The sequence below is a fragment of the Semicossyphus pulcher genome, unplaced genomic scaffold (genome assembly GCF_022749685.1).
Source record: "Semicossyphus pulcher isolate SPU_LCO1_2020_fin unplaced genomic scaffold, fSemPul1.0.p SCAF_9, whole genome shotgun sequence".
Taxonomy (NCBI): domain Eukaryota; kingdom Metazoa; phylum Chordata; class Actinopteri; order Labriformes; family Labridae; genus Semicossyphus; species Semicossyphus pulcher.
The window spans coordinates 10,860,033-10,920,980 of NW_027211770.1; the positions used below are offsets into that span (position 1 = coordinate 10,860,033).

At 43.8% G+C, this 60,948-nt stretch overlaps 6 protein-coding genes across 7 annotated transcripts; 2 read left to right on the forward strand and 4 right to left on the reverse strand.

Moving 5' to 3' along the window:
• The first annotated feature begins 3,917 nt into the window (after positions 1–3,917).
• On the forward strand, positions 3,918–19,872 carry rspo3 (R-spondin 3). The gene is made up of 6 exons (XM_069656321.1): positions 3,918–4,704; positions 9,777–9,971; positions 10,254–10,397; positions 10,607–10,753; positions 10,951–11,136; positions 18,836–19,872. The coding sequence occupies exons 1-6, from the start codon at positions 4,605–4,607 to the stop codon at positions 19,057–19,059; spliced, it is 996 nt and encodes a 331-aa protein (XP_069512422.1). The 5' UTR covers positions 3,918–4,604; the 3' UTR covers positions 19,060–19,872.
• A 1,088-nt stretch (positions 19,873–20,960) lies between these two features.
• mdh2 (malate dehydrogenase 2, NAD (mitochondrial)) lies at positions 20,961–22,529 on the reverse strand. Its single transcript, XM_069656012.1, has one exon. The coding sequence runs from the start codon at positions 22,414–22,416 to the stop codon at positions 21,403–21,405; it is 1,014 nt and encodes a 337-aa protein (XP_069512113.1). The 5' UTR covers positions 22,417–22,529; the 3' UTR covers positions 20,961–21,402.
• A 106-nt stretch (positions 22,530–22,635) lies between these two features.
• On the forward strand, positions 22,636–26,614 carry LOC138584015 (E3 ubiquitin-protein ligase rnf146-like). Its single transcript, XM_069656126.1, has 3 exons — positions 22,636–22,740; positions 23,369–23,428; positions 23,764–26,614. The coding sequence occupies exon 3, from the start codon at positions 23,776–23,778 to the stop codon at positions 24,934–24,936; it is 1,161 nt and encodes a 386-aa protein (XP_069512227.1). The 5' UTR covers positions 22,636–22,740; positions 23,369–23,428; positions 23,764–23,775; the 3' UTR covers positions 24,937–26,614.
• A 1,769-nt stretch (positions 26,615–28,383) lies between these two features.
• On the reverse strand, positions 28,384–31,535 carry echdc1 (enoyl CoA hydratase domain containing 1). The gene is made up of 7 exons (XM_069656803.1): positions 31,500–31,535; positions 30,617–30,682; positions 29,988–30,163; positions 29,716–29,858; positions 29,562–29,614; positions 29,356–29,436; positions 28,384–29,272 (listed from the first exon to the last, which is right to left on the reverse strand). The coding sequence occupies exons 2-7, from the start codon at positions 30,679–30,681 to the stop codon at positions 28,864–28,866; spliced, it is 927 nt and encodes a 308-aa protein (XP_069512904.1). The 5' UTR covers position 30,682; positions 31,500–31,535; the 3' UTR covers positions 28,384–28,863.
• A 6,410-nt stretch (positions 31,536–37,945) lies between these two features.
• mtcl3a (MTCL family member 3a) lies at positions 37,946–52,415 on the reverse strand. Of its 2 annotated transcripts, XM_069656249.1 has the most exons (7): positions 52,160–52,415; positions 46,505–46,807; positions 43,152–43,727; positions 42,695–42,774; positions 40,663–42,529; positions 39,286–39,321; positions 39,115–39,203 (listed from the first exon to the last, which is right to left on the reverse strand). In XM_069656249.1, exons 1-6 carry the CDS (start codon positions 52,385–52,387, stop codon positions 39,292–39,294), a joined length of 3,084 nt encoding a protein of 1,027 aa, XP_069512350.1. In that variant the 5' UTR covers positions 52,388–52,415; the 3' UTR covers positions 39,115–39,203; positions 39,286–39,291. The 2 variants fall into 2 exon arrangements, with proteins under 2 accessions (XP_069512349.1, XP_069512350.1); XM_069656248.1 differs by lacking the exon at positions 39,286–39,321 and having other exon boundaries at positions 37,946–39,203.
• On the reverse strand, positions 52,240–60,436 carry LOC138584103 (microtubule cross-linking factor 3). Its single transcript, XM_069656250.1, has 11 exons — positions 60,216–60,436; positions 59,751–59,975; positions 59,507–59,665; positions 58,760–58,831; positions 58,131–58,450; positions 57,791–57,950; positions 56,846–56,915; positions 56,136–56,682; positions 55,919–56,048; positions 55,473–55,790; positions 52,240–52,327 (listed from the first exon to the last, which is right to left on the reverse strand). Exons 1-10 carry the CDS (start codon positions 60,354–60,356, stop codon positions 55,680–55,682), a joined length of 1,935 nt encoding a protein of 644 aa, XP_069512351.1. The 5' UTR covers positions 60,357–60,436; the 3' UTR covers positions 52,240–52,327; positions 55,473–55,679.
• Positions 60,437–60,948: the final 512 nt, after the last annotated feature.

The window sequence follows — 60,948 nt, forward strand, 5'->3', positions numbered from 1 at the left end:
TGTCACTGTCATCTGGGAATTTTATGAGTCACGACCGGGGAATGAACAGTTTGGAGATCACAGGCCGGAGCTTTGTGGTGCAGCGGTATGTTTGCTTCTCAGATGATGTTCAGGATTAAGAGCCTGATTCTCTTGATAAGGTCGGGGTGAATGGATTCATGCATTGTTATGCATGTCATATGAATACAACAAAGATGACACGCTTAACGTATTGTGTGAGTGTCCTTTAACGCTTTGTTTGTATCCTTGTGGTCTAACAAACATGTTGAGTCCATTTCCTACCTCACAAAACATTTTCATCTGTGACTTTTTTTATCCCTGCTTTGTTTACATCCGTGTCGGCTGTGTCTTACTCGCGTAACGGCATCAAACAAAACACAGACCCACTCTTACAAACTGTGTAACATTGCTGCAAGAGGTAAAGAAAAATCTGCACGGTACATTCAACGATGCTCCGATCTCATACTTGTGTGATAAAAAATAATGAAATAACTACAACTACCGTCACTAGTAGTGAAGAAACAGTCCCCTGACTGCTTCTGCTATCTTCCTCAGGAGTTGGTGGAGACCAAAACAGAGCTAAAAAGAGAGTGAATATTTGACTTAGCCCAAATAAATGCTCTATTTTCAGTTGGATGTGTAAGTAGGAAATGGTTTGCTAACTTCTTTGGTATAAGAACTTAATGTGGTTGTAATATGTCAGTTGTTTGGCAAAAAATGGTATTAATGCAGCTTTCCCACAAGTAGCTTCAATGTGAAACAAAGAGCATTTACAATAGACAAAATTTGGCCACTTTACTACCCAATAATCCCCCATTCTAACCCACACACTGCATATTCTCATCCCAGGGCTTATTTGAAGTTCTGTCATTTGAGCATTTTTGAGTGAAACAGAAACTCATTAGATGCCACTTTTTATGGCTGCATCTTCAAATGGAAATGTCTTGTGCATCAATGTACATGTAGGATAGGATAGGCCCTTTATTGTCATTGCATAAATGAATACAAAGAAACTTTGTTTAGCAGCATTATAAAATCTATACGTTTATATTTACTTGAGGCCATTTGCAAATACAAATTTGTGCTGTGTATGCATAAATAGGTACGTTATATGTAAAAAGTATCAACAATATTAACAGTACTAGCTGAAGTAAGGAAGTCCAGCCTATGTTACCCCATATTTCAGTTTTCAATAGATTGAGATTTGTAACCGTTTAGCTGTTTTGCCGTTAACATGTACGGAGTCAATCAAAGCCCTGTAAGGCCAGAGGGCTGAGGTGAATTCAAAGACTTCACATCCCAGGTTTCTGTCATTTCTTTCATTCACAACGACAGTGATAATGTAGATAATGTTCACGCATGTGACCAAAACAGGACAGAAAAACACAATAACGTAACTCTATGTTAACTTTGATTAATGCCAAACATGGCAGCTACTTTGTTTTTCTCACTTTGTATGTGCAATTGTTTTTATTCAGCAGTATTTTACTTCCCTTGTATCCACAGTCTAACAACATGCTAACACCGTGTGTGTTTTTCAACTTTATTACCAACTCTCCATTAGTGACAGGTATACATTTCTTATTAACATTATTATTGTATTTTATTGATGTCATTTTGTCCCTGCATTTTTTTAATCATTTGTTTTACACTTGTCCTTAACTTTGAGCTGTTGTATCAAGTGATTTTCCGCCAATGGGGGATCAATAATGAATATGATGATGCTGTAAACTCACATGCCCCCCTGCTCGAAAGGCCTAAATCAGTGAGGCTAAAATAGCTCTAAAATGTTGTAGTGTGCATCCATCCCTGGTCGGCAGGGTTTATGCACCTGCCCGACTTCATTTACAGGTGTCGACTGATTCTCTCACTGGACGGTCACAGGGACTGACCAAGTGACCTTAACCTTCCGCACCCCAATGCCACATACACACACACACACACACACACACACACACACACACACACACACACACACGGTCCTACCCCCAGGGGACGGTGGGGCTGGTTCAGACTGGGACACAAAGACGAGCATTATTCTTCGACATCCCTTACACCAAACTCCTGGACGGAGGAGGGGGAGGACGGAGATTTCATAATTTTTCAGAACATTTCATCATAATATTTCACATTTTTTTGCAAACAGATGTTAATAAGCTTAACGTGAGATATTAAAGCTCCCTGTCTGACACAGTCTAATCGAGGCATTACAGAGCTTTTGTAATAAATGATTAAAAAAATGACTTAACATCTTAAATGTGCGCATTTCCACATGTAAAACTCCAAGGCATCACTTACTGTCCTGGGTAAAGTTTGGATTGAGCCGTCTGCCTGAGTGGAGGTGAAAGGGTTTAAAACAATGCATCAATCTGTGTTATGTCTCACTGTCCCGGTGCTGAGTTAGTGCAGGACAAACAGGGAAGTATTCCCATAAAACAAGAAGCCACAGAGTGTTTGCATTGCTTTCCTCGGCACAGTGACTGATGAAAGACCAGAAGCCACAGCGAGCAGAAGCACTGGACTTGTGCATACTGTTCCCCTCTAAACATCAACACACGGGTTAGACAAATGACGCTTCAGCCCCTCTTTTACCCGGCTCTGCTCCAAACTCCACAGGCTGCAGCTCCCGAAGCGTGGAGCAACGTCTCTGCATTTAAGATTTATTAACACAAAAAGTCCTCAACTCTCTGACTGCATTAGACTCTGGTGATAAATGATCTGCAACAACGATTGATGATGGAAAAGTTAGATTTATTTGTTTCCTTTTATTCAAGTATTTTATATTTTTATCATCTATTTTTCTCTTGATGCTTCCTCCATATTCTAACAGCACAAACAACCTCACATGTGGACTCAGCATGGAAAGGTCAAGTGCTACAGTTTACCATAACCCACTGATACCCAGGCCCTGTCTGTTATGACAACCTGCCTCAAGCTTTTATGGAGCTAACTCCCTCTAGAGGTAATAAGATGAGTCGCTGCTGCAGCTGACGCTCATGCTTCACCACACCAAACCATCACAGCCACAGAATAGAGAGCGAACCATCTTTGTTCTTCTCCCCACATCTACAGCATCCTTTGAGCCATCTGATGCATGAAAACAGAGACTTTATTAAACACTGATGCATCTTTATTCTGCAGATCAATCCGACATGTCATCGCTGAAATAATTATAGGACAAACTTTTGCTACATAGATTCTGTAAAGAACCATTTTTCCTGACGTATATACATCCTGACAATCCACAGCATAGTCAGTAATAGGTTATTTGTTCTAATCTCACGTCGTCAAGAATAAGTGGCCTGTCATCTCTCTGTTTGGATGCACAAACTCCAACAAACATTTGGAGAAATCAGTCAAAGCGGGAGGAATCTGAGAGCTTTATTAAGTTAAGTAACAGCTACTGTCAAAAAGGAGCTCATAAAAGATGCTGACAATCCAGCTGCAAGAAATTGTGCCAGAATACCAAATACAAACTCCTTAAACGACATTTTAATGATTATTTTTGTCATTCTGTTGCGTGGAAAATATATTTCATCTGTTAGCTTTAGAAGCAAACAACAGAAGCAAACAGAAGCAAAAGGGTAAAATTGTTTGAACAGTTTGAAAGAAGAGTTGGGCAGAAGATTAATCCAAGCATCAGTGGGAGCACAGTGGCAGACAGAAACCACTGAGGAGCTACAGTACACATTTCTAAACCCCGGTTGAAATAACTTCAGTGTGCGCCCCCCCTCTCTCTCCGGGTCTCTCTCTCCCTCTCGCTCCCTCTTTCTCTGACGCGGGGGGTTTGCCCTCAAAATAAACTCATTGGCTCATAGGGGGATAGAGAGAGAGAGGGAGAGAGAGAGAGAGACAGAGAAGTCATCAGCCGGCCGACAGGAGGGGAGTCACTTTGGTTCAGTACTCTGCCGCGGACAGAGAGCGCGAGGAGGTGTGGGTTTGACAGCAGAAAGAATTGCGACACCTTCAACTTGTCGTTTTCTGTTTGGGTGACTGCTGGTGTTCGTCCTGTGGTGGCTTTTACTTTTTGCGCCTGAGCTGATGCTGGCATGAAGCCGACACTCTCCGCGCGCCTGGCGCATTAGGGGCTCCTCACCGGGACGCACGGCGCATCTCCAGAGAGACACTGGGAGCAGAGGAGAAAGGTCTATTTGGAGTTCCACTTATGGATGTTATATGTTAAACTTTTTGATCGCCATTTTAGTCATAAATCCTACTTTGAATCATCTTTTTGACCAACGCTGATGATTGATTTTGCGTTCCTTCTGCGCGCGTCGGATGAGAGTCGATCTTTTTTGCGTGTTTGTTTGTGTCTTATTTCTGGAGGGAATGTTCTTCATCACAGCACGGATAACGGATCCCTGACTCTGTCTGGCTCATATGAAGATCCTGTCCAGGATGTTACAGTCTAAGCGGCCCAGGCATCATTGGGCCAGCGTCCACCACCATCGACACATATCACCACATAGCTGGGGGTCCCGCTGTGTGTAGGAATTATCTCCCTGCGCACTCTGCCTCCACCCGGGGCAAGAAAACGGAATCTTATCCAATAAGTGTTTGGTGAACATTGACATTGGCTTTACGAGTCTCACCTCTGGGCTACTATGCAATTACAACTGATCTCCTTTGTTTTGATCATCTTGCACTGCATGGATTACACTGGTGGTCAGCAGCACAGCAGCTCCAGGCACCGGCAACATAAACGTGAGTATGGGTTCAGAGTGCGCTGCGATGCTGTTCCCGGAGTTTGTTTTACGCATAAGCACGCTCCCTGTGTCCGGTTTTATCCACATTTTCTCCTTTATCTATTTAATTCTTAATTCAGCGTTTATTTATTATTGATTACAGTTTTACTGAGAGGAGAGGAGCAAGTCACAGAAGCACTGTACACCTTCTTCTACAAAACTGAGCATCAGATATTAAATCTGTTTTAAAGATAGATTAGATTAAAGCCAATAAATGTGGCTACAGGCACATTAAGTTTTGGTCACTGTATTTAATTGAACTTAAAGGCTACCTAAAGGTCACCAAACAGTCCTACACGCGCGCACAACTGGGAGCGCGCGGATATTTTCCTTTGGTGTAAGTTTTTTCGAGATCTGACAGCATAAATTACATTTTACATTTACATTTTTCTCCCTCCATTTGATTATATAAAACTTCGAGAGAAGAGAAATAATCCTGATTCTCGCGTTATTCATTGTTAAAGATATGAATGTGTCTTTTGTCACCAATCTCCACCCTCCCACCCTACTTTTCTCCACTGTGAGCTTTACGCCATCCAGTTGTTTCACTCACAAAATTAATGTTATAAAATGGGAGTAAATGTTAAATTGGTTGTTTTTTGCTAATTTCAGCGCAAACCTCAGCCTATTAGCCTACACATCAATAACACAAACAGCCGTACCACCATTTTTAGCCCCCCTTTAATACGTTTCCTCTCACCCTTAATTGGATAAATTAATTGCTCTGGAGCGTTCTGTCGCTGCTCTTTGCGCTCGGTCTCCTGGCTCCCGTCGCTCTCTAGCGGTCAGAGCAGCAGACTTCAGGCACAAAGTGCGCGTGAGAGTGTGTGTGAAGGCCCGCTGTCAGGGCTCAGATGCATTTTCACAGGTGAAGCAGAATCCAACTCCAATTTGTTTCACACTGCCACATTTTAGAATTTATGGGGAGAAGTTTCTTCTGATTGTGGCTCAGATCACAGGGAGTACAGTTGGGTTCACTTTTATGCCTGTCAGATACAGAACTCAGCACCATACTTTTAAATGATGTCCCATATTGTATCAAATACAGCTTGACAGCTCCACAGAAACAGCAGGGATGTTCCACTCTTCAGTCTGCTGCTATTTTATCTTCCATATATCTCCTCGCTCTCCAACATTATGTCTCATCTCCTGAGCTATTACCAACCCCTCTCCATCACACCACGAAACAACTATCAATACAGTATATTTTTCTCTTCTTCCTACGCACACTTTATCGCTGAGGGTCTCCAGATGTGCTGTGCGACTGGGTCTGTTGGAGAGGAGCAGTGATAGCTGGAATATTCCATGTATCACTCGCCAGAAAACTCACAGTGAGCTACAATAATAGACGCCGGAGGTGGTGTTTTTATCCCTGCCACCTGGGCTGAAGCTTCTCTTTACATTTAATCACAGAGCTCAGATTTGCAGGACCAGATAGAGGAAAGTTTTCCCCTATGACCGCCAAAGTGGGAAGTTTTAAGCAGAGAGTCAGAGCATCTGGGGTTAACGGTGTGTTTATTACGCAGTTAGAAAGAGGTCTCGGGGTTAATGTTGCTCTGTTCAGTGTAGTTTAAATCAGAGCAGAAGAACTGAGCATGCAGCATGATGCTGTTCTGCAGGAAGACACAGCACATAAACAGCATATTAAGCTGATTTAAACTGCAGCAAACATTTAAAGAGATTCGACACTATAATAAAAGACAAGAGAATGTCCCTGTCCTGTACTGTTTGTGTTACTTGTACTTAAATGATGTAGGATAGTGAGATGATGTAATGTTTGTTGTACGCCCTGCACTGCATCCAGGCTCACACATTCTCTCTCTAAATGTTTATTTCCCCCTAAACAGTATTAAAGAGCCTCTCGACACAGTGTGAGAGAGAGGAGGGGGGCTACAGGGGCTCAGAGGACTCGCTTCCTCAAAACATGCGCTTAGACTGAAAACAGAGCGTGCTTTAGATGAATATTAGACATTTTTAAATGAGTATGAGTTGGATTTTTTTGCAAGGTGAAACTTATACATCACCTCTAAGATCTATATTTCCCCTGTTGGATGTCATTAAACTTTTTTTCCTTTTATTTACTCTAGTTTTCTTTACTGATACATGACCAGGGACATTTCTATACGTTTAAAGATCAAGAATATCAAAGTTAAACCAGAAAGAACGCAGAAAGATTGGATGTACTTTCATGACTCTCTTGCCCCAGTGCATGCTGGGAGGCTTCTACATGCCTGGACTATACATTATAAACAGTCTACTAATGTTAGTTTTCATTTGTTGTCCTCCAGTACATTATTGAACATTGTAGACCACAAACATAAATATAAATTTGTTAATAATATTGCTGCACTTTTGTCAGTAAAAATAAGCCAATAAAAACGGTAATTGATGCCAAATTTGATTAAATAATTTAAGATCCAGATGCTAAAAAGTGTTTGACAGGATAAAAAATGTAAAACCTTTTATTATAGAGCATATTCACATACCCAACCAGGATACAGTTGTGAGATGACTTAAGCAATACTTCATTTCCGTCGAAGGTTTCGTCCAACTTGACTCATTAATTGACAAAGCTTCTAAGAATCCAAACTTCCGCCGCGCCTGCAGTTATCTCACACTTCCAGAGATACGAGGGAGGACGGAGGGATTAGCCGGTGAGGGGGTGAATGAGTACATACTTCAGAGAAAAGGAAAGGGGGTAAGAGCGAGCTGGAAGTCAATGACCAACGAGTCAACCGGGCAAAATTACCACGCAGACGCTGAACCCGAGCTCAGCGCTTCCTGTCTGTGATGATGCATCCACACATGAAGGCATGTGGGCGGCTGGGTGATAACAGAGTAACTATACAGTATAGTTTGTTAAGAAGAAGTCGATCTGTGCCCTTCATGAAGCAGTCGTGTTTCTGTGTGTGCAGGCATGTGAATGTGTGTATTCTGATGTGACTTTGTCGGTATGTTGCGCAAGACGCCGCCGTCCGACTGAGGTTTTGTCTGTGCAAGTGCGAGGGCAAGGCCAAATTCCTGCGCCTTAAGACTTCTGTGAATCAGGGCAGCTTGGCAGGAACACATGTGGGCAAACAGACAGCAGTAGTAAAGACTGTTGAGATATTTCAAACAAAGTGTCCATGATGTATTTTAAACTGGCAGCTAAACCAGAACTGAGAGGAGAAGGGAGAGGGCCGGTTCGAGGTGGTTTGAGATGCCAACGCTGGAGAGGATTCCTGCAGCGCTGACAGGGGTTGCTTTTGATTTGACCACCATGTGTGAATACTGAAACACTGAAGAACACTCAAACAGTGCCTGTGGGAATGGAGCACCAATGCAGCATGGGTGCACAAGTGTGTAAACTCCTGTCCATTGCTTTTACCTACACATTGACTCTATAACACGGGTGTCTCTCCTGGAACAGGTACATGCTCATCTTTGAGTCAATTTCCTCACTCCCAAAAGCCCTTAGCCATTTTCTGGATTTAACTGAAGCCGTGTGTAGTGTTGTCCTTTCAAAGCATACGTTCTTATCCAACCATCCAAACCTTCTTTGTTCCTGCCGTTGTCCCTGAGTCCAATCAGATACAGAAATGGATGATATAAAGCTTTTCCAGGACACCGACAAAAAGAAATCCCTCTGATTTTTATTCTTTCTTTGTGTTTTTTTGAAGAATTTAAGCCTGAAACTTTTCTGTATGTTCTTTGTATTTCTACCATGTGTTTCTAGCTACATCTACATATGCCTGTACTATTTTGGTAATGAGCTTCAACACATTATCATTCTGAAACACACACGCTCCAGAGACATTACAAATGTCAACACGCTATTAAAATGATTGAAACCTACAACTTCAGCGCTCATCCATGACGGACAGGGTGAGAAGTGGAGGATACAACTCTGTAAAACTTGTATCAAATGTATCAACATAATCTTAACACCTGTTGGCCTACTGATGTCCTTAAACTGAGCTGTAACAGTATAAATAGCAATGTGCTAACAGTCACTGTGCTGAGGGAGGAGGTGATTGGTCCTCTATGCAGTAATTAATTACTGAAGGATGCAGTAACAACCCTTCACTCACGGAAACAAAAAACATGATGCAACAATAAATATTTCATAATAATACCTTTTTTAAAAATTAAAATCTTAAGATAAACATTCAAATAGTTTCCATCTTTTAAAAATGATAGTGAGCGTATATCAAGGTGCTATTTGTGGTCGAGGCAGTGTTTCATTCGTTTACTGACACTGTCCAACATAAACCTACAGAATAGTTGTAATAAGTGAGATGTTATTATTCATAATGTCACAATGCATTATTGGTGGTTGACCATTAAACATTAAAACATTCATAAAACAAGAGTTAGACGCCTTCGCTGCAGGACTGATGCTGCTGTTGTAACTAAAGGGTTTACAGTAGCAGGCACACTGGAGCCACGAGAGTCTGAATTACAGTTTGAAAACGTGTGGACTGTCATCACTTCAACAATCTGTTTGAAAAAGTTTTCAGCCTGATGCTGTATTTTTGCAGGACAACATAATAAAAAAGTACAAAAACTGAAATACCAATTGTACATGACACGGATGACATCCATACGATATGGAAACTCAGTTAGGGTCAGTCAAAACCCTACTTTGGGGTTTGATTGCTGGTGGTGGCCTATACAGATAGCTTTGTTAAAGTAGTTACAGGTACGTAGGAGGTCATTCTCTGTGTATTGGTTGTTTAAGGTAATAACATGAAACTCTTAGAGCCTTGATGTAGGAATACCTGAGTAGGAGGTTTGAATGAAAGGGTAAGAAGACAGAAGAAGATGTTGTGAAGACTTGATCCTCGACAAATTTGATTCCCTACATGTTTCCAAGCAAAATTAGTTTCAGTTTTACATTAAGTTTTACTGTACCCAATTATTGGCACCAACAGGAAGGTGAATTTCAAATGTTGTGGTCATGATACTTTTCTCTTTCGTTGTTAAAATTGCCAAAAAAATCCTGTGATACGTGAAGTTGATATTCAAACATCGCCCTGCTCCCGTCCACAGAGATCTCTGGTGTGAGCTCGGGGTGCCAGCAGGGTGGCTGTCTGACCTGCTCTGACTACAATGGCTGCCTCTCCTGCAAGCCGCGCTTCTTCATGCACTTGGAGAGGATTGGGATGAAGCAGATCGGGGTGTGCATGACTTCCTGTCCTCCGGGCTTTTACGGCACACGCTCCCCGGAGAGAAACACCTGCACAAGTAAGCAGATCAAACTTCATGTGTATTATAGAAGAAATATAGAAGAATGTATATATACAGTATATAGAAGAAGTATATAAAAAAGTCTGTAGGTGGGCCTTTAGTGGCCTTTTGTAATCCTTTCTCATATAAAACAAAGAGAAAAAAGTATCTCACACGTGTCTTGAGTTAAATGTTGCCTCTTAAAAGTGTGTTTCATTTTCAGCTCATACGTATACATCCTGTATATGTAACACACAGCACACACTCCATAAATAAACGCTGTGTGTCTGTCTCTGTCAGAGTGCAGGTCGGAGTGCGACTCCTGCTTCAACAAGAACTTCTGCACGCGCTGCCGAGCAGGGTTCTACCTCCACCTGGGCAAGTGCCAGGAGAGCTGCACCGAGGGGCTGGTCCGCAGCGACGCACAGAGGGAGTGTGTTCCTAGTAAGTGTTTACTACTTCTATTTATCAGGCAAGGGGACCAAACGCAGGGCTCGCCCTTTATTTACCTCTGTTCACCTTGTATTTATCCCTCATTAGCCATGCGGAGTTCACCAAATACATCTGACTCTGGAATGAAGCCTGAAATGTGTTTATGTGTTACATTTGGCGTCCACATTCACAGAGACACCGATGTGCTTTTGTGTTTACAGAGTGCCCTGCAGAGTGTGAGGCGTGTGTGAACAGTGAAACATGCACGCGGTGCCGGCCCGGCCTCTACCAGCTCGCCGGGAGGTGCCACCATGTCTGTCCAGAGGACTACGAGCCCAATGACAAGATCATGGAGTGCACGGCGCAAGGTCAGACCAGTGTGTGTGCATGTGTGTGGATATGTCAGAATATATAGCAGACTAAGACGCTTATCCTGTTGGTTAGGGGGCCCCACCCGTGTTTTTGGCCCTTTATCTTGAATTGTTACAAACACATGAAGGAAAAGAAACTTTAGAAAAACAAATTCTCATAAAATCACTTCTCTTTCTCGTTTCTTTCCCATCAGTGCACTGCGAGGTGGGTGAGTGGAGCGAGTGGAGCCCCTGCTCTCGGTCTGGGAGAACCTGTGGGTTCAGGCGGGGCCAGGAGACGCGCACACGCCTGGTCCTCCAGTACCCATCGCCCTTTGGGAACCCGTGCACCGAGATCTCAGAGATCAAAGAGTGCCTGGTCAAGAGGAGGAAATGTGCAGGTAGGGACACAACACTGTGGCAAAGCTGCAGTGTGTTTGTGTTTCAGCGTGTGTCAAATCCCGACTCAAGTGAGGATCTGCATTTGTACCTAAAGCTGCTAGAAACCCAAATCCACTGTTTCCTTCTAACTGTGGGATTTAGGGTCTTCTGTACATATTTGTACATTGAATCTAAAGTATAAGACATTTGTTTCAATCCAAATTTGAAATATTGTCATAGTGATGGTTTGAATTATTGGGCTTGGGTTGAGCTAGAAGTTAGGAACTTGTATTTTGTGTGTCTAGGCCCTTGTCGACAAAGTGCTACCTCTTAGCTGAGCTTGTCCTGTACATGTGCACGTTGTGGTCCTGCTTCCTTTTAAGAGTCAAACATATCACACACTGTGAGTCTGTGCAGGGGAAAATGCTTGCTGTTTCGGTGGCATGCTGTTAACCGCGTCGTCTGCACCGACCCAGTGGCAGCAATAACAGCTTATAAACTACATAGACAAATAGAAATAGTAAATTATCTCGCTGATGGTCTTATCTTCTTTTGAAGGTCATGAAGACACATCAGTAATAATTTCAGTCTGTGTTATAACCAGCTGAAAAAATCCTCATAGAAGCTTTAAGTTTGGATATTTATTACGAAAATTGAGCAATTAATTCCAGGAACCAATAAGAGGAACACAGAAACCCTTTGGCTCTTCACACTGTCGTCTACAAGTGCTTTTTAATGGCCACGCGTCATTACTGACGACTGCAGGTGTCAAGTCTCAACTGTGGGGGCGTTTGACGATTGTGGGTGAGCGTCAACCGAAGGATTTTAGCTTTGACAACAAATAAGAGCGTCTCATCTGACCTTATGCCAGCTGCTGACTGTAACATGGACAGCAAAGCCTTTTGTTACTCACCATTCAGTAACCAATAGTTACGAGTATTTTTCATTCCTGCTTCGTCCTCTGATTCTGAGGCGGCTAAAACATACGTGTTAGCTCTACACTGATTGTCACATGTGCTCAGTGGTGTACTCAGGAGAGGGGGCAGGGGGGCAGGGGGGGAAATTGCCCCCCTTGGTGCCCCCATGTTTGAAATAATGCAGCGAAAGTGCCCTCATGGATGTAGTAGATAAAAATGATAGAGTGCCCTCTCAGGTGCCCTTCCAGTGGATAATTGATACGTGTTGGAAAATGAGTTAGCCTCCACACCTACTACATGCGAGACAATGAGCCCTTATGGGATGCCTATAGTTGAGCCTAGTTGCCCCAATCTTTGTACTAGTGCCCCACAGCATACAACTGGTGCCCTTTTCAATTATTTTTGCCCCTGCCCCTCAAACAGCCTGAGTACACCACTGCTCGTGCTATTGTTGTGCGAGGTAGATGTCAATCAAAATGTGATCGGCCACGCCCATGCAGTCTTGAGAAAAGATAAATGAGCTGCTTTTAAAGTTTAACCGGCGAACTTTTATTTTCACTCAGATTTTTGTGGAGGCTTCAGATACTCTCAACTTTGATATCACGTATAAAATGTTACTATATCAAGGCAAATGTCCAGCTTTAAACAACCAAAAACAGGGTTTTTAAATGTGCACATTCCAGACAGGGTCTATTGTAGACGCTGTTGACCCATCACACCCACTGCCAACATTGTATTTGTGACACATGGCACAATTTCTGCTCTATGAATCCCAGACCCTGCTGCTACAGCTTGTACAATCAGAGCGGGCCGCTCTTCCGCTCAGGACTCCGGCTGTTTACTCAGAGGATTGTCATTGTGGTTAGAGTGAGGACAGTGGGGGGAACACACATGTGTGATGTTGCAATGGGTATATTGTGTGTTTTCCCACGAGACCTCTTTGGACTTTTAAACAGTAAAACCGCTTTCTCTGCTGCTAGTAAACAAGGAATAGCGTGATCATTACTAATGAAGGGAGTGAAAACTGCTTTCAGACGGGCTCGTCTCTGTTTAAAACCCTCTGCTGTGGTGCATTTACGATCACTCTGTGTTGTGTGTGTGCTGCGTGTGTGGGGTTTGTGAGCGGGTTGGCGGCTACGGATGGTTGTTTTTTAGCCTGGATTCTGTAGTGTTAAATGACAGATCGCAGACAGGGTAGGAGGCTGAGATCCAGCCCCCTGGGGCCTCACACTTACAGAACAAACAGTGTGTGTGTACGTGTGTGTGTGTGTGTGTGTGTGTGTGTGTGTGTGTGTGTGTGTGTGTGTGTGTGCGTGTGCATGTGTGTGTGATGCAGCAGAAAGCAGTTGACTCTGGAGCAGAAACAGCCAGCTCAACATCAACATCCTCCCCCTGGGAGGCACGCGGCGACCAGGGGATCAGTATTGGTTTATCCCCACAGCTGCCAATACATACACACACACACACACACACACACACACACACACACACACCTACACACACATATCCTCACACACACACACACACACACACACACGCACACACACCTACACACACATATCCTCACACACACACATGCAAACCAAGACATGCAAACACAAATCCAGATACAGATACACCCTCGCCATTTCCAATAAGTCACACACATGCACCAATTCATACTCGCACGCTCACTTGGGCACACCAAACATACACACGCACGCACACACACACGCACACAAATACTCACACATACCATCTCTGTGTCACTAAAATAACTACACAGCCGTTGCTGTTGGTGGTAATTTGTGAAGAGAGTCAACTGGGTCGACGTGATTTGTAAGGCAGACTGTGAAATGTGCCCTCTGTCGGCCCCCGCTGTCCCTCTCTCGCTTACTTTCTATCTGTATCTCTCTGCTGATCCGTTCCCCGGCTTCGTCCCCTCACACACACACACACACACACACACACACACACACTCCCAACCACACCAAAGAAAACATAGACCCCCATATAAGCTCCCTGTTGGCGCTCCCAGTCAGTCGGGTCGGGGCCGAGACTGTAGTGTGGAGTTGACGGCTCTGTTGATCTAGTGTGAGCCTGCTGAAGAGGGGCAAAGAGAGGAGAGGTGAAAGAAAACTGTTTGTATTGTCCCCACTTGTGATTACCCCGTTGCCCCAGCTTCGAGAGCATCTGCGGTGAATGAGAGCTAATTATCTGCTTCGGCGCGTCCTCTCCTCGCTGTTTACGTTCTGCACACGCTAGGGGGTCAGTGGTCCGACCTCAGAGAGCCCCCGGTAATCCTCCAGCAGCCCTCAGACACTGATACATCCTCCTCCTCCTCCTTTTTCTTTCCTCCTCTCTTTGCACTTTCTCCTTCTGCTCTCTCCTCCCCCTCCGTCCTGCCTCTCCTCTTCCTGTTCTTCTCCTCGCTACATCGTTTCACTCCTCCGCACAAGTCCACGACTTCGCTCAGTTCGTCTTCTTTCGCCATCATGTTACTCCTGTTCGTTTCGTCTTTCCTCATCCCGAAACCTCTTAAATTCTTGGTCAGTGAGAAGATCAATGCGACCGTCATACAGCATGTAGCTTTAGCTTAGCTTAGCATACAGACTTAATGCAGAGGGGATAAGTTAGCCTGTGTCCAAACTTTTAAAATCCTCATACTGCGACCTTTAAGGCTAATTTATTCACACATCTCGTTTTTTTTAAATCTGTAGGCAAACAAAAGTCATAAATTGTTGTTCTTTGGCGAGTTACACGCTAAGAGTATCAGGCGAATTCTCATAACTTCAGACAAAGCCAGGCTAGCTTGTCTCCACTGCTCGCAGTAAGCTACAGTAATCCACTCCTGGCTCCAGCTTCATATCTTCTGCACAGATACGAGAGTGGTATCAATCTAGTCGTATAACATCCTGCAACAAAGCACATCTCCCAAAATGTTGTCTAAATCTGAGTGTAGTCTTACACCTCGAGCTGTACAGGCCTGTACTACTTGCGGTTGATGCTGGTAAACCTCTGAGTGATGTTTTGAATTACAGATAAAAATCAGAGAAGTTATTAAACTGTAGGAAACAAGCTGACACATTCAGATTTAGAGACAGAAAAGCTTGGCTCTGGTCCGTGTTATCCACGCCTAGAGATTGTGAATGTTTACACACACATCCTCATCCGCTGCCGTCTCTTAACTTAATCCTGGCTAATTTGTCCTTCGATGGACCTGCGGTTCACCTCCATATCTCTGGAGCCGGATAGAACAGATGCCCTCTGCAAACCTTAGCTCCCTTTAACTCCCACACACACACACACACACACACACACACACACACACACACACACACACACACGCACACACAGAAGCATACAGTTAAACAAGCTAGCATCAACGAGTCAGTGAGGGGGAATTGATACACACACACATACATTCACACTTACACAACCAGAGCCCCCCTCATGACATCCTGGCGGCCATGCGGCAGGCATTCCTCTCGTGGGACAGCCCATAGCCTTTAATCCCAGCTTGGCTCCCGCCAAAAGCTCCCCGGACGACAGAACGCCTGCCACGGAGGATGTGCCACCATAAAATACACAATGCTCCTCCAACCGCACACACATACGCACACACGCACAGCTCGCAGTGTCCCACCATGTTAAGCCCCTCTCCGTGCTCTCAGTACAGTTTACTGACTCCTGTCCTTTGTGATACCCCGTAACAGATTTCCAGAAGTTACATTAGAGCCAAAGACAATTCAGCTGGTCCACACGAGCTGTGTTTACACTGTGCAGGCAGGGATTACAGAGGAGTAACACAGGGTGAAAAGTTTAACACATATCTGCGTAAAATATCCCTCATTAACCAGAGATTATAGTGGTGTTGTTGTTCTGGGGACAAATTAAATCTGTGGACTGAATGTGGCACTGATTGTGAGTGGACGAGGTGACAGTGAGGCTTATTTTATGCTTACTTTACTGCCAGTCTTAGTGCTAAATCTTAAATGAGGCCCTCTGAGAGTGTCTACATGAGTGACATGTTGTAGACTGGCAACAGAGGTTTGCAAGAGCGCTCTTATGTTTCACCATTTTTAATGACTTTGGTTTGTATTCTTTCTTTTACGAGCTGTTGCTAGATAACATAAAGACAGTGCTGAAAGCTTGGTGTTAAATAAATGCTTCCGTTGCTTCACAGTTGTAGCACTTACATCAGCTGATTACGAGTTTGGCCTTTCTTATTTCTGTCAGTATTATCTAAAGCCAGGAGGCTGTCAGCTAGCCCGACTATGTTTGAAAATCTGCATCTCCATCTACATATAGTTACCTGTAGAAATCCCTTCTAAAGCTCACTAATTTCCCTTAACATTTAACAACAAAATGTTGCATTTACAGAGAATTACTTGCTTGAATTACTTAAATAACTATTTCCAAGCAAGCACTGAAGATGCCACCTTTTACTGGTCAGCAAAATAAAGTTACAGCGTTACCTGCATGTTGGTTGTTGAATTGTTTCAATTTGGAAAGTGGCCAGCAAGCAGTTTCCTCCTACTTTCAGTCTTTATGCTAAGCTAAGCTAATCACCAGTGGCGTACTCAGGCTGTGAGCATTTTTAGCAATAGAGGCATACCATGAGGGTACATTGTCTCACACAGAGGAGTGTGCAGAGGCCAACTAATTTTCCAACATGTATCATTACCACCATTATCCACTGGAAGGACACCCAGAGGGTACTTTATCATCTTTTATCAATGACAGGGGCAGCCATGAGGGCACTTTCACTTCGTTTTTTCAGACATTGGAGCACAAGGGAGGCGATTGCCTCCCCTTGACGCCCCCCTTGAGTACATCACTGCTAATCACCCCCGACTTCAGCTCAATACTGAGCAGACAGACGTACCAGCAATACTAAACTTCTCAATCGTCTCTCCTCGCAAGGGCGCAGAGAAAAATGTCTCTGGACGCTACAACCAATCAAAGCAACACGATGTGTGACGCAGCAGTGGACTGCTCCAACGACCAATTTATATGGCTTCATCAAACCGCCCGATAAAATATAAACAGTTGTGATTGGCCTGACCTGAATCAGGTCGGATGGAAAACGGGGACCCAACACATCTGCCAGTAAATAAAACATGTTTGTAGATTTGTCTGTTTCTCAGGCTAAATGACAACGTTGTACTTTTTAAAATCATACCTACAAAATGATTCCGGTATTTTCCATTAATGACACAATATGAAGGAATAGTTTTAATAACGAGTCTGTGCAAAATGACCTGTGCCAAGTCTCTTTAGCAATCCTTTGTTACATTTTTGATCAATTTCAGTGGAAGATGTGGGTTACACAAAACACTTGTACATTTGCGCACCAGCTGGAGCTCTGGTACAAAAACATGTATTCAGTAGTACGACAGCGTTGTACCCTTATTGCACTAGTCTCGTGTGTTTTTCCCAAAGCCAAGCACTCATCCACCGCCAGTCTCAAACTCTCAGTGACATTTCTCATTAAAACATGGTTTTTTGGATGCACTCAGTGTCTGTTGTAAATGATCCAAAACGTCTAAAGGTGTCTCATTTGCGGACCATTACACACATGTCAACACACAGTTTACAGAAAGCCCATCAGAAACTGTTCCAACTAACCAAACGCAGGTTGGTTGGATAAACACTCTCCTAATCATCTCAACACGGGCACGGATTATGTTCCTCCTCTGGCTGGACAAAAGCACGGGGGCTACAGTATGACTAATCCACTGAACTTGTAAATAGTTGTAAATGGTGTCAGGGCAGAGAAAACAATGAGAGCGAAGGGGACTTCCTGTGTTTATAGAGGACAGGGGGCAGACTTCAATGAGTCAGTGCACCAGATTACTCCATCTGTCAGTTCCATCCATCCATGCATGATGCAGCCACTGATTTTTGATAGCCTTTTCTAGGCTACTTACTTTTTACAGAGTTTGAAGTAAACCATGTGAAAACTGTGCTTTCTTTTTTGGGCTTGAGTACATGTTCAAATATTCACTTTAATTCATCTCCTCTCCTTTTTACCTGCATTATTTCTTGAAGTAAAATAAATACAGTGGGCAGGTAGTATACGAAGCTAGACAAGGTCCCTGGTCCATCTACAGCCTGAGTTCAATTAATAAAGAGACAGAGAGTAAAAGAGTGAGCGTACATGAGAGATCTCTTTCTCTCCCTCGCTTTATCGCTTTCTCTCTCTCCCTGTGTCTGTGCCTACACTGCCGACTTCAGCACTTTCACAATCCCCCGACTGGCCGACCAACCAGCCGAGCAGGCCGTGCTGCTCCGTTCCACTCACACATGAACAGCAGCAGTACAACAACAGGAAAGGGCCTCCTCTGCTTTCACTTGCAGGTCCTGTCTCCGACCTCCCTGGGGGTGGATCTTGTTATTATCATTAATAACTGCGGCTCGAGCAGAGATAAACCTTCAGCATTCCAAAACTCTCCGTTTTGTTTATGAGATGGTGTTGCAAGAGCAGATAAATTGGGGGTTTATTTACAGGTTTGCTATTTTGGACAAAGGTCTGCTCATCACAAGGGAGAGGGCTACTGTCTGTGATGTAAGACTGCCATCTAGTGGTGGAGTCAGAGCATTGCAATACGTGTGAAACTGCACCCTGCATTGTTTGTAATGTGTCCTTCGATATGACTTTCTATTTTTACTTAAAGGCTTTATTTATTATGTTTTTTGTTATATTTGTTTTGAGAATTAAACCTTTTTTTCTTGACATTTTTGAAGTAAAGCAGATTTGAAAATTACGCCAGGGAAATTATTCATATTATTACAACCTTTTATTCTTTTGAACTTCCAGGTGGGCGGAGGAAGAACGAGCGAAGAGAGCGGAGGAACCGCAACAACCGGAAAGATAAGGAGAACCCAGATGTGCGACGGGAGAGGAGGCGAGAGAGGGAGCGAGAGAGGGAGAGAGACACGGGTGAACGTGAAGACTCTGATAACAGGAACAAAACAGAGCACCGGCACCGCAGAGGCCACGACACAGAGCCAGTCTCTCCTCATGACGGCCTCGTACAGTAGTGCTCTGGACAGACAAAGTCGAGCACCTCCCCACCCTCCTCCTGTTATCCTCTCATACTTCCTGCTCCCCACCCTCACCCACTGTTCACCCCCCACCTTGACCCCTCTCTGCAGGGGTGTTGCTGCTACCTGTATGATTTGAATATAATGTTTATGCACAAGCAGGATGGGGCACGTTCAGCCACGAGGCCTGGGCCCACTATGGACTTTAAAAAGTCTTGTTTTCTACCCTGAAGCGTCTGCTGCTTCACTTCCACCTCTGAGAGAGTGTCTGTGCTGCAAAGAGCGGGAGACACTGAAGAGACTGCTGTTGGGACTGAAGAGAGAGATGTCTGTGACTGTGTGGAGGACAGACGGACACAGAGACGTTACACTATGTGCTTGTTGATATGGTTATTTAATGGGGCCCTGGTACAACATTGAGCGTCTTGGTTTTGAATGTAGATTTTGCAACATTATGTAGAACAATTGTTTATTATTGTTGTTCCTGTTCTTTAGATCTCTTTACTTTATTTGATTTGGTGCAGATTTTGTAAAGACAAAATTAAAGTGAGTTTGCCATCTTGTGACACTTTCACAACCGCTGCAGACGACAGATGTAGGAGAGCCTGCACGCTGTGAAGAAAAGGAGTATGATCAAACAAGTGAAAACCATTAACATGTGTTCTGTATGTGTTGGACAAAAGCTAGTTTTATCCAGATAAGTGATAAATCTAATCTACCATTGGTTTTCCTTTTGTGTAAATGGAATCTGTGCTCTCAGTAAAGCTCCATTAATAGGAACCAAAAGCACCTGTATGTCAAATAAAACTATAATGGGTTTGTACCTGTGTCTGCTATCTGTGTCTGACTGCCATCTTGTGCACTTTAACACCTTAACCACATCTTAGAGGCGAAGGAAAGTGAAACTCATGTTATCATTATCATAAATACTGATATACATCTCTTAGCGCCACTTAAGTCAAAGAATGTTCTTTGGCTATTGAGAAACATTTGGGTTGTGTTTCAATATTCATACTTCCATAGTATGCCAGAAAAAGATTAAGTATGTCCCAATACATGTATGTCAAATAGCAGAACGCCAAGAATACCAGGACGACCTTCGACTGCATCCAGTTGCACTTTGCAGTATGCAAGCCTGCATGCTTTTTTTGGCCCTTCTGACCCACAGTCTTTCGCAGCAGAAGGTACGATACATCAACTGAGCAACGGAGGAACAAAAAGGAAGAACAGAAAAACCTTCAGGGTCAGTTTAAAAATGGAGGCTTAATGATTTAATAGTGTTGGCCTAGTTAGAATTTTTGAGTTTAAATTTCAATAGGCAGCAAGTGAGAGCGCTGGCAGGCGTGCTGCAGCCTGTGACAGTTATATGAGCAAGAAGATCAAAGTTCATGGCACGACTTTATGACAGTAATATGTGCCAATTGCATTTGTACTGCATGCGAAGTAATTACCGTACAAGGGCAGCTGGGATTTGGAAAGCAAAGATACAGAGCTAACAATTAATAATGGCTGCCATTTGTCTGTGGCAGGAGGGACAGCCTATCCTTTTTCATTAACAATTGTGATATACTTTAATAGTTCCCGAGCACATATTGTGAATCATCAAAAGTGCAGTTTCATCAAATTAAGTTGTCATTGCAGTGACAATATGCACCTGAAGACACCCAACAGTATGTTGCTCCAACCTCACAGGAGGTACATTTCCTAATTGAAAGTGTTTTATTTTGCTTACTGTAGATGTATTACTACTTACTTTAAAGTCAGTCAATAACAGATTTTAGCTGGATTAGCTGCTCGGTCTCACGTGAAAGTCGTCCTCATCACTTGGTCAACCTTTCAGTTGTTCGCCCTCAAACCACCTTATTTTTGAATAACAAGAGAAGCAATAAAGAATCGTGTTTTTTAAAGCTAAACTGTTTATTGTTGGAGTGAGAATCTTTGTTCACCAGTAACATCTATATGCATCAACAGGCATGATGACAGTATTTCCTCCTCATTCATTCAGCAGATAAATCCTCAATAGTATGGACTGTACATGAAAATATATGAAATATTCTTTAGATTTGACATTTGCGAAATATAGATAAGTCACAGTACAGTGTATTTACACAAATCAAAAGGTTTAAGATAAAGCCATGTCTGAAGAGTTAAGGGGAATGATACATAAAAGTACCGTGGTTAAAACCAGGATGTTTGAATCAAGATGACCCTACTGCTAAGACAAAAACAAAAGAGGAAACACTGACAGATCTTGAGATTTACCCAGATGCAATGAAGTTGAGACAGAACTATTTATCAATCACAGCTGCTGTTTGTTTTCAACTAACTTAGTGCCCCTGTTCACTTCATTTTAGCCACAAAATCCTCGCCCTTCTTGATGGAGGCCTTCAGCTCACCCATGGCATCAGCCACCAGGTTCTCCTCGAAGGCAGTCAGCTTGCCCAGCCCAAGGTTCTTCTCAATGCCATTCTTCCCCAGAAGCAGAGGTGTGGAGAAGTACTTGCACTCGGTCTCCTCTGACCTGACATAACCGCACTCAACCACACCCTCCTTTCCATTCATGGCGTCGAGGACTGAGAAGGTGAAGCGGGCACCTGCGTAAGCCATGGACAGGGTAGCAGATCCAGCTCCAGCCTTGGCCTTCACCACCTCTGTGCCGGCCTCCTGGATCCTGCCAGTCAGGGCAGCCAGCTGATCAGCAGGGAACTCTACCTTTGGTGTGCACTGGGAGATCAGGGGAATGATGGTCTTCCCTGCATGACCTCCAATGACTGGGACATTCACACGAGCTGGGTCAAGGCCTTTAAGCTCTGCCACAAAGGCGTTTGCTCTGACAATGTCCAGGGTTGTGACACCAAACACTCTGTTGGGGTTGTACACTCCATGTTTCTTCATGACCTCTGATGTAATAGGGATGGTAGAGTTGACAGGGTTAGCAATAATGCAGATCATAGCCTCTGGGCAGTTGCGGGCACAGGCATCGGCCAAGGTGGCAACAATGGTGGCGTTGGTGTTGAAGAGGTCATCACGGGTCATGCCAGGTTTTCTGGGCACACCGGCGGGAATGACCACGACTTCGCAGCCCTGCAGAGCAGCATCCAGCTGATCGGGACCCATGTAGCCGGTCACATGGGCTCTGGTCTCGATGTGGCTGAGGTCTGCAGCCACCCCGGGGGTGTGGGCAATATCATACAGGGAGAGTTGACTCACCAGGGGGCTATTCTTGAGAAGCAGAGATAGAGGTTGGCCTATGCCGCCGGACGCTCCTAGCACCGCCACCTTGGCGTTGTTCTGCGAAGAGGTGGACAGGCTCCGAGCAAGGCTCACGGTAGGTCTCACGGCACGGGAGAACATTTTGTTTCTGTTTCTTTGTTTCTTACGTTAGTGAAAATAAAAATTCGTGAAGAGCCCCTCTCCTCTGTGACACCAACGTCCTCTAGCCACGAGCGAACAGGAAGACGCTTGAACTGACATGCGTGGAAAATAGGCGTCGCGCGATGTGACGTCAAATTACGTCAGCGCGCAACGTTGCTACGTCGTCCTCTTTATCTCGGCTTCTTTTTCAGAGGAAAACAAAGCCAGTTAACATTGGAAGTCAGTAAATTAGCAGCGGAAATTTTTGCAGTTACACGTAATTTAAGTGTGCGCCGGACAAACACAGTAGAATCGATAAGTACGGTACGTAAGCAGCCGTTATGTTGTCTCTGTCGTGAGAAAATGCTTCTCCTTGCTGTTTATGTCGCCCTGCTAAAATAAGCTAGCGCCGTCAGTTGAGCTCCGTCTATTTGCTGGAGGCAGAGGACTGCTATCTGCCTAGCTTAGCTACAACAGGTCTTATTGTTATGATCTCGTTGTCATTCGAGAAATAGCTTCATATTGCTTCACTTTTATTTCTACTTAAAATAACAGCAAACGGCTTGACTTTTACTAGCTATGTGTCCAACGTTAGCTAAACTAGTTATGTGGATATTTATAGTATTAGCTGTAGATTTAACTAGAGTAACGTTAGCTCTGTTATCCACCAGCCCTGTCATAAGGCCAGCTGGGTTAGCACAAACTTGTAACAGTTAGCTGACACCGTTCATTGTTGGTAGTCAGTTAACAGAGCAGCCCTTTGTTTCACAGACTTAAACGCTTGAGTCACATTGCAGTCATAGTTTAGTGAATTAACGCTAACGTTTAGCTAATCCGTTTTAATGTCTGGCTTAAAATGCTAGTTGTTTGCCACACGATGTTTGGTTGTCTAATGAGGCTTACACACGTATTAAAACTTTCTTTTCACTGAGCTCTCTTTTTCTTTTGGCAGTTGCAAGTTTGAAGGTCCACCAGGTCTCCTAATGATACATCAGCATTAAGGGCACTTCCAGTAAGTAACAAGTAGCTTGTTGTCAGCCTTGTTTGAGGTTATATATAAATACTTGTATAATTTGATATTTTACAAAGGATGTCATTTGATGACAGTGACTTGCAGTTGAGAGTTTAATAAGACCGTGACACTAGCAGTAAAATAACAATGTACATTATTTGTTGATATACCTCAAGAATATTTGATCATTTGTTGACCTTAAACCACCAAATATTATATTAATAGTCTTGATTTTACATTTCTGTTTTTAGAATGGAATAGCACTCATTGAACACATCACATTAATTTGAACAGGCTCATTGTAACCTTTATTTTCAATGGATCCTTTTTCTCAGTACTTCCTAAGGATGGCTAGTTGTGGGGAGGTCGACCACTCTGTTAGCTCGCTTCCACCCAGTAAGAAAGGCAGCAACAGTGGTGGTGGAAGCGGGAACAGTGCAGAATCATCATGCTCTGGCTCCAGCAACTCATCCCCAGCCCTGTCTGTACCGGAGTGTGCCATCTGTCTGCAGAGCTGCGTCCACCCTGTCCAACTGCCATGCCATCATGTGTTCTGTTTCCTGTGTGTGAAGGGAGCATCCTGGCAGAGCAAACGCTGCGCTCTATGCAGACAGGAAGTACCGGATGACTTCCTGGAAAGGCCTACTCTTCTCTCCCCCGAGGAGCTGAAAGCATCAGCTGGGGGTCGGGCTGGAGCGGCGAGCGATCACGCCTGGTATTATGAAGGCCGAAATGGTTGGTGGCAGTATGATGAGCGAACCAGCCGTGAGCTGGAGGACGCTTTCTCCAAGGGCAAGAAAACGGCTGAAATGCTCATTGCTGGTTTTTTGTATGTGGCCGACTTAGAGAACATGGTTCAATACAGGCGTAATGAGCACGGCCGTAGACGCAAGATGAAGAGGGACGTTTTGGATATCCCCAAGAAGGGAGTGGCAGGACTGCGTTTAGACACTGAGGGTGTTGCTGTGGCCATTGGGGCAGCAGGTCGAGAAAACTCTGCTGACGGGGCTGATACTACAGTAGCAGGTGTACAGCAGCAGGTTACAGGTAACCCTCCTACTGTTACAGCCCCTCCAGCCACTGCCAGACCTCCCACCTCCCTTGGTGGTCAGCCTGGCAGCAGCAGCAGCCCGACTCTGGAGGATGCTCTCTCCCAGCTGCAAATAAGCCCCAGGCCCACACCTCCACATGAGCGGTCTGAGGCTGGAGAAGGAGAGGAAGAAGATGAGGAAGAAGAGGCCTCACCCTCCAGGTCCTCTGACCCTCACACCTCTGTGGATGAGTCTGGCTCTGGAGACTGGAGTGACGACGAGGACGAAGAGGATGAAGAAGAGGAGGGGGGAGATGGTGAGCGCGTGGAGCCCTGGGAGGATCGCCCCCGGAGGCAAAGACTGAATCCAGAGGACAGAGCCCCCCCTGGCGCAGAGTCCGCCTCTCCCCCTTCTTCATCCAGTAGCAGTGGAAGGTCCAGAATGCCTGATGGCCAGTGTACAGTGACTGAAGTGTGAAGTCATCATTGACACCAACATCAGCAAACGGTTCTGTTCCATTTCATTAATTTATTCCTCACTCTATGCTGCCGTTCACTCTGTCACAGATCGGATGTGGGTGGATTGCTCGCTACATAAGCGATAAAGCATACAGTACTCAATCATTTAGTAAACAGCTCAGTTTTAGCTGACAAATTCGGTGCCTCTTTTTGGCTCACAATGATCTGCATGTATCTGTAAGACTTGTTTGTCAGTCTTATCCAAAGTATAAACAGCTAGCAGGAGTAATGTTGGGATTTCATGTCCCAGCACTGAGACAGGAGGTTCAGCTTGGTTAACGGCCAGATGGATGCAGCAGGTTGTTTTGAGCCACAAAATCTCATAACTGTTAATCTAGCACATCATGTGAGGCAGGTGTAACGGACTTATGATGGTGTTTAGCTTCCATCAGTCTGCACACTTTATATCATTTGATTGCAGGCATAACAAGCCTGATCTTTTTAAATGACAGACAGGTGGACAGTAAAAGTGGCTCGCCAACCTTCTTCTGCCAGTTAGTTTGTCATTTGAAATTGAAACGATCCTTACACCCAGAGGGTTTCTGGGAGCCTCAGCCAGATCTGTGACAGTCGAGAGAGGAAGCATAAATGAGGATGATGCTTCTGGAAATAGAGCTGTGTCTTTATATCATGAAAGGCCGCATTCTAATCATCTACACTTTAACTCTCTCAGCTAACATAGCACGCAGTACTGGGCTTGTTACAGCCCAAGTCATCTGACTGCTCTTGTAAAGAACTTTAATCTTTTGATAACTTGCTCCCAGCGTTCAGCCCCCCGTAAAGATTTCCTTCAGTCAGATGAACTCATTATGAAGCCTTTCCTTCAAATTCTGAAATGTAAATGTTAACTTTTAGAAGTGTGAACTGTGGGTTGAAGTAAATCTCTTAAGGTTGTTTAACCAGATGAAGACAGGAAACCGCAAAGTACTTAGTGACGCTCTTCGGCTATGTGGGTCTGAACATTTCCCATTATCTAGCTGAAACATTCTAATGTAACTCTTGAGCCAGCAGGATTATCTGGCTACCTGCTCTTGTGATTTCAATTGACCTTCAACTTTCTGAAACTCTAAAACAAAGCTTGTTTAAAATTAATGTTCATATTAGAAGTACATGCATAATAAATTTGTTTTAACCTTTCCCAGCTTTAAATAATTGGCATTTTAATGTGAAGTATCAGTGTTTACTTTTAAAGCTGTCGAGGCCTCCGCAGCCTCCCAAGTATTCTTATCGTCCCTGACTTAAGTATTCTCAATTGGTGTTTCTAAAGTTTTGTGACTTGTGCATGTTTGAAGAGAGAGTTATTTAAACACTACTGGTTGACAGGATGAGAATCGATATATTTGGGTTGAGTTTGAGTAAATGTTTTTAATTTGTCTTTGTTCCTGCGTTTCTTCCGGTTGTAAATCCTCTTCTGTGCGATGTCTGAGGCAGAACAAGAACATGCCATCGTTATTGGCCATGCTGCAGAGATTCCATGTTATGTTATTTTTATATTTCTTACATGCTTACATCATGAGCTCAGTCTTAGACTTTCCATTCTGAAGAATAAAGTTTGTGTAACGTTTTTTGCTTGGCAACCCTTTTTGTTACTTTGTTTGTAATTTAAGAATAAATTGTGTCATTTCATCATCCTAAAAGGAGAACATTTCTATGCTCTTGATTGTCAGTATATTTGTGGGCCTGGCCCTCCTTTGTTACTGTGTGAGTGTTACATAAGAGTGACTATCAATGGGCCTGTTGTAAGTAAGATTTCACCCCCTTTTCTCCACACCATCACCTGTAGAGAATTGTCTAGAACAGAACAAGGTCACAAAGTGCTTCACAAAAAAGCAGTACCAAATAACGATTTAAAATAAATAAATAAATGCATTTGTACTAAATTATGTCACATGATCAAAAGCCACATTGAAAAAATATGTCTCTAACTGCTTTTTAAATCATTTGACACAGCAAACCGTATATGAGTTGGAAGAGTGCCAAAGATTCAAAGGCACGGTCACCTTTTGTCCTCAGTCGTACACGACTAACAACAAGTCGACCCTGGTGAGAGGACCTGAGGGATCTATTAGGGATACACGGATGGAGCAGGTCAGCAATGTATTTAGGTGCTTGGCTGTGCAGGGCTTTGTAGACAAAAAGAAGGATTGTAACTGAATTCTGAATTGTATTGGGGGGCCAGTATAAAGAGAATAGGATGGGTGTGATGTGAATTGTCCGGCTGGTCTGAGTCAGTAGCCTAGCGGCTGCATTTTAGTTGAGTTGTAGACGGTCGAGGGAGGACTTATTGAGGCAGGTATAAAGGGAATTGCAGTAATCGAGCTGGGAAGAAGTAAAAGCATCAATGAACAGATTTCAATTTAGCTATGATTCTAAAATGAAAGAAACATGAACTGGTTAGTGTTTTAATATGTTGCTCAAAAAGCATTTCCTGTTCAAAACTGTAACAAGAAAGATTCCGGTCATCCATAATGCCTACCCAGTGCTAAACAGCCTCTTCTTTTCTGACTGGATACCAGATAAACAAATGTAATGTGCTGTTCATCATAATGAGGTCAGCTCTTGATTTTCCCTTACTCACCTTGTAGGTGTTTAATATTCTGAGCACAGCAGCTATCTGCGCTCCAGCTGGATGTCCGGCCAAGAAACATGACCTCTGGAAGGGGAACAGGAGACAACGGTCTGGCGTCCTCAAGGGACCCGTCCTGTTCTTGCCATTTCAGTCTGCGCTTGTTTCTCCTCTTGCAATGTAATTTGTTGTTATGAGTCATTTTAAATGCATTGACAAATCAGCCACATATTGGAGCCAAACCTTACAGAAAACAGTTAGCATGTATGTTTAAACTGCTACAATTGGGCCTGAGTTTCAGCATCAAGGCTCATCATGCATAGCTGAGAGTCAGAGTCTAAACAGTGCTCTTAACCACAGCTAGAAATCTCAATGTTAAGAATAGAAACAGAGTGGGGATAATACAGGTCATGAGCACAGACTAATCTAAAGGCTCGTATGAACCAACAAAACTGAGGTAAAGAGGACAGACGTGCAGCAGCATTACTCTCAGTCCTGCAGGCAGATGCTGATTCCTCCTGCTTGTTATAACTCATCAGTATCTTTCCGTTTGCTTCTGTCATCCATCTGTCTCAGTTAGGCTCAGCCTGGCATGATCTAATCATTACCATAATCATATTTTCATGGGAACTGGAGGGAAGACGGTGCTCATTTGCTTGATTGATGGGGGATTTTGTCGTTTTTTAGGCTCATCCTTATTGAAAACAGAATATAAAATATCAATACAATCATACAGATAGTCACTGTTACATATATATTTAAAGTGAGGGGATACACCACTAAAAATAAGTGTTCATATATAATATAAAGTACAAAGAATGAAGGACACAAGATAATCTGTCAAGTCAGCTATCAAAATTGCCATTTTCTGTTGCAAACAGTTTTTATTTATAGCGCTAATTCAGTTTTCATCCCTGGTAAACACTGCCCTTATTGCATTTTTCCAACACTTATTTTGCAACCAATGACAGTGTCAGCATCACTGGCAATATATTTGTATCATGTCTCATAATCTTGTATTAAGTAGGTATTAGTGATAGAGAGATACCAACCTAAATGCACCTCAACCATTTAAATATATGACACCAGAGATCTCTCATTATCAGTGTATTAGAAACGTTTTTAGTCCTCACCCACAGAGATGGAACTCTTTATGATCCAGTCCAAATTGAAGACACTGCATGCATCTTTTTACATGAAAAGTCCTGATAAAGTTGTTGAACACACCATGTCAGTCTGTAACAGTTCTCGTCTGCACAAGCCCTTTCCCAAAATGTCTCAGCTGATCTGAAAATCTCTCAGGAAAGTGAACACAAAAGCTCATTTGTGTTTGGACTTGCTTGCCAGAGCCTGCAAGTTAGCCGGACCGCCCCACACTGTCCCAAATACATCCTTCTCAGTCCTCAGAGCCTCCGTCAGAGGCAGCTCCCTGCCTGACAGCACCACCTTCTTCACAGCCCGGATCACTGGGGCTGGTCCTTTAGTATAACGGCTGAGCCAGTTTTCAGCCTGCTGCAGGAGAGACCCAGCATCCCCCTCTGCATCCAGGACTCCATCTGCCAGTCCAATCTGCAGGCCAAGCTTGGGATCTACTTTCACAGCACCACCGAGCAGCTTCAGCGCATTCTGGCTTCCGACAATGCGGACGAGTCTTGCAGCACCGCCCCAGCCCGGGACCAGACCCATGTGTTTATGGACAAACTGGATCACACTGCCTGATGCCATTAACCTTTGACAGAGAAAGGACAAACATTAGTAAGATTATCAGCAAACTTTTAGAGGAGAAGAAATCAAAACACATAAAAACATTACCTGAAATCACAAGCAGTGACTAGTTCTGCACCACCTCCCAGCGCGTTCCCCTCCACCAGAGCAACAGAGATCAGAGGCAGCCTGCACTGAGAAAAATACTCAGTACAGTAGTGCATATTTCGTGACAGCTAAACTACAACGCTCAAACTAACTCCTGCTGTTGTAGTCTGAATTTAAATAGTAGAAAGGAAAATGAGATTTCTTACCTGAGTAGTCTTGTGAGAGTATTCTGCATGAACATACACATCTTCATCCCATCCTACAAGGAAGGAGAAACATTTTAACGATCTTTGGTAACTATAAAAGAGAAACTGAGACAAAGTCAGTGGAGAGATGGAGGCAATCTCTCCACTCTGCTACCTGTGGGTTAGAGATCGCCCTGACAGCATTGAGGTCCGATCCCGAGCAGAAAGTTCCAGCAGCTCCTTCAACAATGAGGCCTTTACCGTCGGCCCAGCTCTCCAGCTCGCTCACCCTCTCCTCCAGATCCACCATCATACTGCCTGTGAGGGAGGACAAACTCAAAATAATGAAGTGCTCAGAACAGCTAATTATGTGCAAATTGGTTTCATCCCAGTGAAACAAAGTCTGCACTAGTCATTGTGACAATATACAGTGTACAGTCACCTTACCGGAGAAGGCGTTCATGCGGGAGGGGTTGTTGACGGTCAGCACAGCGACACCTGACTCCTGTTTGAGCAGATCAATGGAGCCTCCAGGAAAGGCCTGCAGCTTCTCTCTGATCTCCTCCTGGTTGAAGCCATGGACGCTGGAGTACACACAGCCCCGGCTCTGTCTCTGCAGCAGCCTTGGAGGCACAATATTTATTACAATCTGACCAGTCACAATCAATGCACACATCCAGCCTTACAGATGGTTAAAAGACAGGAACATTAAAGGTATATTACCAGCATGACATCATATAAATGTCCTCTTTCTTTACCCTTAATTTTAATCCAACTTAATATGCATGTAATTGAAGTATAAAGATATGGTATGCAAATCGGAAAAGGGATTGGCTCAAGGTGGAAGCATAAAAAGGATGAATGCTTTTAGAGTAGTCTGGATGCTTCGATACCTCTCTGTTAATCAGCTTGAAAGAGGTATATGTTACAGAACCACAAAAACAACGAATTGTAGTGACACATAATAATGACCAATGCTAAATAAGACTCATATGTTTGTGATTTGAAAACATTAATATGGGTCTAACAGTGTTCATATTCTTATGGTCACCTGCATCCTGGCTACACTCTCTTACCTTGCCCAGGCTCCACAGCTGCTGCCGCTGCTGAGGAGTTGTCTCCTCAGTGCACACAGAACCATCCTACAGCAGCATGAAGATGGAGAAATGTGGGAGATAATATGAATATGTATATCATATAGCTACAGTACGTATGTTGTGGTTACTTTGAAGCCACGACAGACACACAGGTGTTTTCACTTGTGATGTCTGATTGGGCATCTAAATGTGACATCATATAACTGATAGCATAGCTCCACAAAACCTCGACCTGATTCTAATTAGACACAACAATTAAAACACCTGTGCCGTTTAATCCCGGTGCGCAAACAAACGAGAGCTCTGCGTCTGGACGGCAATCAAAGCAGAACATTCAAAAAGGCCTTGATGAAATCATAAACTGAGGTAAGGTTAAAGCTGCTTCCTTAAAATATAATATTCGAAAGTTATTTTTATCATTGTAATATATTTTATTGACAAAAACTACAGCACTAGAACAATTTCCTTTAGCCATCGAGCAGTGTTACAAACAAGGTTAATAATATTTAGCTAGCTTGATTCAGTTTGAAGAGAAAACTTCATTGTCTACATGCTTGTCTGGTTGAAACGACAGCGAAACTGAACCAAACCAGTTACACAAACCATATATTATCCTTTCAAATGGCCACTCCAACTCATAAAAGTTTTGAAAGATATTGCAAACTATTGTTTAGCAGTAAAACATTGAATCTTGATCATTCAAAACTGAATGTCATACAAGGTTTACGTGTCCTTTTCTAGCATTGATACCTAACGTAACGCAATTAAAGAGAACAGAAGCGAAAATTAATGTATTTCATACACATTGAACATGCTAAAAAAGAATTAACTGGAATTTAGCAACAAAAATGCAAGTACCAACCTTGCTTATTGACACTCGTGTGGTGTCACTCTGAAATCCGTCCCCCTGGAAACATGAGCTCTTCGGAAAGTAGCTAATGGCAGCACCTGAATGTAGTTACTCAGCGTTTCCACACGGGGGCGGAATAACACAGCCACGCAGCAAATATGATTTGTGAAAAATCTGCAAACCATAACCTCTTACAAAAATATACATTAATAGAGATATTGGACCCTATACATTTTACATAATCCTCTACAAGCTGTGAATTATTGATCAGTATGAACCATTTATCACTGGTGAATGCACTGCACAGGGATCTGCTCTTTGTCTGTCACAACTCTGTAAACACAGCATACTGAGGAACTATATAGACATGTCCTTATTCAGTAGTATTGACAGAGGGCTTTAAATAATACTTACAGGTTATGGTACAGTGCTGGCACAGACAGCTTTTACTTATATTAATATGGCCTATAACTGCAGTTTTAAATGCTGTTTTGTGTCTATGTGAAGGTAAAAACAGCAAAACGCAAGTTTGATTGAAGCTCTGAAACGCCTTGTCCTGACACCAGTGAGCTGACCGTCTTAGAATAACACTGTCTATCACGATGTCAACATCTTGTCAAACAAAAGCCTGCTCTGAGATTTGGTTTCATGTGCAGCCAAAACAACCAAAACAGTTTTCATCTCGAAATGTCAGTGATGCGTATTTTTTTAAATATCTTGTAAGGCGTTTGGAGCAATTCAAGAAGTTTGGTTAGGACTTAAGTTGAGACAAAACTGAGTGAACATCCTGAGTTATGGTCTTTTTCACCTTGGTCGATAGACACATGTAACATCATACCAAGAGAGACTCGCACCTTTCTGACAGGCAGTAAAAAGTGTGAATACTGAAGGATCATAGTGCTGTGCAAACACAGACGGACATAAACATACAGACTTGTAGGCGCACTATCAAATTAATTTGACATGTGTTGTTTATCTGAGTATATCCAAGCGTGCATACTGCGGTCTGAAAAGATTAGTACGATTGACAGGAGTTATTTAGTATTTATTGAATGGGAGTTATAAGAGTATTCACACAGTGACACAAACAAGAACAAGAGGATGATATAAAGGCCAAGAGAAGTGCAGGAAGAGGAGGAGAAATGTGCCAAAACAGGAGGGAGGCTGAGACACATCCTGTCCTGTGGTCTGATCTACGGCTACTGGGAGCACACAGAAAATCCTGCGCTTGTATCCACACATCCTCCACTGCAACCCAGAAGTTATCTGTGAAAACAAACTCAAAATACCTTCCTGTTTCAGTTGGATCAGCGAGGATCCCAGAGACGTGCAGACGCAAAAGTCAACAAATACATTCACAAAACTATTCACCTATCAAAATAACTAAATCTGTATCGGAAAGACTGAAGAAGCAGATTGTTTTGCTACCTCATGTATGCTACATATTTTGCACATACCGTGCACATAGAAATTATTTACTTGGATAAGCTATTCAGGGCACACTAGCACCTCTGTATTAGATTTGATTATTACATGTGAATTGTTATCAATCAAAGGTATTTTTTCCCTAAATGGATGCCTTTGTAAATCCAAAAGTCCTCCCTCCCTGTAGCTACCGCAAAGACAAAAGGTCATCAACAAGGATACAGTGCATCAAAGCCTGCAGTAGATTCAAACCAAGTTTAAACGTCTGCACCTCTCCGGTCTATTTAAAAGCGGCAAAGGAATTTCAAAAGGTCGGTGTGACTCTTCAGGCACACATTCCAGACACGCTGACTCTTCGCTCTTCTTGCTGTGTACAGTACATTCAGCTGGGTCGGCCTGCAACCTGTCTCTGAACATCACTCTGTGAGGTGCAGCACCTGGACGACATGGTGGCTTATAGGCATTTGCACACATACTACTCTTTTGGAAGTGATTTTGTGTCTGTTAGCTACCTGATGGACTTGCAACCTGTCCAGATACTCTTTCATAAACTTCTATTTCTTAACCATTTTCCCTCTCTTCCTGTCCACTCCCATTCATCCTCTGCTCAGCCCATTCACTCATTTTGATTACAGGTAGGCTGGCTGTTTGATAATCTGTCCGGATATCAGAGATGCAGTCGCAGACTCCAGCCCATAATGGAAGTCTGTCTGAAATTACAACCTGGCTAATAGGAGAGAGGGAGCCAGAAAGACTGAGATACACAGTTCACACTTTTGTCTATATGCACGCACAAATGTCGTTACACGTTTCCCTGTGTGTCTTTCAGTATGTGCTGCATGTGGCCTCTAAAGTGATGCATCAGTGTGCTGATCGATATGCAGCTGTCTGGGGCTCCACAGGAAGTCAGGGAATGTGCTGCAGTCAGCATGGCTCTATACCAACTCACCAAGATAAGAAAACACACACACACACACACACACTTGCACACACTCACACACTCGCACACACTTACCCATACACAGAGATCAGATAAGTGCCAGTTAGGGTCTATTTCAGGGCAGGTTGGCAGGTGCCAGAGGCTCTCAGGGGCTGGGAGGTTTCCTGTGAGGGGTGTGTGGAGGTCAGTGGAGCTGGAGGGCAGAGAGCCAGGAGACACTGAAGGGCCAGTGAACTCTCTCCAACAGCAGCAACAACTTAATTGTGTCTGCTGCAACTCAAAATGCTGTTTAAACCTCTGAAAAACAAAAGCACCCGTTTCCTGTCATATGTTTTCTATATTTAAAACCATCTAAGCACTAAAAAAACATGACCATGTAGCAAAAGTAGCATTTTTTGGACTACTTTGTCTCACAATCCTGAAAAACATTACTAAGTGATCTAATATGACCTTAATCTCTATTTAATTATGAACTATTACACAAAGATACACTGCATGATGACAAAACTTACTGTGCAGTGTACATATGGCTGGTAATGGTCAAGAATATGACACAGAAAGCCAGACTGTATGTTTTTTTCTAAACACAAGGATAACTACGTTACTGACCACCTGTCATCAACATGAAACATACACACAGATGATTTTGGGTGAGAATGCATAAGTGAGGGAGACACGTGTGTGTAGATTAGGATGTATGCATTTTTGTGTGTTTGTATGTGTGTATGTGCAAATGTGTGTATGTGGGTATATAACACAGGATATTTAAATGTATTTAATGTACTAAATTTAATTCAGTAGACAACCCGTTTGTCATGTCAAAGTTTTTTTGATTCTGTCTCTAACCTTTCTTTAGTATGAACAGTAACTCTAGAAACAACTATGCTGCATTTATGAAATAATAAAAATAACATATGAAGTTAGAAAAGAGACTGCTAATAAGAAATGCTGTGCAGTATATGTGGAAGTTGTATGTTAGTTTCTGTACCACACAGATTTTATTGGAGTCAAAATTAAAATAAGCTGATTAGTTTCTTGTCTCTGGCTGAAGTTGCGTGTGTCTTGAATATCCCAAAAAACAAAACTATTGTATTACGAAAGCTATTTATAGTAAATTTTTTTAGTAAAAAATAGTTTATAGTCAAATTCTGACTTTACAAAATCATGTATTGTCTATTTTTAGAAAAAAAAATTCTTGACTGATCTTGGCACGGCCATTTTTGACCCATGTCTGTACAGTTTATTTCACAGCAAGATGGAGAAAATGTACATACAGTTATATCACTCATATTATGCAGGTATACTGAAAACAAACAATAACATTCAGCTATCTATCAAATTATATTGAAAGTTAAACAGGTTATTTTTGACCCCCGTTGTTGTGTGTTACAAGGTTTTGGATATGAAAAAATCACCTGAAGCCTTTGGAAAAACCTCTAATGCACAAACTGTAGCTCTCATGTTTTTAAATAACAGCATAAAACATCCAAAGTCCAGATTTACAGCAAACTACTTAACTTTTAAGTCAAAATAAGTTTTTCTGAAAATGATATTCCTCAATCCTTATCGTGATCACCATCACAGTGACATACAGCTCCAGAAAAAATTAAGACCGCTGCAAAAATATTTGTATTAGTAGTAAAATATTATACTTAGTTTTCTCTGGTTCTACTATTTATAGGTTTGTGTTTGTGTAAAATGAACTAGTTTTATTGTATAAAACATTTCTCACTACTTCCAAATAAAATATTCTCATTTAGTTTTCAGAAATTGATGACTGAAAAGTAAAAAAAAGTAGAAATATGTTTTTCAGTCCTTGAAAAATGCAAATATAAGAAGTTCATGTTTCACTCGGAAATACGTCACGATACGGAAGCTAGATACTCTCGAAATGCCGTTTCATCTCGACTTTAAACAACAGAATACTAATCTTAAGCTTAGGAAGAGTTCAGAAATCAATATTTGATGGAATAACCTGGTTTTTAATGACAGCTCTCATGTGTCTCTGCATGCTCTCCACCTCCTCTGTCACATTGCTGTTGGGTGACGTTAGGCCACTCTTGGTTGTTTGATGGCTTGTGACCATCCATCTTCCTCTTGATCACGATCAGGAGGTCAATCTGGATTGGGCTGCATGTGACATGAAGAGAGAGATGCTGATTTAAGAAGCATTTGGAGTGATCTCTTAATTTTGCCCAGAGCTGTATAGTAATGTCAGGCAGGCCTAACTAGCCAGTAACTGTTATGTTTAAGCACATTTAGGCAAATTAAGACGCACAATAACCTACAATTTGAGCCATTATTTGTTATACAGTATGTGTCTTTATAGTTAAATTAGATCATTTCTTCTCACTTAAATAGTTTCACTATCCAAAATAATAAGTATTGTATTGTGAAGGTCAACACATGCAGAGGACTTTAGTTATTCTGTGTGTGTATGATAATACAGATTGTTCCTTCAGTTTGTTATTGTGTGTTAAGTAGCTCTGAAATCAAAACATCTAGTACTGGTTATATAATGGTTTGAGCATGTGGAAACCTCCAGACTTGAGCACAGGCCAGTACAGGGAATCTACACTCCTGCCCAGCTTTGACACTGGAAGCAGGCTGAGTCTGCCAACGCAGCGCCGGACTCGACATCAGGGAAGGACGACAATATTTATATTTGTATCAGGGCCGGGGTAGGATTTCTGGCACCATAACATTGTTGCACCTGCTATTTCAGTCAGCCCAAGGTGCCAGGTTTCAGGGTGAGGGGTCGGCCACGGGTGTGTACGCCTGTGTGTGTGTATGTTTATGCAAGTGAATGGGAATATGTGTACACTTGTGTATGTGTGTGTAAAGGTGCAAAATGAATCATATACCAGGCTTTGGAGTACATTTCTAAAGTAATACAGGTATTTTTCATGTTGTAGACAAGAATGAATAAGTAAAATAGTGCCCATTACTCCTTCTGATGAGGCAATTCGCACACCTTTAAAAAGGAATGGATGCATGAAACGGTTAATACATGCACACTGTACACACACATACAGCTGAGAGAAGAAGATACACACACCCACACCATCAGACTAATGGACGGTTCCCCCGCTGCTGTCATGACGCTCTACATTCATCACTCAGAGGAAGAGAGCACAGTGTCACCCGAGATGTCAGTCATCAAGATTGAAGGAGCCGGACAGTAATCTGTTTCTGGTGCTTCATCTTCTGCAGGCACAAAAATATTTCTGTGCAAAGTTCGATCGATTTTCCAAACTTATTAAGTTATTGCTCCAGCTGCAGGCTCAGGATTGAAGACGCCTGCACAGTGGCAGGTTTGGGTCAGCATTTAGTCTGTAAATTATTGGATAAAAATAATGATATACAGGGTAAAAAAGATTGAAAGGGTTTGTCTACAGGGCGACTAAACAGTGCTTTATAATAATACTGGTGCTTTCAGTCACACTTCACAATTGGGTTTAAGCTGCCAAATTTCAACTGTAATTATTTGATAAACGTAAAGTAATTCAAAGCCAAACAGCATGAAAAAAATACAAATGAAAATATTTAAAGGAGCAATTCTCCCCTGGAAAAAGCCACTGTTAGGCTAAACTGTAATCAATAGAAGCAATATTTGAAATTGGCGCCATAGCTGTGGAGAAAGTTGTACAAACAGCTCGTGGTTTCGCTCGTTCTACATTCCTACAACACCCAGCATGCATTGCACCCCTCCCTCTGAAAGGAACGGCTCAGAGCGGGACAGATTCCAAAATACGACGAGAATATACCGGTGGATCGTCTAAAAGATCTTCAGGTCTGCAGTCTACATTTCAAACCTGACGATTTTGAACGAGACATGACATCAGAGGCGGCTGTCTTTAGCAAACTCCCTGGCCTCCACCAGATGACGCGTTTAACGTAGTCTGATGGAGGTTTTCCAGGGCCCATTGGAGAAGCGGATAGCGTCCTCCAAAGGCACAGAGCCAAATTGCATATTTTTTCCCACCATAATGGCATTAGCTGCACATAATAGCATGATAGGACTGAGGTTTAACATTGGCGAACTGGCCCTTTAAGTCATGAAAAAAGAGAAGACAATAATTTAGTCCTTATGTTTATTACACAAAAAGAACAGCAAAGGCATCACCTTCATCGCATCAATCACCACTTTGACCCAGAAAACTGAACACCTCAGCTGAGTACTGTCCTGATATGTGACCATTCAGAGTTAGTAAAGGTAGAAAAAAGGCTTTTTAATTTTTGTCCATTAAGCAACATTAGTTATGTTATGTTAAAAGCGAGCTCTCATGAAAGATATTTAACATACGTATTGATTGGAAAACATCAGCGATGGGTGGACAGCAAAAACGGATGGCATTAGAAACAAATCAGGAAAATGTTTAGAAAGAAACCAGCCTTTGGTACAAAGTTATAAAAAAGGAACTCACATTCACATTTTTGCGTTACTGTAATCATGAAACATGTAAAGTAAATGTTTTCGTCACAGGTAAGGTACAGTCCAGGCGTGTTCTGTAGGTCATATTCAAGAAGGCAGAAAAGCAACGCTGCTTTGTTCAGCACACTGAGAGTAATGCCTCTATCTCAGAATCAACATGATGCTGCATATTGTGGATGATACGTCATATTTTGTTACAAAATACAGTACATATTAAATACATCATCATTCTCTCTCGATTTCATTTGGCTGGAAGTTTTTAGACTGTTTCAATATGAGCTAGCACACATAACAAAGGGGGTAGTGAAGGGTCTGTTGGGTGATCTGCAAAGCTACACTAGCAGAGGCTAAAATCCAGACCTGAGCAAACGATTTCCATTCAGATGGTTGAATGAATGAATGGAGCATTGGATGTGATCGTTCCTTAGAAAGAGGCTATTCATGATGCCTGGCAGGTTAATGGAGCACACTGCTGAGTAAATGAGGCCGCTTCAGACCCTTCTCTTGCCTTCTTGGTCAGTCCGGCTCCACTGGATGACACATACATTCTGAAGAGGAGTTAGTGAACTCACAACTAAAGCACTGAGTCTATAGGAGGAACAGTCTGGGTTTGATATGTACATCAGATAAGAGGATATCAATGAAGGCTTCTAGTTGGTTCAGTCACACGGTTAGATGGAGGTCAAATGATGACAGTCTCTATGTGGAAGGCGTGTGAGTAGGTAAAGGAGGTGTGTTTCTGGAGGGGAAAGGATGGAGGCACAACAGGGGTGCTAGAGGGAGAGGAGGAAGCAGAGGAGGAGGAGGTGGGGGAGCGGCTGGCCCATCGGGAGGGGAGGCGTCGGTTGGCCGGACAGGCGGGCCTCGAGAAGTTCTTCTGTACGGAGGAAGAGCAGACGGAAGACTCTTCGTCCTCCTGTGGAGAAACAAATGAATTACCATTTAGGATTATCACACCGTTCTATCAACGATCAAAGTCACACACTCAGATACTTTACATTTTGTCACGTGTTCCATCTGTAGTCTTCTTGACCCTGGGGGAAACAACAGGAACGCTAATAAATACAGCACGCTCATGTGAAAAGGTCACACAAGAAGCATCTGCACTGAAATACTTCTCTGTAATCGATAGAAGCAATAATATTTTAAATTGGCGCCATAGCTGTGGAGAAAGTTGTATGAACAGCTCGTGGTTTCGCCCATTCTACATTCCTACAACACCCAGCATGCACTGTGCCCCTCCCTCTGAAAGGAACAGGCCAGCAAGAGACGCTGGGGTGAAATACTACTGTTTCACTGCAGGCAATGGCTCAGAGCGGTACAGAATCCAAAATACAACCGGTGGATCGTCTGGATAAATCTTCAGGTGTGCATTCTACATTTCAAACCTGACGACTTTGAACGAGACATGACATCGGAGGCGGGCGTCCAAGATTGAGGAAGTGTAGTTTAGCAAGCTCCCTGGCCTCCACCAGACGACGTGTTTTACGTTGTCTGGCGGAGGTTTTCCAGGGCCCATTGGAGATGCGGATAGCGTCCTCCAAAGGCACAGAGCCAAATTGCATTTTTTCCCCACCATAATAGCATCAGCTCCCCATAATAGCACGATAAGACTGAGGTTGAAAATCGACGAACTGGCCCTTTAACACGTGCTGCAGCTCTGCTACTCCTTAGCAGCACTTCAGAATCTACAGCACATTATATTAAACAGTGCTCCTTGGTTGAGCTCTAAGTAAAATGTCCATCTGATTGCACTCTTTTCGTGAGGTCAAATAAAATTGGTTTGATAATTGCTCCCACGATTTCTTTAACATTTGCATGACTTTAAAGCAGCATAATCACTCCAGATTTCTCATTTCCATGGTCTGCCAAGGGCATTTAGTCAGCTGGCTTCTTGCAGATATTTCTGTAATTACAACAAAAAAGCCAGAAACATACTTCCACTATGAGGCCCCACAGAGGGACGGAAAGATGAAAGACAGTCTGATGAGGGTGATAGACCTCCTGCCAAGTTTAAACTTCATGTGCCACACCACCAGTTCCTTTTGTTAGCAGCCTTTCAGCAGTGGAATGGCCCAGATGCCCAGATTATAATGGAGGCTCTGGCCTGCTTCTGTCTCTTAGCACATACCAGAAATAAACAACATTCCCACCGGAGCTGTCCTCAGTCAAGGGCAATCGCTTAGTGTTTCAAATGGAATTAACAGGCACGAAATGTGCAGGTTCATCCAGGTCCACTGCTGTAATTGGCCTTGAAAATATAGTTTGACTTAATTGTATTTTAGTCAAAACAAAAGTGGACTTCTGTGCAGTGAATACCAAACATGTGTGAGTGAAAATGTGAATACAGACTGTACATATCAGACTCTACCCACCTGCACTGTTAGATGTATCTCTTTCACACCCATGGTAGTGTGGCTGCTGAGCTGTGCATGTGTGCTGTGCGTCTGTGAGGTGTGTGAAGTATGTGTGTGTCTCAGAGTGGGAGGTAAGGGCACAGGGTCCATGTCCAGCATGTCCAGTTCTTTGTCGTTCTCCTCCTGCCTGACATTAGGACTTGGACACATCCCGTCCTGCTGGCTCTGGTTCTGTTTTTCCCGGGCTGCACTCTCATAATTCTTCAGAATCCTTTCCACTGCCCCGTAGTTGGATCGGGATCCCTCGGGCCGTGGGTACGCAGCCAGAGTGAGGGGCTTCCAGGGATGGTCGTTCATCATTCGAGGCCCGGGTCTGGAGGAGTCCGACTGGTAAGCAGGAGCAGACGCTTGCCTTGGCTGTGTCTGGTGCCCCGGCTCTGTCATCTGTCTTTGTTTGTTCTCAGCAGACTGCAGCTGGAGAGAGACACCCACTTTGGCTTGCTGTGGCTTCGCTCCACAGAGATTCTCTTTCTTAGAGCTGGAGCCGTCCACATCCTGACCTGGCTGAGTGTTTGCAGGCAGGACGGGCTCTGAGAAAAGAGCCTCTGTGGCAGCTCTGTGTTGTGTTTTCCTGGAAGGACTGCTTGCTGTTCCCACTTTGTGCTTGACCTCAGAATGGTGTGCAGGACTCTCAGAGTTTTTTGTGAGTCCAATCTGTGGCTGTTGAGATGAAAAGTCAGAAGGGCCTTCTTGCCTAGTTCTGACCTCTTGACCCTCAGATCCACACCTCTTTCGCCTTAGTTGAACCTTTTGGTTGTGGATGCTGGAGTCTGAAGTTGAGAGAGATAATGCGACTTCCGGATGCACACCGATGACGCTGGTGGTGACATCAGTACACTGTTGCTGACATGTTGTCTCCCTGGGAGGTGAAACCTCATCTGATGCACACGTTGCTGAAAATATCGGTTGGCGTCCCGTAGAGCAGGCATCTGTTACTGCAAAGCTGTCTTGTTCCTCTGCGGCACGACCCATCTCCGCCTGAAACAAAGTTCTGTTGAACTCAGCGGTTTTTTGTTCGAGCATTATGTTTCTTCTTGAGCCCTGCAGGTTAAGGCTGGCGGGGGATATTTCCAGAGAGGATAAGAGCAAATCTACAGGTAAATCTTTGACAACCGGAGGCATTTGTAGCTCTTTTAAGTTCCCCAAACCAGGGCTGTAATCTGAGCACAGGCCTTTTCCTGCAGTCAGAATGTTGACTTCAGAGAAGCTTTTCTGCACAGTCCCGTATGCAGTCAGCTTACTGCTGGTGAACTTGCTTGCATCACAGGACCAGCGGTTGTGGCAGCAGCCCATATTACAGTTAGAGTTAGTAGGTACAGAGCATGATGCTACCACACCATCTATTAAAACCTTTCCTTCATTTTCTTGCAGCATGGCCTCAAACTTCCTGACAATAGAGGGGCTGCTACACTTTTTGTCCACCAGAACACAGGGGCTGTGGCACCTTCTCACTGTTGCCACAGGGGATTCTGGGATGTGCAGTTCTGTGTCGGGATGTGTGGGGGTACTCAGATTCCTCGAGGAGATGCGGGGAGGGATGGGTGGAGCAGCTGTATCAATCTCAGAGAGTAATCCAGGGCTCGTCTGTGTTTCTCTGTAGCTGTCTGGATCAGGGGTGTTCTCTCTCCAGGATTTGCTCCTCTCTTGGTCGGCCTGCCAGGTGTTATCAGGTGACAGCGTGATCCAGTTTTCCCTCTGTAATGCCCGAAGGTCGTCATAAATCTGGCTGAGGTCACAGGGAGCTTCATCCACCTGCAGTCGGTCTTTATCGCAGCCGGACAGCATCTCAGTCTCCTCAGACAGGCACAGGGATCCAGAGCGATTCCTGAGAGAAATTAAACAGTAAAATACATTTTACTTTACTTACAGCATCGATAACATGGCATTGAGTGCTGTACATAATAAGTGCATCAAGACATGACAGCTGAAGTGATTATCATAGTTCCTCGTTGGCGCCAGGAAGTTAACATAGCAAAGGGGATTTATGTACCTCTTCTCCCCGCTCTTCTTTCTGATCTCATCCTGGTAGCTACAAAGCTCTTCGCTTACACGGGCTATCTCCTTCAGAGCCTGAGACACAGGAAAGAGAGATAAAATGAGACGTGCTGGATGATGTGTATTGCTGAAGTTCTGTAAAAATAAAAGCGAGGCAGATGAAGAGGATTATCTATTCTGAGAAACAGTGGAATGACAAATAAGGGTACACGGGCCGCATTACAGACGATCAGACAAGTTTGTGTCAGCACAGCAGAAAGCAAAGATATGGCAAGAAATGACAACCACAATGTCTATACTGTATATAAATCTAGAGTTGTAGCAAGTAGAATAATAATAATAGAATAATATATATATATATATATTTTTTTTTTTTAGTGCTATGGACCTCACGCTGTGTCCTTATGAAAGTCTTATTATTATTATTATTATTAATATTCTAAGATACTCACAGCATTGAGAGCAGTGGTGTTCTTCTTCTTGTCGCTGCCGTAACTCAGCTCTGCCCACAGAGGACTTTCCTGAGGACGAGCATTAACATTGTTTTCAGGATCTTTGGAGACATGTCTCTGGGACACTGCACCTGCAGGGGCTGCGTGAAAAATAGCTCCCAGCTCTGTTGTATCCACAGCTTCCTGGCTTTCAGTGACTGAGTCTTTCTGCCAAGTTCCTCTCGCCCTTAACTCCTCCAGCAGCTCAGGTTGTGACGGGTCACTCTGAGTGAACTGACCACCAACGTTGAATTCAAAGAGCCCGTCTGCATTGAAGCAGGCGGAGCGCTGACTCTCTGTGCCAGAACAACCACTGCCGCTGATGTTTCTGCTGCGTCCAAAACCAGGTGAAGGTGAGTGTCTGATTGTCTCTGACTGACTGCTGCTGCTGAGCGGCTCAGAGCGAGAGATGTCGCTGAGCAGACTGGAGCCGGTGCTGGTTGAGCGTATGCTGAGCCGATGTATGATGTCATCATGGTCCTGCCGCCCACTGATTAGCCCGGTCCCTTCTCGCTTGACCCTCACTTCACAGTACAGCTAAAAGAAACAAGAAATAGTTGTCATCATTTTACTGCTGTGGTTTTTTAATGTATTCTTTAGATATGAATTTCAACATAGCAATACTGCATTAAAACTAGGGTATGCTTTTATTTTAGAAGTAATATTTAAAATATTTGTTGAAATTCCCTTTACACCTGGACAGCAATCATTAAAGACCCCCTCCAGTGAAAATCCAGTGTTTAACCTTGTAAACATCTCCATGTGGTGTTTCATATGCTACAAGACATATCAGGGACAACATAAGCATCGCCATGGCTGGGCCTGTCTGCTTTTAAACAAGGCTGAAGAACACGTTTTCAGATTGGCAGGTTTGAGACGTCACAAACCTAAGGAGCCAATCCCGTTAATGGACAGGGTGACGCATATCATTATGTGCAACCTATGGCAACCACGAGCCAGCTGTAACCATCATCTTAATTTATGCAGACTCACTACTGACTACTTACGCTAACGTTACTACTACTACAACAAGTTGCCGCTAAACGATGGCAGAGACGTGTTTGTTTTTGTGACAGAGGGGGCGGTTGTAAATGTGCATAGTGGGCGGGGGCTATGCAGATTCAGGGATATTTAACGAGGGAGAAGGAGGAGATGCCTTGGGAGGATTTTTTACAAGGTAATTAAACGCAATTTGCAGAAAAAACATATCAGACACAATTTATTATTTCAAGCAGAGCCTTTCATATGTCTGAAAACATGACTGGAGCTGGACTTTAAATCAGATGCTCTGCCAAAAAAAAGTAGCATCCACAAGCTAAAGCTAACAGGCTAGTTGCACAAGAATAGCAGATGGGAGTTGGATAAAGTTATCTATGACGATGATAGATTGTGCTCCTCTTCTCTCCTCAACACTCATTCCTAAATCAAGTATGCAATGTTCAAAGGGGCACACATTGTGAAGCCACAGACTACATTCAGTGAACTTTCAGCACTTTCACTGGATGCTAAGACTGAGGTAAAAACAGTATACGAGTCAGGAATAAAAGGAGCAGACAACATAAAGAATAACAGTGGCATAATATGAAACTAACAGTACAATACTGCATCTACTGCTCCTGTTCAATCACACAGCAAAGTCAGTCAGGGCAGCATAGCAACCCGTGTTAGGGACATATTTAGACACAGGGGATTAAAAAAAACACTCAAAGAATTCTTTCAATAAAACTGGATAACCTCTGGCCTCCTACCATGCAATCCTAAAATAGTAACTATTTCATGTTGACTGGGCTCCCCTCCCATCACGCAATGTCGACAAGAGACTGCTGCCTTTCAGCCTGCGTTACTCTCTGCTGTTTTCTTCTCTCATTCTCTGATCTCAGGGGGTGAACCCGAGCCACATGTTCCCTTCATAGCAAATTGTTCCAGAGTCTTCACACTCTGTCCAACTACTTTTCTATGGTTTCTCTCATTAAAAAACACTAATCTGCTCCTCTGGGCATGTCAGGGTTTTACTCTGGCTGTCATCATCCATGCTAAACTTTCTCTTTCTTTGTCCCTCCCTCTAAGGCTCATTTATTTTCTCTGAATGACTTCTCCTCTCTGACCTTATTTATTAATACTTTATTTTCCACTAACTCTCATCTTCCACCCTTCACCCCAACAAGATGTAAAAGTTCAACTTTATCAATAGAGCCACATCTATCCTTTTCATTATCTGCTGGATACATGCTTGATGTTATAGATAGCAAAGGTGGAAGTAATCCGCCGTAATGACAAATTATGATGTTAAGACAAATTCCCTTAACGCTGTGTCACGAAAGCCGTTCAGCGTTCAGATTTCCCGACTCAAATGCATCAGAAATGATCAATCCGACCTCCGTTCACCAAACGAGCATTTTATTGGTAGTTTTCTTCTCCTCTTGAGGACAGACCTGACAAAGCTTCATTTTTACTATTTACTAATCTGCATCATGAGGTTGAAATTTCAGCAAAGGTAAGACCCGTTAATTAAAGTAAATCACAAGAAAAACGGTTTCTTTTTCTTTAAACAATGCAGCACGCGGAAAAGGAAGTTTTGACTGGAAGTCATTTATCGCTAAACGCTGGCTACACGCCCGATATGTGCACTGTTGTCCCCAGAGTTGTCACCCAATTAATTCACACATCTTTCAGCTTTGCCTCATTGCAAAATTCTGCTGAAGTATACATGAAAGGATCAAGACCTCCCGAAAGTTTTCTTCTGTTATTTATTCAATAGTTGTGCAAAAACAATTGGCCACAAATGTGGCACCAAAAGCCTCAGATGAATCATTTTTTATAATCCAAAATCTAGTTAAAATGTAATTACATTTTAAATAATGATTGTAAAAAAATTTGTTTTTCCATCATTATGGGGGGCTGTATTTTTATCTACTAATCTCTCTTTAATGTCTATATGCCTGCCAGCTTCACTGCCGACATACCTCCAGGGCAGACACTGTCTCAATCACTGCCTCTGCCTCAGTTTACAGAGATCAGAGAAAGAGCAAAACCGCTCCTTCCTTTCCTCACACTCTGCAGCTGCACTGATCTGGGATTTTGTTTTGACAGTGTTGATGGTGAACAGGATGTGTAGGAGGGAAGTGTTACACACTGTAGGGTACTTAGAGCATGGGAAGCCATAATTCATACATTGAAAAATATAGATGAGATGTGTCGTAAGCTTGTAAATGATTCAACAAACTCTTGAGGGTTTTCCTTCATCTGGTAATTCACTTTTCTTACTTTTACCTTCATCCCAAACAAAATCATAAAGCTTTAAAAGAATACCTTACCTCCTCTATTTTCTTCTGCATATCCTTCAGCTGGCTCTCCCACTCCTTCCTCTCCACATCGAACCTCTCCAGCAGCTCGGCTTTCTCTCTTGACCAGTCCCTCTCGTTGTGCTCCAGGCGACAGCGCAGGTCCATGGCTGTCGAGTGCGTGTCCGCCAGGAGCCTCCGCTGCTCTTCCCTCTCCCGACGGAGCGTTGACGTCTCGCCGTGCTGCTCCCGAGCTCTCCCTGACGCCACAGAGCCAGGACCCGCTGCTGGCTGGACCCCTCCACTGACCAAACCGGCACCCTCTCTAGCCTCCAACTGAAGAGAGGGAAACAGAGAGGGAGTGGAGAGGGCACAGAGGAGGAGAGAAAAAAGGGAGCAGGGAGATGGAACGGGAAAGAGTGGGAGAGACAGTAGAGAGAACAGTCAGCAGTGATAAAGGATAAATTGCATTCGGAGAGCCGGATGACAAGACGAGCAGGGCAGGAGTGGGAGAAATCGTTAAAAGTGGAATTAAGAGAATGAAGGAGTGGCAGGAAGAGAAGGTGGAGGAAGTGGGAGAATAATGCACCGCGGGGACGAGTGTTAGTGGGTTTGTAGGATGGAAGAGGGCGAAAACAGAGAAGACTGAAAGATGAAAACTCACACGCAGGGTTAGCGGGTTCAGGGTTCAAGTCTCTTTGCTATAAAGCCTCTCTAACACAGGATACAGACCAGGATACGGCAGATTCAGAGCGACAGAACGTGTCTGCAGAGGATGCATGTGGCCTCAGTTAAAACGATACTCTAGTGTCACTTTTTTTTTTTGGAGGATCTCTCCACTCAAATAAAGTTCAGATTCCTCTCAACAGTGGAGGCCAACTTCGATAGGGTTTAATTGCACGTATTGGACAGTTTTAATGAGACTCAGTGCCCCTACTCAATGCCCTTTTCACATGAAAACCCCTGGGAAAGACCCATGGAATTTCCCTGTGATGGGGCCAACAACTTCAAGTCAAAAATATGTTGTCATTTTTGTGAGAAAGACTTAGAAACATTGCAAAACTGTGCCAAACTTCAGATTAGGTTACTGTCAGATTAGTTTTCCCAACGTCTTTATCTTATCTGGGAAATCAGACCAGATCTTCCTTCAAGGATGTTCTCTGATTTGGTGGCCTCCTCTTATAAGTATTTAGGATTAAGGTTTGTGTGAGTACATAGATCTGTACATTCTGTGTTACATATGTGCAGTTTCCCCTTCTTTGGCTCGTAAATAAGGAGAAAAACTGTTGGCTCTGGAGCTGGATGGAGCCCAAGACAACGCCTGTGCATGTGCATATGTACTTGTGCCTCAGAGAGTGTGTGTGTGTATACTGTGTGTGTGTTTTAGAGAGAGGGAGAGAATGCATACGAGCATGCCTGAGTGTTATTTCAGTGTTCAGTCACAGACAGCGACCGAAGCTGCGTTACGAGCCTCAGTCGTGGGTCTATTTCTGCTTGTGGCCTGGGGTCATGAAATGATGGTTTAGAAAAAAACACAAGTCAACTCTTTTTGTCTGCCTGTGGCTCTCGTCAAAGCTCTCCACAATTACAGACGGATGATGGTGGGTGCCGTCCACAGTCTATTTAAACATACGAATGTAAACAAGCAGTGAAAGTGCATAAAAGAGATGGTTAGACTCAAAAGCAGCGGATTGTTTTTGAGGCAGCAAAGAAAAACTGTGTTGTTAAAGTAACTTCTGGAGGAACTTTACAAACAACAGGAACAAGGGTCAAAATCATCACAGCCAGCTGTTGGATAACACACTCATGGATGCACACAAACACAGCATAAAAACCATCAGTCTCAAGGAGTCCACTCCTTCTACTGTTGGGACACCCTGTCTGTGGCTCTATGGCCCAGGGTATATAAAGGTAACTGTGTCACCACGGTGACCCACTATAAATAGGGGACACAGAGCCTTGTACAACGTCACATTCCTCAGGGAGGTGGGGAGACGAGGTAAACGGAGGAGGGGGATTTGGCTGCTCGAGCAGAGTGAGATGTCTCCTAGCTGCCAGCAGCTTTCATAAATCAGTGGCATGCGGAGAAATATGCCTGGAAATATCCGGCCTAAGACCTCTTCCTGGGTCCTTGGATGCCTGCTTGGTATTTGGTGGTAGGAGTGCCCAAAAAGGATGTGGAAACAACATACAGTAGTTACATTCACAGCCGTAGCTCACTGTGAAGAGAGGCCTGTAATTAAAATCACAGGAATAGGACAAGCAAGCAACTGTTGATAAGCAACAACTGTGATGATGCTTGTTTACTTCATATGTGATTATAACTCAAAATCTCTGGTATGGCAAATATATGACATTATAATGATTGGGCTGAACTGTTTGTAGCTTTAAACTTGAGTTTCCTGACTGGTAGAATGTCCTCCAAAGGATTGTAAACTAGCGAAAAAGTATGTAGAAGTGTGTAAAATGTGGAAATGTAATGCATGAAACTACATAAAGCAGAGCTATGCAGCAGTCTATCCGTGGCTTTAAGCAGACTCTCCTGGTTGCGCACAGATAAGGTCATATTTCAATGCCATTTCACTTTTAGCTTCACTTAAAAGGACCTCAAAATTCCAATTTACTGGACCCACGTCCTTAAGTATCCCTCACTTCTTCCACTCACTGACTTCAGGTCTGTATAATACACTTGGCTGCTCAGATAATCCTCTACATTATTCTGTCTGCCTTGTCCCAATTGTCTCTCTACAAAGTGCAGTAATGAAGGCACAAAGCTTGCAGTGGAATATTAACAACTTTATCGCATAAGTCTGCAAGGAGGAGTTCAGTCGGGTCCTCTTTGTCCTTATGACTCATTCAAGTGATTGCAATGAACGGCTCTCAGACACACAGTTCAAGCTCATTCTGCAATTATTTTTCAAATCAATGCTCTTCATCTGCGTGTTCAGTGTGAGCATTCAAACTGCCCAAACCATCACCTTCAACAGCTTCTGCTCTCTGTCTGAGCTAAAAATGACATCTCCTCTGCGCTGGTACAGTGAAACCAACATGTGGAAAATGACAGAGGAGTTTCTCACCCATGCTGAAATTGTTCACATTTCACTTCGTAATGAAATTAAGTTACACCCACTTTGCTCCACTAACCTCTACACACAGTAATCTGCGTGCATGCTTGTGTGTTTTTTATCTGAGGTCCAGACCAAGTCGCTTACATCTTTACAGTTTTACATGTTTTGTTGCACTTATTCGCTGTACATGTCTGGTCATAAGGGTACTATTTTTGTGTTTAAATGTAGCATTAATTTTAACAACCTTAAAGGGCCAGTTCACCGGTTCTCAACCTCAGTCCTATCATGCTATTATGGGGAGCTAATGCCATTATGGTAGGAAAACAATGCAATTTGGCTCTGTGCCTTTGGAGGACGCTATCCGCTTCTCCAATGAGCCCTGGAAAACCTCCGCCAGAGGAAAACGTGTCTTCTGGCGGAGGCCAGGGAGCTTGCTTAACTACACTTCCTCAATCTAGGACGCCTGTCTCCGATGTCATGTCTCGTTCAAAATCGGCAGGTTTGAAATGTGGACTGCAGACCCAAACACGATCCACCGGTATATTCTCGTCGTATTTCGGATTCTGTACCGCTCTGAACCGCTCTGAGCCATTGCCTGCAGTGAAACGGTAGTATTTCACTCCGGCGTCTCTCGCCGGGCCATTCCTTTCAGAGGGAGGGGCACAATGCACGCTGGGTGTTGTAGGAATGTAGAATGGGCGAAACCACGAGCTGTTTGTCCAACTTTCTCCACAGCTATGGCGCCAATTTCAAGTGTTATTGCTTCTATTGATTACAGAGAACACCAGCTTTGACTGACAGAGGCTTTTTCTAGGAGAGAATTGCTCCTGTAAGATAAACAGCCAAAATTATTTAATGCTACTCTCTTGAACCAAAACACAAAAATCGGATTAAAGACCTTTTACACATTTACGCTAAACCACCCTATGAGGGACACGAGGTAGTTAGAAGTATGTTAAACAGTCATTTGATTTCTAGGCAAGCGATTTTAGAAAATTTCACAAGATGAATTTTGAACCTGATGAGCAACCCCTGATTAGCAAACATGTACCCACAACTATGAACTGTGGTAGGATGTGGCATCAAGACAAAACAACTCCTTAAGAGTGGAGCTAACCTCGCCCAGCATGGCCTAACTCCAAGTCACATCCCCTTTGGTCTGTTGGTTTGTGCCATAAATATAGACATGTCTGCATGTAAGAGAAACAAAACATACAGACATCTCCCGCATCAACCTGATCTGCCTGATTCTCCTTGTTAGCAAAACTCTCAGACGTGATGGATAATTCAACAACCTCCAACAGACAAGCCTCACACCAGAAGCTTGGTATCAGTGTGACTGAATGTGTACCATCATAGTATAACCCCTGCAGTAGATTAAGCTCCTCCACTGTCACACTGGGCTCTACAAACACAAAACAGGACAGTAAATGTCTGTTTTTATACGGCTCTCAGTCATCCACACTGTGAGAGGGCACTGAGCCAGCAGGACAAAGACAAGAGTTTACAGTAACACTGTGCCATCCACTCACACAGAGGGAATGACATTAAAGTTAAACCATCCGTGTGTGTGATGTGGTAAAACCGTGTTACAATGTAGCATTCCTGTGTCATTGTGTCATCAGCGGTCTTGTCCAACAGCTCGGTAGTATCATGGCACCACCTTGTTAATTTCCAGCACAACATAATGGAATTTCTGAGCTACTTCGCTTCACTGAGAGAATCAATTGATTTTTTCCTTGTGGTGTTGGAAGACAAACAAAAAGAGAGCTGTGTGATGGGTGAATGCGTGACTAATCAGCTTTGAGTCTGTGATAGGAATCATATGGGGTTTAACTGGCAGATAAAGCTAGTGGCATCACAACAACAAAAAAGCACAGAAACACAAAGACAGTCAGAGAAATCTAACTGGGAGCAAAAGTCACAGTATCAAAAGTTTTAAAGAGCAAGTCTGCTCAGGTTTATTCTTCTACCAAATAAATCCATCCTCTGATGTAACCAGAAAAAAATGTAAATCCCCAAAGCCACATTGCTTTGAAGAACATCCATGCATGGTCTTTCAAGTGATCCGTGCAATGTCTGGCACAGCATGGCACTGGTATGCAAACTTAACCCTTAAGTGTTACTTGAAGTGGGCAGAAAGCACAGTAGCTGTCCAAGGAAACAGTAGGTTAATATTTCATCTGCTTAGAGCTTACTGTTAAAAGCCAAGTTGGGTGTCTGTGTCTGGCTGAGTCGGGATAGCTGTGTTTGTCTCCTCAGTGCAAATCTTTTGTCTAAGCTCTGGCTTAAGTTGGACGGATGCCAGGGGGACTTATCACCCTGCCATGTGGGTGGCAAAAGTGGCGAGCCCAATTTACACCAAACTGGAGGCCAGACATGCACAGACATGAGAAACTAGACATGAGGTATGAATTGCAATAAAGCATCCTTGAAATGCAGTGCAATGCAGTAAAATATATTGCGGTTAAAATTAATGTTACTTTTAGTTTAGGAAACCTCTGTAAAATGCATGCACCTGCACACACACACCACGCATGTGCAGCTACACATAAACTCTGCAACTAATATATTTGTTTGCTTTTGCCCCACTTCCTCCCCATTGTCATTCCTGAGTTACCTGTGCAATCCTGCATTTCAATTCTGCCTTCTCCAGGTCCCAGGCACATCTGTCTCTGGTGTACTGCAGCTGCAGATCGCTCCGCTTCTCCTCCTCTCTCTTCACCTCCGCCTGCACTTCATCCAAAACCGTCTTCAGATCCAGGAGAATCCTCCTGTTCTCCCCTCCCTGCATGAACAGACAGTCAGCAAAAATCTTGTCAACCATTAGTGCCAAAACAATTGGCATATTTGAAAGTTACAGTATCACCGTTTCAAGATGTAACCAAGGCAATTAATAAAGAGGGAAATTAAAACTTGTGCATACCTTGGTTCATCAAATTATCAAATTTTTCTTAATTTGGAGCCCTGAGTTGACACCACAAAACACAACTTATTCAATGTATACATAATTATACAGACAAACGACAACTTCCCATGGTACAGCAAAAAGAGCGCATGTTTTAAGGACGTCAGATGCACCAAAGACGCAGACAATACCATATTGAGCTTCCACAGGGGTAGTAAATATTTACAATTACTTGTATGTCAGCCACTTCTCTCAACAATGCTTCCTTCTCGCGCATCCATTCCTCCTTATCCTGCACGTGCCGCTTTTTTAAATCCTCAAATTTCTTTTTGAGCCGCGTGTGTTGTGTTTGCTGCTGCTGCTGGGGTTCAGGACCCGGCCACATTTGTCCCCTAAGGACCTCGAGCTGCGTCCCTGATCCACCTTCTCCTCCACAGCCCGGTGAAGCGCCGAACTGGGGCTCGTAGAGCTGACTGAAGACGGTGGGCGGAGAGGAGATCCTCCTCAGCGGGCTGCGGCTCTTGCCCCTTCCCCTATCTGCCCTGTCCATCCTGGTGCACGGCACAAACTCCCATCCCTGAGACGGGACGTAGCCCCCACCGGCACCGCCCCCGCCGTGCAGCCCCGAGCCGTTCATGAACGCACTCCACATTCCTCCAGAGCATTCAAATATAACATTAAAAACAACGTAATGCGATTAAAAAAATAAAAAGATGGTCACCAAGCTACTTTGAAAGTTTCCATTGCTGCTCTGTAAAGCATACTTTGAAACAGTTTACAGTTCAGCATACTTTCGCATATTCTAACAGTTTTTCCTTTGGTGACCGGATGCACACTGAATGCACTAATTATCCAAACCCGGCCAAATCCCCCGGTGGACACACAGCCACCGTTGCAGAGGCGTCAGGACTGTACGCTTTGGTCCTCTCCATGTCCTCACAGAGACAAGGTCAAATCTTCATTCTTGTGCCAAAGTCCCAACGGTGTCCTGTTTTTAACTTTCAAATACCTCCACTCTGCTCTGTTTTCCTTTTACATGTTTATCTGGAAATCTCAGGACGCCTTGTGTCTTCTCTCTCCCCTGCGCAGAGCAGTTGTAGGCGACACTCCAGAGTTGGCAAAGACAGACACCCAGTAACCGCTCCGACGCGAATGGGAGACGCTCCCAAAAATATCACGGAGCGCACTGATGTAAGAGCAGTGGAGTATTTTTACCCCCTGTAACCAGGAGTTTATTTTCCTGAAGCCAGATAGCTGAACGGCGTCTGGACGGAGCGGTGGAGAAACATCAGTTAATCAAGCCGGGCTGCTCTAATTACCTCACAGGATAGCCTACCTACCACCTTGCGCTGTATCCATGGCAACAAATCGATTTACGCACGTCGCGCGCTGTGGTTGATGGTCTAAAACAGCTGTATGCTAACCGTTTTTCATTTTATAGGCAAAATACGACTTCTTGAGATGTAAAAGCAGTTAATTTTACACTTTCCTAAGCTACTCTTGCAAAATATGTGTTAGGCTAAGTGTCTTATCTTGCCTCTTAAAACTGTTAGTTTTCCTACCTCTACTCTTTTCTCATCCGTAGCAGAAGTAACTTTACTACCGTACTTGTGTCATGTCTCATCTGCTATCTAAGCACGAGACAGGGATGACTATCACGAGGAAGGCAACGAGTGGTTATATTTTAATCATCTAGATTTTAGACAGAGCACAATAAGCTAGCTGTTATTACTCGCGACGTAGTTACTAGTTAGCTAAGTAACGCGCGAGCTAGCTGTCTGAAGCCATACGGAGCACGTGCCTTACGGTTGAGTAGACCCTTACCTCTTCCTTTGATACTGTCCTTAATGTGGTAGTGAAAGTCCTTTAAAAGAGCCACGAGGGCCAACAATTCAGGAAAAGAAGCAGCTGAAATGCAGTCTGTGCTGGAGTGCAGCCTCCAGCTGAAATAATGCTTTCATTAACGGGAATAAAACCTTCTTTCTCTCTCTTTTCCTCTCTCTCTCTCTCGCCTCCCCTCTCCACAGCTGGCCCTAATATGTGACGTCAAACATCCCACCGGTGGGATGAAAGAAGTGGACCGGTTCCGCCCCCGTCCTGGTGGTCAGGTCTGCTGGTCAAACAGATCCACCATCAGCACATTCTTTCAGACCCACCCTAGGGCATTTTACACGGTTCTAAATGTCACATAAGCAATGCCAAAATCTGGGTGAAATGTCAATGCTACTATCATATTCCCCATGCACAATTGGTTGATTTGTTACAGATTATGTTGACATAAATCATGAGTCAGGCAGCAGAGTTGCCTAAGAGGAACTTGGAATAGATGGTCTAATTTTTTTTTTTCATTGGCAGATGGTGTGTGAGTGTTTTAGAGTCAATGTTGTTATTGTAAGTGTGCACTTGAGTGTGCATTGCCCCAAAGTCATAACACAGACTTAATTATTTATAATGTACAGCTCAAACAGCTTGTGATTGCTGCTGTCCCATGCTTAAAGTAAATGTTATGTGGTTAAAGAATATCTTGTGATCTTAAGCCTATACAGATTCATTTTTAAAATTAAAGAGACAGAAAAAAACATGGTGCACAAGCTACAACCACCGCATTATTTTAAGCTCTGAAGATTTTGGAGAACAGATTTTGCCAACATTATACATTTCCTTAGCACTTCAGGGGTGACAGTAAAGTTGTCCAAACATCTATTAATCTAATTAAAGGCCCTGCACACCCACACAGGGGTTTTCAATCATTGTGGCTGATTTAACCTTATTTTAGGTAAAGATTGAGTCAGCATTGCAGGGAATTGCATAGGCTAATGTCCCAAAATAGAGTGAAAATAGTGTAAACTAACAGGAAAAGGAGACAGGTGTCAATCAAGCACAGTGTACATGCCCCCACAGTCCTGAGAAGCTCTTATTAGGCAAAGCAAAAAGAAAACACCTCTTTGGCTGTACGACTGAGACTTTCAAAACTGAAACTTAAGCTTGTTAATCAAAATGTAAGGAATTTTAATGCCATGCTCACCTAAACCTCCACCATCGCTCCCAGTTTGGTTTCCAGTAAATGTTGAAAGCATCTGAGTAGTTGAGTAGCTTGGATCATACATGGAAAATGATAATGTCCTGTACCTTGAGTGACCTTATGTGACGTGTTCAACATAAAAAAAATTGAAATGAATGAAAAAGGAAACAAAGAAATAATAACAATGTACAAAATATGATATTGTGTGCTTTACAGAACAAAGAACAAGGTGAAAAGGAATACCAATTTAAAAATGGTGGCGTAAGAGAGTGAGGAAAACAGAACGAGAATGAGGATCAGCAAAATAATGGGCTGAAACATCTTGATGGATGACGGATGAAAAGGACAAGTAGGGGCAGATTGACAAGCAGAAAGAAAGGCGCATATTAGAGAACACAAAAATCACAGTCATTAATATTATTCTTATTCATGTGTTTGCATTGTCTTACAGACAGCGGCTCCTCATCCTGCTTATCTTCCTGCCTGGGGACGTCCAGCCGGTCTATAAAGCTCTGCAGCTCTTTCCTGAATGCCTTCATCTGGGCGTTGATACGATACAGCAGCTCATGCTCTCGGATCCTGTTAAACAGAGGTTGTTTGGATTTAAAACCTCACACTACTGTAATCTGAAGAGGGTTCATTTGATCAATTTCATGTGTTTATTACCTGCCCCCTTCCTCATCCTCATCCAGCCTTGCAAACAGCTCCCCATTAGTGACATACACTCGGGCCTCCGCGATGATAGTGCTGGTGTCAGAAATAAGCCTATCGATGGTCCGACCCAGCCTTTCCGCCTCGATGCGGATGTCTATCATCTGCTGCCGGTCCTTCAGGCTTCTGGCTAAAAAACGACTGTCTACAGGTGAGTAAAGGGAACGTGTTGGGGTGAGACAGCGGATGTTCCTCACCTCGTCTGAGTCACTCTCCCCTCCAATGGGGCCCTCACGCTTGCGATGGGGCGGGAGGAGTCGAGGGGAGGATGCTGAGGCAGAGGGGGTGTCATCGTCCCGTCCTCCATCACTCTCTGCATCACTGTCCCGAGGGCTGCTGCGGATGCCCAGGTGGGACGCAAGGTCGTAGCGCTGCATGTTGGAGAGCAGCACCCGGTTCTCGTACTGGAGCTGCATGACTTTGCCGCTCAACTCATTGATCTGCAGACGAGCTGCTTTCAGCTCCTCCTGCAGGGCCTCCACTTTGGCGGGGTCAGCTCCTCCTGGAGTTGAGAGGAGGAAACAATGAAAAGTAGAACACCTCTGCAAATGAGACTTTAATGTGCAGCTCCTGGAGGCTTTATAAAACACATCTTTCATCAGACACAGATTTATGAAGCACAAGGACGGATATCTCATGCACGACTCAGAAAAAAATCAACATACCTCCTCCATGTCTCGATCCAGGCTCATGGGATCCAGCCTTGTACTTCAGTTTATTGAGTTCACCTGTCACCTAAAGAGGAAACTGAATGTTTATCCATGTGCTCTAAGTAATTGCAAGTATGAATAGTTAACACATTTGAATTTCAAAGACCTTAGAGTCATTGATGATACCAAAAATAGCACAAGAGCAGACACAAGATGAAATCTTACATCACTGAAATTGACGCAGCATTGTGTTACCTAGTTGCCTGGAAACCAGACAAACCTGCAAGCTCATGTTATTTGCTCTGATAGATGCATCTAGTACACTGCTGTTCAGACAGATTTCCAGCTGACCTGACCTTGGTCAGACCAATCACAACCGTTTGATCAACATGGGGTGGGTTTGATCTGGTTTAATCAAGTTTAATAGGTGTTCTGTTGAAGCATTTTAGTAATCAACCAAGATAGTGGAAATTTATGTGGACAGTATGATTCAGCTTTTGTGGTTGTATTAAAGGAGAATACTTATGAACAAATCGTGTTCGTGTTGGCTACTCAATCATGTCCTGCAAAATGTCAGTGCATTAACTAGCAGCCATAAACAATGGTTGTTACTACTACATCACGTTTCATTGCTATCTTGGTAATAGATCGATCCTAATGCATCCAGAGGCACTTTGGTTTGCTACCATTGATAATACCCCTTGGAAATCGACTTCCAGATGTCTTAGTTTAGCGATGTCAGGCTCGTTGCTTGAAATATGAGAAAGCAAATGGAGCATATTATTTCATGTATGTTGTAATTTGATGGATGCTTTAAATAGAGGGGAAACAAATTAAACTGCAGTCCCAGACATAAACTAATGCACTTAAAGGAGTTTTGCCCTTGGATCTTACAATAACGATGTAGTGGCCCTATTGAGGAAATCTTCTCTTTTGGGAGCACAGTAAAACGATGTCTACCTTTTTGTTCTCTTCTTCCACATCTGCTAGATTCCTGCGGAGGAGTTCAGCCTCGTCTTCCACCAGCTGAAGCTGCTGCCTCAGCTCTGACAGAGCCTCGCCCTGCTCTCTGCACTGCTGACCTCCAGTGCCAGAGCCGTCCACCCCCGATGCTGCCATGCTAGGAGAGGAGATAACTGTGAGTGTACAAGCTCCTTTTTTTCTATTCCATTTGTGGGAAAATAATTGTTTCATTATACTCAAGTTAAAATAAACCATAAATATGATGCACTTTTTCTTTTCTTAAGAAAAACTGCGTTCACCCAGCATTTTCTAATTCTATGAATGACTGCAGAAGTACCTGTCCTCCCTCATGTCATCCAGCTCAGCCTTCAGCCCCCTGTTCTCCACCTCCAGCTCCACGATCTTCCTCCCCAAGATGTTCGCCTCCTCCTCCACCAGGCGTAAGCGCAGTTTCAGCTCCGATTCTCGGGTGGTCGGAGGCCCTCCGGCCTCGCCTTTAGGCAGGGGGCTGTCCACGTCTCCGTAGAAGGAGCGGTACTTCTGGAGCTCCTGCTCCAGTCGGTCCTTCTCTTTGTCTATCTTTGCCATTTTTTTCCTCATCAAGATGGCTTCCTCCTTGATGAAGGCCAGCTGGCATTTCAAGTCCTCATTTTCTTCCTGTAGGGAGAGACAATAGTTTGTTTATTTGCTGATTACTTGCAGTCTTATGATTTGTAACTTCATTTACACAAAGTCGACATGGAAGAAAATACTGAAGCAATACAATGTCCTCATCGAAGTTATAAATACAAGATTTCTGTAAACACTTTTATAGCCTCAGTGCATATTGTAATGCAGTTATGGTTTTTCTTAGTGTTTTCTCTCCTTTCTCTCTGATGCCTTGTTGGAAATTGCACCAAAAACAACCTCATTATTATTAAACTTAATTGAATTTTATGACTTGATAATCTAATAACGCTGACTCACCTCGATCGGCGTCTGCGGAGCCCTCCTCTCTGCTTTCTGCACGTCCTTACTTCCCTTTCTCTTCAGTGAGAGCTGCAGGGAAACAGCGGTTACATCATCATCATCGGCTCACTTTATCCTTACTGAAGGTGGTGATATCATCCAGATTTATTAAACACTGAAGACTCAGCAGTGGAAAAACTGGCATGTTTAAAGTCTCCCTCAAGATCATAGCTGGTAATATTCAATCTCAACTGGCACTGCTCTCAGTGCATGTGTGATTTTAAAGGGTTGGAGTCAAAACCCCCTTAAAAAGGAGCTTGCATTTGTTACTCCTCTTATCCTGATTGTTATGAATGGATATCTCACACATCTTAAAAGGGATATTAGGACATAAATCTGGGCAGCGCTGGACGCTGATGGGATTAAACAGGCTTATTTAGGGCTTTGGGGGATTTATTTTTTTAAGTCATTGAGATTTTTATCTCTAACCACTGCAGAGAGTCGACCATGTCATCCTTACACCCCGTTATGTAGGCTGCTGCTCATCTTTATTCTATTTAGCATATGTAAATATTAATTTACAGTAATATCTTTATCATTTCACCCTCGCCCCAAACCTGTAGAAGCAACAATATACTCAAAGGGGCATTCAATATCAGTCTGACCTTTAACACTAATCCCAGCCATAATTTGCATTGGACTTTCAGAGGCACACTGACACAGGAGGTGAAACAAACATTAGAAATGCTCCCGTACACCCCTCACCTCTTTGGCTTTCTCCAGTTCATTCTGCAGGGCCTGTTTGGTGACCTCCACCTCTATCAGCTGCTGCCTCAGCTTCTCATTCTCATCCTCTGTCTTCATCCTCTTCTCCTCCACATTCTCCAGCTCATGGTGCAGGCGCACAGACACATCCTTCGCCACCTGGAAGAGGGACCCAGACAGAAGGAATGAGAGAAATCAATCATGAATATGACAGAATCTAATGCTCAACCCTCCATAGGCTCACCTTGAGGTCTTGCTCCAGACTCCTGAGCAGCTCTCCATCCACCTGGCCACTCTCTGCGAACCGGAGCCTCTTCCTTTCTGCCTTTTTCAGTCGGTACTGAAGGATACGACAGTTCTTGTTGGCTCTCTCCAGCTCTCTGCGCATGTCCTGCAGCTGGCAGGCGTCCTCCTCATAGAAGGTGTCCCTCATCTCATCCATCTCTGCCCGCATCTCCTCGATCTCAGTCTAAAACATGGAGAAAAAATGAAAATGCGTCAGAAAATAATGAAATCCAATGTGAGCACGGAAATGAAAATTGGCCAGGGCCTTTTCAAAACATGGTTTTCAAAACAAAGCATGCAGCTGCGTGGACTAGTTAGCATGCAGAGTATGAGCAAACAACAGGTGCGACAATTGCGCACGCTTAAAATGACAAATTCTGCAACAAATGTAAATCGTAACGTTTGTATTATTTTACCAACTTACCTTGAGGTCCTCGTTTTCATCCTCCAGCTTCTCCATCTCCTCTTGTTGTCTCTGGTCTGGCTGTGGAGCCGGTTTTGGAGTGTCTGGCTCCGGGGACAGCTCCGGCTCTGAGGCCGGCGGGGATGCTGATTTCGTCTGCATCTTTGTCCCTTTCTTCCCCAGGCTCTTATTCAAGTGAAACTGTATCAGCTCGGACTGCAAGCATCCCTCCTTCCAGAAACCGGGTCCGCAGCCGACTGTGCCTTTCGAGCTCTTCTTGCTGCCGCTCGTCGCCGCGGCGGCCTCCCCTCCTCTCGGGTTTTTGCTCCTCAGTTTGGGGGATTTGGACGCGCAGGGCTGGTCGGAAACGACGCGGCTCGGATCTCCTCTGGAGGGGGAGGAGGCATCAGCGGTGAGGCGGGGGGAGTCCTCTGGTGTCTGGGTGCCGCTTCTGTCTGCAGACCTGCTGAGCGTCGGGCTTTCAGCACCAGCAGCCTGGACAGCAGCCGCGCCTCTGCTGGCAGGAGCGCCTCCGGCCTGCCGCTCCCTGCCTGTGGAGACGGGAGAATGACCTCGGCTGCTTCTTCCTCCTCCTCCTCCTCCTGCTTGCTTTGAGGTGATGGTCTTTGACGAGCTGCTGCCCTTCTGTGCAGCTTTAGATCCACTGTCTTTGAGCCCGGCCGGAGAGGAGGACCGCTGCTGCTTCCGGCTGCTATTGTCTGGCTGCCGCGACGAGTCGGCAGAGGAAGGGTTC

Coding starts and splice junctions, on each gene's coding strand:
- mdh2 (XM_069656012.1), bottom strand. CDS start 22,416: ATGTTCTCCCGTGCCGTGAGACCTACCGTGAGCCTTGCTCGGAGCCTG.
- LOC138584015 (XM_069656126.1), top strand. CDS start 23,776: ATGGCTAGTTGTGGGGAGGTCGACCACTCTGTTAGCTCGCTTCCACCC.
- echdc1 (XM_069656803.1), bottom strand. CDS start 30,681: ATGGTTCTGTGTGCACTGAGGAGACAACTCCTCAGCAGCGGCAGCAGC. Junction 30,164..30,616: donor AGCTGTGGAGCCTGGGCAAG/GTAAGAGAGTGT, acceptor TGTGCCTCCAAG/GCTGCTGCAGAGACAGAGCC. Junction 29,859..29,987: donor CCGCATGAACGCCTTCTCCG/GTAAGGTGACTG, acceptor CCTCCCTCACAG/GCAGTATGATGGTGGATCTG.
- LOC138584103 (XM_069656250.1), bottom strand. CDS start 60,356: ATGCAGACGAAATCAGCATCCCCGCCGGCCTCAGAGCCGGAGCTGTCC. Junction 56,683..56,845: donor TGGATCGAGACATGGAGGAG/GTATGTTGATTT, acceptor TCTCAACTCCAG/GAGGAGCTGACCCCGCCAAA. Junction 56,049..56,135: donor GAGGATGAGGAAGGGGGCAG/GTAATAAACACA, acceptor TCTGTTTAACAG/GATCCGAGAGCATGAGCTGC.
- mtcl3a (XM_069656248.1), bottom strand. CDS start 52,387: ATGCCAATTGTTTTGGCACTAATGGTTGACAAGATTTTTGCTGACTGT. Junction 46,808..52,159: donor TGAAATGCAGGATTGCACAG/GTAACTCAGGAA, acceptor CCCTCTCTTCAG/TTGGAGGCTAGAGAGGGTGC. Junction 42,530..42,694: donor AAGAAGAGCGGGGAGAAGAG/GTACATAAATCC, acceptor AATTTCTCTCAG/GAATCGCTCTGGATCCCTGT.
- rspo3 (XM_069656321.1), top strand. CDS start 4,605: ATGCAATTACAACTGATCTCCTTTGTTTTGATCATCTTGCACTGCATG. Junction 4,705..9,776: donor CAGGCACCGGCAACATAAAC/GTGAGTATGGGT, acceptor TCCCGTCCACAG/AGATCTCTGGTGTGAGCTCG. Junction 10,754..10,950: donor CATGGAGTGCACGGCGCAAG/GTCAGACCAGTG, acceptor CTTTCCCATCAG/TGCACTGCGAGGTGGGTGAG.